At 42.0% G+C, this 52,973-nt stretch overlaps 1 protein-coding gene across 5 annotated transcripts; it reads right to left on the bottom strand.

The window, feature by feature from the left end:
• Positions 1 to 14,289: 14,289 nt before the first annotated feature.
• Positions 14,290 to 27,237, bottom strand: LOC133903345 (uncharacterized). Of its 5 annotated transcripts, none has more exons than XM_062344672.1 (14): positions 26,878 to 27,237; positions 26,593 to 26,782; positions 24,962 to 25,060; positions 24,777 to 24,867; positions 23,368 to 23,434; positions 22,336 to 22,378; positions 21,266 to 21,437; positions 21,040 to 21,138; positions 18,176 to 18,241; positions 16,734 to 16,869; positions 16,285 to 16,480; positions 15,843 to 15,970; positions 15,737 to 15,773; positions 14,290 to 14,760 (listed from the first exon to the last, which is right to left on the bottom strand). In XM_062344672.1, the coding sequence occupies exons 1-14, from the start codon at positions 27,073 to 27,075 to the stop codon at positions 14,585 to 14,587; spliced, it is 1,698 nt and encodes a 565-aa protein (XP_062200656.1). In that variant the 5' UTR covers positions 27,076 to 27,237; the 3' UTR covers positions 14,290 to 14,584. The 5 variants fall into 5 exon arrangements, with proteins under 5 accessions (XP_062200656.1, XP_062200659.1, XP_062200655.1 ...); XM_062344675.1 differs by having other exon boundaries at positions 24,968 to 25,060; XM_062344671.1 differs by having other exon boundaries at positions 14,291 to 14,760; positions 15,843 to 15,973; positions 26,878 to 27,236.
• Between the last annotated feature and the right edge of the window lie 25,736 nt (positions 27,238 to 52,973).

Below are 52,973 nucleotides of genomic sequence, written 5' to 3'. Positions count from 1 at the left end.
GGCCTCCTTGGAGCCCCTCTTCACCAAAGGAGATAGGGGGCTGCCTAGCGAACAGGCTCTCAGAAGACATCAGCTTGACCAAGGTGCCCTGGATGTTATCACAGGAGGCATCTCAGAGCTGGGTCCAGGCATAACTGCCCCTGGGTTCGAGCGCCCAAAACCATTGGAGGGCGGCATGTACAACCGCGGCCTCAGCTGTAACCCCTTGGGACGCAGTGAGGTCCTCGCTGTACTGCTGTTGGAAAGCCTCTGAGCCGGCCCAAGCCCATATGCCCGCCAACGCCAGGGTCGCTGCCGGATCGATGGTGGTTGTCGGGTCCCCATTCCGCCCGGCTGTGGAACTGGTGATGGCACATCATGTGCTTGGTCGGCTGTGGAACTGGTGATGGCACATCATGTGCTTGGTCGCAGCTGTTGTGCAAACTTTTGCATAGGTGTGGCAGTGGAGCTGGCCACTTGGGACAGCACCTTGGTGGTCTTCTTCTTTGGTGGCGTCCTACCTCTCCTGGTACTTCTACATCCTCATCCCCACGGATAGGGCCATCTGTTGGTGAAAGAGAAAGTCTTCCACAAACAAGGTGCGGTGAGAGATCACTCACAGGAATGGCTCAAGCTTGGAGAAGAAGCGAGGAGGAAAGGAATGCTCAGTGTATTGATGGTAAGAAGATCTCTCCCTAGCCTGATGGCCATGGTCAATATTTATACTGTCATTCAGGGTGTAAGGGTATTAGCATGCCCGCACGAGGGTAGTGATACGAGCTGCTCCTATACAATCTAGACCTAAGGTCTATCTCAAAAAACATTGGCCATGCCCAAGTCAAAATATTAGCCGCCCTGACGACATCACCTAATAATGGTGGTCACTGTGGCAGTATGTGACCACAGGGCTAGGTCGGCTGCCGAATGCGTCGCTAGTCTTGTCTGGCGTGTCTGGGCGGCCACCACTTGCACCGGAATATCAGGGCGGCTACCACTTGACCGACATTAACTACCGATCACTTCGTGTTAGGCTGACTCCAGTCGGCGGGTCCCCCTCTTGCTAATCTTCATGGCGGAGGCCCGCTGCCTCCCCCATGCTCCAAGAGTTAGTGGCTTGAGGAGGCTTACAGGCTCCGGAGGCCGTGATCTTCATAGAGAGTCCGGAGCCCAAGGGCTCCAGAGGGGTCCTTGATGGCGACCCCCTTAACAGTGTCTGTAGGTTGGGGCATTTCCCCTAACAATTGCACTTTCCATATCTTGCTATAAATATTACCTACCAGCTGCTTTACAACAGTTTGAATTGTTTCAATTTGGAAGATTACAAGCTCTCTTCTGTCAATGGCTGGCTAAAGCTTTACACGGTTACAATGTAGTCACGGCATGTTATTTGGTGGTTAGAGAGTGCTCTCTCTCCACTTGCATTAGGATATGTTATTTCCTTGCACTTGCAGCACGACGCATGCCGTTTTTATCTACTTTCTATTTGCTTCGTGCCGTGCAACATCGCGATGTATGCCGAAGTGTTAATCTTCACGTGCACCTGAAGCTTAGCACATGTTTATTGATTACATGTTAATCACATTATGCCATCTAAAAAAAATCTAGCCCACCAGGGGTAATCGTTCCGGCTCACGCATGCATTCGCTTACTATTGTTGTATATACTAAGTCTGGAGTCAACCATTCATGTCTCAGATCCTTCCACCCGCTGTGTTTCAGCTATAGCAGTTGTTTAGTCAGGTCCGGTGTGCCGCATGCACTCGACTTGTTCCCTGATTGAAGGTTCCCGCATGTTTCTAATTGGAATCCTTGCTAAGGACTAGGGAATTTTGTTTCCTTGTCTTTCGATTAACATGCAACTCCTGGCGATGATTAACCTTGCTCAAAAATCTGCATGCCGCTAGCTCTTGTTTTCTACGCACACATTTGTGCTATGCTAGGTGGGTTTTTGCACTAACATATGTAGGCTTTTGCATGTGCCGCTCCAAAGGTCAGACTATCTCGAACAGCTACCTTAAATTTTCATCCTCAAAACACTATTACAGTATCCCCTATCACTATTACAGCATCCCTTATTTTCTACTGTAGCAGCACTGTAGCACTGGATAAAGGATATGTTGAAGATGAATTTTCAGTGCTACAGTAGACCGCAAAACACTGTAGCACGAGAAAAGTGAGATTTGAGGACTCTCTTGGAGATGACCTCATTCTATATTGTGGCCGATGGGCCACAAGGTGCATTCGCACAGACGCGAACCCTTACGGAACCATGGCCCCTGCCTCTGCGGACTTTGCCTTAGAGCGTGTTTGGATGGCCTGCCGAGCGCATGCATGCACCGGCGGATGCAGCATCGTGCGTATAAATTGACAGAGCGCGGTGTTTGGTTGCCGTGACGCCCGTGCTCCGGTTGCATCCGCTCGTGCGAGTATACGGCCGGATGCTGCATGCACCCATGCGACCAAATCAGCCGTAGCTCGCATCCTGGCTCGCCAGATGCAACGGTTTGACGCTGGGCCCACTCGTCAGCGACAGCGAACTTCCTCACGCAGCCTCAGATTCAGCCTACCAAACATAAACTCAAATTCTACCTGCATCCACTCATCCAACCAACCAAACACACTTCTTTTCCAGAATACGGATCCCCTCAGCCTGCTTCCACTCATCCAGGATATACGATGCAGCTCTACAAAACCTCATGCGGACAACCAAACACACCCTTAGTGATCCGCACTCGTGGCCTGCAACCCTCGCATGACGCCAAGCTGGAGCTTGGCTGGTCGTGGAGCTAAGGCCGGGCCCCGTTCGAGTTGGTCGGTAGTGGACGCCGTCGCACCACGGGGATCTTCACGGTATGGGGCCTTCGGGTCTACTATTTGTTGAGATCGGGTCCGGTGAGTACCCAACATGCATTTCTGTAAAAATATTTTCCTCTGTTTTCCATGGCTGCGAACAAATCGGAGTAGCGCCTAGGCCAAGGTATTTACTCTTCGCACACGTGCAATATGTATGCGCACTGTGCTATTTATTCTTAGCTTGTTACCAAAGTGGCTATTTTTTGCATGCTTGCATTGCATACGCGCCAAAGCACTTGCTCTTCTAAATATGCATATGGAACTTTCTGCATGAGTATTCATTACTTATATACAGATTTTATCCTTCTTCGTGAGAGTATTTCTTACTCAGACGTAATTTCTAACCCATCATTTAAGGGAATCTATTTCATCACATGCATTTACTAACCCTTCGCTTGAGGAACTTCACTCCTCATTTGCATATTTTTGCTTTATACATCAAAATAATTACTCTTTGCATGCTTGTGTTACATCCATGCATCAAAACACCTATTTTTTAACCTTCGTGTATACATATGCATGTTCTACCATCCTCATGGGGGAGTATTTCTAACTCATATGCAACTTCCTACCTTTCGCTTTAAGGGCTATACTAATCATGTGCAGGTCCCCAGCCTTCGCTTGAGGAAATTCATTCCTTGTAAGCACTCTTCGATGTGATGAAGCATTCTCTAATGTTCTGTTTTCTTATGCTGAAGAATATCTCCACGCATGCACTGAAGTACTTGCTCCTCACATACATGCTGAAGCGTCTCAATTCTGCATATATAAACTGCATCATTGCACCGAAGCAATTATTCCTCATACATCGCATTTACGTGCTGAAGTGTTTATTTTTTGCTCACTTGCATAAATGCATATTTCTCACATATATACGCTTCACATGTGTGAATATCATTATTGCTCATTTGTGACGAAGCGCATACTCTTCATATATATGCATAGCATCATCACTCGGGAATACATACGCTCCACACATTTTGCATTGCATAAGTGCATCGAGATATTTATTCTCCGCGTATGTTTATTTTTTCATACTCTCGCATAACATATGCATCGAAGCCTTTATTCTTCGCATAATTGCCGAAGTACTCATCTTCTTTGCGCTTGCATTACTTATGTGCATCGAAGCACTTGTTCTTTACACATGCAGGTATCTTACCCCCCGCATGAGGGAGTTTTTATTCCTCATACACAGGTTTTAGCCTTCGCATTAGAAAACTCTTATTGCCTATATGCAGGAATTTATAATCTTCGCAGGATTGGACTTATCCCTCATATACCGAAGGTTTTATCCTTCGCTACCACATTTATTCTGATGCTAAAATATTTACTCTTCGATTGCATCCTACATGCATCTATTTCACACATGCACAGAAGACAGGGGCTAAGAGCGGCTGCCCCTGCATCGAAGGCAATTCACACCTTCAGATTACAGAAGACGAGGACTAAGAGTGTCTGCCCTCGCTCCAAAGATCAATCTATTCTTCGGATCATAAACAAGATGGGAGCTAAGAGTGCCAGCCCTGCACCGAAGTCAAAACAGATCATCGGAAAAAAAAAGTCGAGGTGTTGCTCGTCCCCGCGAGAGGCAATGCACCCCGCAGAAAGAAAAAGTCGAAGTGTCAAATACTTGCACTTCCATGTATTGCATTACATAAATACATCAAAATGACTATTCTTCATATGCATCTATCGAAGTCTTTTACTTTCTGCACACATGAATTATATCAATGAGTTGAAGTGTTCATTCTTCGTGTGCATACGCGGAAGCATGCGTCGAATATTATGCTGAAATATTAAGCTAAGCTAGCACACAATACATGAGCACACCAAAGCCATTGTTCTTTATACATATATGCAGCAGTTTACTAGTACTCCAGAATATATGCTATGGCCTTAGTGTTCCGAAAGGTTACTGTATCTTTCATCTCCAAAAGGATGCGAAACATCAGAAACATGACAGCAGGTTACTGAGGATGACTGGGACAACTTTTTTGCCAGTCGGTGGCTGCGCTTGGCAGCTGGTCGATCGATGGGGGTAGTTGATCTCTTACAAGATCAATGCAATCATCACATCGACTAAAAGCATAATTCTTTCCTCTAGCCGTGGATTCGCCAGGGAGTAAGGCTCGATGTCGATGTCATCATACGAGCCAGTGAACATCTTGCTCAACTGGTTTGTCACTTCTTGGGGTGTTAGGTCTGAACAAACAAAGAATCAGCCTTGAAGACATGGTCGATAGAATCACAAAAGCTCAAGAGTCAACCTCCCAGATTGTCTCTAGTGCCGTCCTCGCTTCCCGAGTATTCCCAGGCTCTTCAGAGGGCTTGACCATCGACTTATGAAATCTTTGGCCACATGATAGCCGGTTAGGCCGCGATCCCTCAATTCGAGGATCTTCTCGGTTTAATAGGTGGTACGAGTGGAAGGCCATGGCATGACGGCCCAGACATCATAGACGAACGGCTGAAGGTTGCGATACGAAATTGAGAAATTGACAGTGTCAGGGCTGGTAAGGTAGAATCACCGGTTTTTCCAGTCTTTTTGCCAGGAGGTGATGAACGGGATCGGAATGTACTTGTTCTTCATCCTGTTGCAGAGCTAGAACCGGCATTACCTACCATGTCATTCTTCGTCACCCTTTTGAGTAGATAGAAGAATCAGAACAGATTCAGGCTGGGCCTAATGCCTAGATAAGCATCGCACAGATGTATGAACACGCTCAAGATCGTGATGGAGTTTGGATTCAAATGATGGAGTTGAATCCGGTAAAACTCGAGCACAGAAAGGAGAAACTTTGATGAGGAAAGTAGAGGCCACAGCAGAGGAAAGCTTCGAATACTACACTCTCATCGTCAGTTCGAGGAGAAGGCCGGACGGGCATTGAATAGCTCCTCGGCGGGGACCAACCCGACGGCCACCAGCTCCTCGATCTTCACCTCCTTCGAGGGGGACAACGAGCCGGCCAGAACTGAGGGACGCTATGGATCGAGACTGGAGATTGGGAATTTTTACTGTGGTGGCGCTAGCAACTGTGACTTGCAGTGGAGATTTCGAGAGTAAGATTGCTGTAGAAAGGGAAGATACTGCTACAGTCCCGGTCAAAGAGATAAATAGCCACGCTCCAAAAATTTTACAGCTGCAACCACTCTTGTCTCGATCGGTGAGAAAAGCGGAATGATAGTATCGTGTGAATCTTTGTATATATGTATTAAATGCGTTTATACTCAATGGTTTAAATTTTGAAAGTTTTTTCTGTTTTAACTCTACTCAGAGATAGGTATCGATACGTCGAGTTCTAAGACTTTTTCGAGTCTCGAGTGTGAGCAACGGCAGTGCGCTCAACCTAAATACGTTCCCACTCAACACTTGAAATTAGACTTTTCCTGCTCGATTCTTTTGACTACAAACTTGATCCACCTTATTCGACCAAGCCTAGACTTGGCGGTACTTGAATGGGCACTTGTGGAAGCCCTCTCTACTGAGCAGAGTTAGAAGGCTACTATTGAATATCTAACTATAGGGTATATACGCATAAGGAATACACCAGATACATATGGGGTACACCGTATACATACTTAATGACTCCATATATTGCGGACCCAAATCTACGGGACTTGATACACTCGGAGATCACAAAGATATATAATAGGAAGGTCTCGATCAGATTATCCGACTCGAGTACGACTAGTGTCAAGATCGGATTTAGCTGCCTTGCCTTGACCGACAAGATGAAGGACTCCCTATCGACTACGATTAGGACTAGACGGTGCTTCGGCCCCCATATAAGGCGGGGTCCCTGACCCTCGAAGGACAAGATCGGAACCATCAACACATACGCAACTCGATGTAAGCAACATTAAGCCTCTAGCAACCGGAGATACTCAGCAACTTTAACCCTAGATTAGTCTAGATCCAATCCACTCCATTGTAATATGGCTAGCCACATTGCTCGTACTCGAGACAATCAATATCCATTAGCATCCGCATATGACGTAGGGTATTACTCTAATCGGGGGCCCGAACCTGTATACATTGTGCCTTGTTTCCTGCTCGATCCCTGATCTCGAAGGTACCCCTGTCTGATTACAAATATGTTTTCACAAATTAACCTTCGACAAGAAGTTAAGGTGGCAAGGATCCAGGAATGTTCAGGACATGCTCGTGGTACCCTCGGTGCCATAGGGACTCATGCAAATGGGCGAGCACGGGTGAGAGAAATGTTGTCATGAGGGCCAAGAGGATGGACTCATGTCATGTGGGAAAAGAAGTACTTCCCTGCAGGGTGTAAATTCGAATTGCCACGCTCTCAGTTATGAGCATGCTTTTGTACATTAGACATCATTCGCAGAGTCACGTGTTAATTATGGTAGGTCATTGGAGTATGCTTCATGAGATGATATGTCATGTAATTGTCGCTTTAAGTTGGGAAAATAGTATAGTATAGGTGCTGTCCATTAGGTGTTTTTATCTTGATTATTAGGTCTAGTTGCTCGCAATTAATCAAGTTTACTCGCATTTATGCAATTGTTAACCTTGTGGCCTCATTCCTGCAACTAACCAAATGCATTATCCTTGGAGTCGGGACTAATATATATACCCACTATAAGTCTTACGAGTACCTTCATACTTATGGTGCTACACTTGAGTTTTTGCAGGTGATGAGATGAGGTGAGTGATGCTTGTTGTGCTCATCCCGGTGGAACCTTATGGGCAATGGTGTTGACGGCCTTGTTCTTTTCTTTTTGCAAGACTTCCGCTGTGTATTAGTTGTTCGAATACTAGAGATGAAACCTTTGTAGTAATTAGTGATTTACAATTTGGTTGAGGGTAAGCATCGCCATATGTTTACTCTCATGTAAGGTTCACAATGTGCACTTAAGAATCATAATCATGTAAATTGGATACTTGGAACTTGTTTAATTCCAATGAGAGCTTTTGAAAACTTGTTATGTCAAGCTCTCATGTTTTAGTCTCTTATTGTTATACTTAACTTGTACACTACCTATCACTTGTTTAAATTGAATGAGAGCAACTTGTTATGTCAAGTTCTCGTGTTTTTAATCTTCATGATGAATGAGAATTGTAATAATTAATCTTATTGCTCTCTTTATGTCTCGTGATGAGGTTGTGTTGTGAACGATATGCATGTTGATCTTAGGCATGTCTTGAGCTGCATATCGGGGAATGCCAGGATTGTTTTCATTTCAATTGGGTTTGTGCATGCGTGCTGCCATTTTAGTTGAGCGTTCACACGTCTCGCCCTTGGGTGAGCATATGTTGATGTTCAAGTGAGATGAGCAGCCGGCATTTCAATTAAACCGAGGGTAATTTGGATGGCTCCTCACAGCATGGTATCAAAGCAATGTTTAAAAGAGCGAACTTTCATTTTGTTTGTAATTTATAAATGTCAGCCACCTTAAGGTAACTAAACTAGTTAATCGACGTTATCTCATAGGCTATTATTTTATGAAACTATGCCCTATGTGTGTTGGTTCTATAAATTGACTGTGGCATGTTTAATCTAGCATGTATGGTTGTTATGTAGCTTGTTGTAGACATTTTATTCTTGCTTTGTGTCGCTCTAAATATATCAATGCTTTATGTATGTTGTTGACCATAATATTGCATTCTAGTTGGTTGTTGTTTATATGTTGATAAGTGATTATCATGGGGCTGTTTTGAGCCCAATATTGATGCTTATGATAGCTAGTATATGCTTGATTAATCATGTTCATGTGGCTGTCCCTAAGCATTTTCCATTGCACAATATTGCATTGACGCAATCGACAAAAAAGGTAACAAAGTAAGGGACGCATCTCGAATGCGGTCAAATTCGGGGGCTCACCCATTGCAAGGTTTAATTGAAATGGGGTGCCCTGTACGGCGATTGTACGGGGAGTGAATACATTAGAGATAACATATGAATATCTACCATGCGATGGTGGTCATGGTCATCTACCATACGATGGTGGTTATGGCGCGAAACCCTAATCCAAGGGGTTATATGTCAGGACCCCGAACCCGGGTTCTCCTGTGCCTTCTGTATCAGTCCCTGAATCAAGTAGCTGGTATGCACAGAATTCAATAGAATAATATCAAATACATACTTCGAATACAAATAAGTAAAATAAATACCTAAAAAGTGAAAAGATGATCTGGTGGACAAGAATCCATAGCAAACCAGCCAGGCAGAAGAGCCTACGGCACAGCGGAACGAAACGATGATGCAACCCAATGCCACAGGCAACATGGGTGCGGACGCGACCTTAGACTTCATCTCTTTGACTTCATCTGGGTTGAGGCTGATCTCCAACTCAACAATATTAAAGCAACAAGACTGAGTACGGAAGGTACTCAACAAGTCATATACTACTTTAAGGGGGGTTGATAGATGCATAATGGATATTTCGAGGATAAGGTTTTGCGGCATAGTTTTGAGCGTAAAGCAGATTTTATGCAAGTATCAAGTTATATTCTCCATAATTAACCTTTTGAAATAAATGTAACAAAGCTTTTAAAAACAACTGCAAACATCTTCTGTTGGTACTGAGTATCACCTCAAGTCCCCAACGTATTAGAAGGTAACCTGGTAACAAATCTGTCAAAACGGTTTTAAAAGTAACAATTGCAGGATCTTATGTTGGTACTGAGTATCACCTCAAGTCCCCAACGTATTAGAAGGTGACCTGGTAGCAAAGCTGTTGAAACAGTTTTAAAATCATTATCAAGGTAACAAGTTATATCTAGGGATTTTTGGTCCTGGGAGGGACTATACCTCACTCCGTAGTCCCTTTTATCACATCTGGTGTACCTCTAGTACCATACAGCTTCTGGCGGATTGAGCCAGGAACCTCATCACATGGACATCTAGTCCACACACTCACTCATCAAGACGCATGCACCTGGAGTCTATTCAAGTGTGACCATACCTTCGCACGTCCATGAACGTGGACACGGCTATTCGAATAGATTTACACTCCACGGAGATTGTACAACTTTAACCGTGTGATATGCTCAGCCTCCATCCGTAGCTAGCGGAGGAGTGAATCATACCAAGACTCTCCCAACACCTTTCCTGTCGGGCTTTTCCACGAAACACGCCAAGTCCCAGAGCTGCATGTTCCGAAGGCCAACATACCTTTTTAAGCCTAAGTCGGTCTCTGAAACCTCCAAACAGCAAGACAGATATACCCTTGGCTGCTCGTTGCTCTCAGCCTCCTGGTATGATTTCCAACTCAGTCCGGTGAAAGAAAAGTCAAGTCATACCCATACAGGACGTATGGTTGCACGGGGGTGGTTAAGCATGACAGCGCAAGACTCGATCCTTAAGCGGTCGGACTAGGCTTCTTAAAATAAAGCTCGCAGCATTTAAATTAAGTTCCAGAAAGTAAACATGTTAAAACACATATATTCAAACATATTCGAAGTCTAAAACAATAAACATATTTAAAACAAGGGTCCTATATGTGAAATGACATCCTTAGGGACCTAACTTTAATTTCTGAAAGACCTATACTAAAATTAACAAAAGACTGAGGGCCTTTCTATAAAATCCACTGAATCCAGCCTTCTCCAATTTTTTGATTTATTACATGGGCCTTGGCCCATATAGGACATGGGCTGGCTTGTAATCCGGCTCGGTCGTGCAGCTCAGGGCCTGGCTCGGGAAGCAGGCCGGCTCAGCTGCATGGGTGGACTGGCTCATGGACCAGCTCAGTAGCCCACCCAAGCCGCTCCCTCTCCTTCCCCTTTGGCCCATCCCGACTACTAGTCTGGCTCGGGTAACCTGCCGACTCGGCAGTATGAGGCGACGGCGGCGGCGCACCATGACGCGGGGAGGCACGATGGTGGGGCTTGACGAGGACGAGCATCAGAGGCCCATGTGGGGTCTGGCAACCTCGCCGGCTGGTACACCGGCCCAGAGGAGCGGTGCGATGGTGGCTCAGTCACCCATGGCGGCACGTGCGTCGCTAAGGCGACAGCGGCTTGCGACGACCATCGGCGGCTGTGCCGTTCACCCTCACGGAGAGCACATCTACTGCGGCCGACTGTTAGGTGGGGCGGTGCATCCGCGCGTGGAGGGGAGGCACGACGAGCTCAGACGACTGACGCACCATGGCAGCGATGACTTTGGAGCTCGGCCACCCTCCATGGTGGGCGGTGGCTGGAGGTGGTGGGACCACCACGGCGGGACATAACCAAAGGGAGGCATGGTGGCGGCCTCTACCACGGTGGAGGTCGGTCAGCCCTAAAGGTAGCAATCCGGCGCGATGGCGCCAGGACGCAGAATTAATTAAAACTTTTAATTTAAAACATGGTAACCATACCTGATTAGCGGAGCACTCTCATGCTGATAACATACTGTGAAATCATGTTACCACGCCAAATAATGAATTAAGGAAAAGCGTAAAGACAATATGTAGTTCAATGCCTCTCAACTTTATTGATTTCTGTGTGTACAACTTGATAACCTCTCCTCTTATTATATGGGGAATCAGAGAGACCCCTGATAAATTGATAAGCAATGTAGGAATGAACTTCCTACCCTATATGGACTTTATCTTGGGTGCACCTGCTTATAGGTCTAATGGTCCGTTTAGGTATAAGTGTCGACATAAGGCCTCAAGACCTATATCACAACACTTGTGATATTATACCTCTGTATTTTATTCTAAAAACCCTGCACTACTTGGCAAGCACATTCTTGCTTCACTCTTGTCTTTTTCTCGGTTACTCTCCAGATCGTTTACTTCCCCTGGGTATGATCGAAGCCTTGTTAAGACTGCTGCTATATTGTAATCCACACAAAAAAAAAAAACCTGTTACACTGTCATTTGCCAAGAAACCTTGTGCATGTATGACTTAGTAGGGAAAGACAGGGCCAGGAGGAGACAGCTGCTGGACATCCATGGGCCGGCTCCGCAAGCTGCTTACTACCAATCTACCACCCGGAACATTCCCGGTAAAGGTAGCACCAATTTTGTTCTGCTGCTCACGCAAGAACATAAATTGTTGCGTTTCTGCTTTCTAAGTTTCAGGGGTTGGTCGACTGCCAAGAAACCTCCGAAAAGTTGGTTCATTTTTAGTTAACTTATTACAATGGTCACTCATTTTCGTTGTCTTAGCAAATGTGCCGGTCTGCAAGTGCTTCCAAAAAATAAGGAAGATATTCAATGCACTCTCTTTTTTTTACGAAACACAGTACAGATGCAGACGCTCACATGCAGTCACACTCACCCCTATGAATATAGGCATGCACACCCTACCCATATGAACGCCTACGATAAACTGGACCGGTAGATCTTGAGATTGATGAAGTCACCACAAACACCTCACTGTCGCTCACATGCAGTCACACTCACCCCTATGAATATAGGCACGCACACCCTACCCCTATGAACGCCTACGAGAAACTGGGCCGGTAGATCTTAAGATTGATGAAGTCACCACAGACGTCTCACTGTCAACAGGCACATCGTCTACCACTGAAAGAATAATTAGCCGAAAATACGAGCACCTGTGTTGAGTCGGAGACTCGAACCCAGGTGGACAGGTTCCACCACAAGAAACCTAACCAACTGAGCTACGCTCGATTTAAGTAGAGTTTTGAATGGAAAACGGTATTTTTATTCCATTAGTTGAAGAATGCTAAGAAATGTTCCGCCTCTGTATTTTACAGTGTTTTGTTCAAAAGAAAAGGGATGCTTCTATTATGTAATATGCTGTCCTTCCTTTGATGTCCCACCTATGCCGAAGGTAGGACATTCAGGAATTCTCATGCCCTCTCAATGATTTGTTACACTTTGTATAAAAGTTGTACCTTCGGATTGTTCCTTTTTCTATTCAAAATTTGTAAAAGAAAAAGCTAAAGCATTTACATGTTGTGCATAAGTACCAAGGTGCAGGTTTATTAGGAAAAACCTTTTGTATATAATGCGATAATATGACCATTGATATTATTCCACATGTATAAAAACAAGAGCTTAATAGCATGAAACCATTACACATGAACAGTAAACAGAATAATAGAAATTCTGTAACAACTTTAACCGAAATCATGTGTAACATATGAACTCAACAGCAGAAAAATCTTTTGTGAAATTGCTCTCATAAAAGGTGTGACAATTGGCCTTAGGACCATTATGTTCTTGCTCCCTAATTGTCCTAACAAGTATTTCATCGATTGGGTAATATTTCTAAGATCTCAACTAGCAAAAATATAACCTGAACTGAATTCTCAAGATCTAAAGGCCTATCCTAGACAGTGCTACAGTTCAATATTAGAGAACACAAAATCGGCACAGTAGAAGTAAGATAGCTAGACAGAGACGAAATTGAACTATAAATTGCAAAATACGGTAACTGCAACTTGAATTAGCAATCCATCTAGAATCAGATATATGCAAAGTATACTCAGATCATACTTCCGCACTAATCCAAGACAAGGTTAACAGACAGCAAGCTATCAACCCAATTCAACAAGTGTATCACGGTGTGCAAGAACCAGAACAGGACCACACACCACTTAGCCTCCAGGTAGCACCAGATTCAACCAAACAATAAGAGAAACTACAGGTATATAGTAGTGTACTCAGTGAACATGCCCAATCTTATAATAATTACACATTATCATCGAGCACCTTGTGCTATCTAGAACATAGAAAGAGAGGAAACCGAAATACTCACAGTGAGATTCACTTAAACGCAAAATTAATCCAAGCAAGGCATGGCACAGATGCTGCTGTCCCAAAAATCCTATTCACCACTGTTGCCGCTAACGAGGAAGATAGAGATACAAAACCTCACCGCACCACATCGACACGTGTGGGCGAACCTCAACAAACACAGCTCCGATAAGCACCAACAAAATACTCCACCACCAAATCTCTTATAGCTCCCAATCACCAGTCAAAGCTGAAGCTCAAATCGGGTAAAGCACAAGAGGTGATCCCAAACCGAAAGAAAACACAATAAGAATTAAGAAGATAAAGAGGAGTTTTCAATCGGCTACCAAGGAAGAGAAAAAGGGTATACATATAGAAACAACGGCGCCGTCCAACCCCACCTAACCCTGAAGGGATAGGAAAGCGATTACACCACCGCCACCGCCACCCAAAAGCCTCCACCTCCTCTCTCTCTCTCTCACTTCCATCGTGTGCCCTAACTGATCCAAGTCCCAGCTCAAGTTCTCTCTCTCTCTCTCACTTCCATCGTGTGCCCTAACTGATCCAAGTCCCAGCTCAAGTTCCCTCACCGCATGAGCCAGGACAGCACAAAGTACAATGGACCAGCCGGTCCAAAAAGAAAAAGACCCACGAAAACATTGAAAATTCATATTTTCCTTAGGGTGCAGGTTTGTTCCTGCTACAAATATTTTCCTTATATAGGCACACGGACGGAAAAACCATATATCAATGAAATAAACTAGCCAAACAAAACATACGAACCTTCATGTAATATATTGTGACAGTTCATTGCGACAGTCGTGCTCTAATTAGTCCCTATCATCTATACAATCAGTATACAAATTTCTACATTATTAGTGCCAAGATATATTAAACATGGTACCGTATTTTTGTCTCTCATTACCAGCCCACACCATGAGCACGTGTTACGAGGTACCCAACGAAAAGATAATTTAACAAATAAGCTATGTAATGCCATTCTTACAAGCATGGGATCTTTAAATGAGTTTGCAAAAAAAAAAAAGAAGCTGCGGAAGATTACAACTCCCAAAAAAACCCTACTAACCATCAGAGAACTCTTCATCGTCACTGGGCTGTTCGTAAATTTCGAACTCCCCATCACTTGCTTCAGCGTCGCCAGGGGCATCACCTAATTTATTTTGGCCATCTTCCTGCACTGGAAAGGTGCGCAGCACTTCTTCAAGGTATCCACTGGAGAAGCCTTCTCCAAGTGTGTCTGATACAGATCATAGAAAACAACCGGAATCCTCATCCAAGGGAAGATTGGATTGAGGTAGATCAAATTGCATTGCTAATAAACATAACACAACATCCAACATTCATTTATTGCAAAGAAAAATGAAACATCATTTTGGTTTCTAAGTAGAACCTTCTTCATCTTTGTTTGAAGTTGAATCTATGTTGCCCTGGAACATAATAAAAGACATTTGCCCTTGCAAGAAAATGAAGTAGGAATGTGCTATTTCGATGGAATACAATTTTTATCAGAGATTAAACATTGGGTTCAACGCATATGACCTAACTGCTGCAGATGTGAGTGAAACGCATATGACCTAACTGCTGCAGATGTGAGTGAAACCATAGCATGAATACTTGTTATCTTTGATTGTTTTGTAAACCAACATAGTAATGTCAGTGTGACATTTCAAAAGAATGGGAACGCTGCAGAGGAAAAACTACAACGTACAGCTTGTCACTTTGGGCTGCTGGCACATTTAGACTCAACAGCTGTATGCTTGACAAGGCCACACCAAATAGGCATAGATGGAGGGTGCCAAGATGCAAATGTTGAAACTATCAGACAAGGAATGGCTGCAACTGCATGGAAACCATTTTGCAATCTATTATGAACATGATCAATATGAATCACAAAATCCCATCATTATTCTTATTGTTCAATTTGAATGGGCCTTTTAATCCACTAACTGCAACCCCCCACCCAAATTCATCTACCAAAAACAGGTGTTTGCAGGCTCACATGCAAGTGGCAGGGTCACTAGCTTCAATATTCTATAGCAGAACAGATTGGGACCAATACTCCAGTTCAGTGACCAGAATTGCTCCACTCAAAAGTTCAGATACTAAAAATGGACCAGATACCAAAACTTTGAGGACAAAACACAAATAATAATTAATATAGCACTCCCTCGATAGAAATCAAAATTGATCAGTTTATTGTATATCAAGGATACAGGAATCATCTAAGGTGAAATCACGAACATCCTCTGCCTGCAACAGATATAGCAAAGATTAAGTTTCTGTAGAATATAATGGAAATTGGTGCAAGCAGTGACATACCATATGTGGAGACTCGTAACCATCTGACTCCTCTTTATCTTCATCTTCCTCTTCCTCATCATCCACATCTTCACTATCAGAGTCGTTAGGGCCAACTTGATCTTCAGATCCAGCATGCGTGGCAGGCCCTTCTGGAGAAAAGAAAAATTATAGGATTTAACAACCAGGATGGATGTGCTAAGGTATCTCTCTCTGAGAAAGAACAACTATAATAATATTCACACGTAAGGTATGCCAACTGGCCTTTACTTTTATAGCAAAGTACAAATTAGCTTAACAATAAACGTTCCAAGCCATACAAGCAGCGATATATTCATACTACTTGAACCTCATCAGTAGGTCCACAAAATGTGGAACATTTATCAAACATCATTTGGCAGATTGCAAAGTTACCGAAAAATATGCATTTGGCTAGTATTAAGTAATACGAAATTAAATAAACCTTCATCAACATCCTTATCTTCTTTTGATTGCTCAGATCTGCAAAGGGCTTCCTGCTTCTTGGACCTTTCAATAAGTTTATGGGCATTCCTCAGCAAGTGTTTTGCATCTTCATTAGGACATAAAGAGAGGAATCTTATGCTCACTTGCAACCTCAGGGTTTTAATCATTGGCTTAGAAAACCAACCTGTAGAATGCTACGCAGAAATTAGTTATTTTAGAGCATACATTATAGTGCAAAGAGACTCTTGGTACTAGCTATGCATCAAGATTGTTGCACAAACATCATCGAGAACAATATTAGATCCCAGAACACACCCGAAAAATTTCACAAATAATTAATTCACCCTGACAGATATGCAATGGGTGAGTCAATTAAGAGCTCAGACACAATTTCCAAGTATAACAGAGACTGAAACAAAGCCTGAAAGCAATTGTATTGTTACTTACTGAACAAGTTGATTGATAAGAAGGCTTTCGAATTTCTGCTTGAATAAAGTCATCTTGCAGTTCAAATAATTGCAGAAAGATGAAACTCTTTGACGGCATTGCTTCAAGCTTGCACATTTCTGTCCATTTTTTAGATCTGCAAGTACCAAACCAATTAAAGATTAGAGATGTATAAGAAGGGGCGAGAAATACAAACATAAATCGCAAACACTCTCATATTGAGTTGCAGATCAGGGAAAAATGGTAATATTCAGTAGCACTAAAGGAATTTTCTCTACAAAAGAAAACAAATAGAAAGCTATCCACAACAAATAAAAGGTGTCGCTAGACAATGCAATCATTTGAGCAAACGAAATTGAGTAGCTAAACAAATTTAGGCAGAGTTGCCCTAATATAATTACAGGTTCCTTCAGTAAAGAATTAGACAAGTAAATTTAGTGTAAGCACTTTGAGTTTTGTGGTGAAAAGGAGCATATGTTCACCATGTTATTTCATCTGACTAAAATTAAAAACATCTTCATCATAAATACAAATCTGAGCAGAGTACTCAAAGGTATTTCTTAGTATAAGTAACATATAATTGGATGTTGCCCAAATATTGAAATGCATTCATGTGTTAACTATCAAACATCTCCATAGTGATAAATGCGAAAAAATTATACTGAATCACTTGTGTCAATGCTACTGAGATAATAAATTACAACTAAACAAAATATCTACAAAAGTGTAAAAGGTCCGCCAAGAAATGATATGTTAATTTTTTGAAAAATAACAGGCTGGCAAGTATCATGTATTCATGCAGCTACGGCATATTGGACATAACTATTTACATGGAGCGATGGATGCGACAATTTGAAAATTTGTATTGGTTTTGAGAATCACAAGTATGATGAGTTATATTTTTATGAGTAAATCTCGCACAGCTACACTACAATTGAGAAACTACTGCAAAACTACACTTTTTAGGACTAGTTTCACAAAACTAACTTTTTAGAATCAATTACACAAAACTACACTTCTATTGTCACTTTATGATGCAAAATTACACATTTATTGTCGTTCCATATTGCAAAATTACACTTTCATCAGGCATAGTAGTTTTGTGATACAAAACAACCATAGATGTGTAGCTTTGCAATACATTATAGCAATAGAAGTGTAGTTTTGCGATACATTATAGCATAAAAGAGTAGTTAAAGAGTAGTTTTGAGTTATAGAATGTCAACAGAAGTGTACTTTTGAAATTAATTCCTGAAAGTCTTGTCTTGCGATAGTTTTCCAATCGTAGCGTAGCTTTCTGAAATTTACTCTATTTTATTGCTGCATGGAACAAATCGACAATTGTTCATTCCATTTGGAAATCTACATACTCTTACTTAGATTAATGGTCAAAGTTCTTCAAAATACATTGCCTCGAAAGCTAAAAGAAATAATATGCTCACCCAGAATCCTTTGTCCTTTGAAGATTCCTTAGCTCAGGGGGCATGCGGAAATCAATTCTCTGAAATCTAGCAACGAAAAAAATTCAGATGATAATATATAGCTAAAAAGTAATTTCCCTGTTCAAAAAGAAAAACAAAATGTATGGAACAGAAAACCAAATTAGTTTTTTCAACTTGGGCTAGGCTCATTTTAGGGCCTCCAATTTTCAGATGTACAAATAAATCCTCTAATACTTCCACGCAAAGATATAAGCGTCTACCTAATAAAATTTTGGGAGAAAAAAGAACATGGTAGTAGAGAGCTACTTGGTTCCAAACGGGAAAAAAAATGGCACCCGTGGGGGCGTACGAATCTGCTACTTTTCCGAGAAGAAAAGTTATGTTTAAGATGGGACTCACATTTATTTATAAAAAGGTGAACATCAAAAATCAATTTCAAGAACTATAGATGCCTTCCTAGACACTAAACACTTATATTTCCGCAGAAAAAAAGTAGACTAAGAGCAAAAGGACAAGGGTTCCAGAAAAAGTCATCTTACGTTAGTCATTTTTGTGTTCACAGTTTCTATGCTATACTGTACACTTTACCGACAAGGATGTTTTACAGTGGAAACACCATTATGTTGCCAATTACATGCTCTAGTCCTTCTGTGATAACCAAAAGTCTTAGGAATCATCAGTATGTGTCATTTTTAAACAAAAAATTTAATATAATCACCAAGAAGTCAGTCCCTGTTGCAAACACCACCACCCGTTACAAGTTGAATAGTTGCATTTAGCACTCCACATCTCTGCAACTATTCAACTTGTAGAGGGGGAGGGGTATCTGGGAGGGTGTATGCAATTTTCCCCTTTTACAACTAGCAATGCTAACAACTTGACATTTGAAATTACAGTGTTTCCAACATTATTTGTGTTTTCGACTGAGCCAATCCAAAGTAAACTCTGATAATTGATGTAAGAAAACTAGAGAAAAAACTCCTAGCATTTATCTCAATTTTTGCCAGTTTCAAAGGTGTAATTGAAAATTTAAGCACTTGAGGAGGAACATAGCGACCATGTCCCACTAGTTATCATGTCTACCCAATCAAAGCCTTTCTGTTATACTAACAGAGCAAATGGTACACAGACATAATACATTAACAGTTGCGAACTAAGACTCCATGATAAGTCACTGTTACTACCGTCAGCACTTAAACTACATTCAGAAACAAAATAAGCATTACAATATAATTGCACAGAGGTGTTACTAAACTTCAACGTGAGAAATTGTTGGACCAAAAGAACAGGACTTAGTTTATGCTGGTCCTAGACATCTAAAAGTTCCATAGTTTATGCTAGTCCTAGACATCTAAAAGTTTCACGTTAGCTATGACCCAGATTCAATAGACCGACCCCAAAAATATTAAGTTTGGTTCAATCAAGCACTTGTTCTAACATATCCTTTATCTTGACATGTGGACTGCTGGAGTTTATGTCAGGTCAGCCCATTTGTTTTGCAGGCAAACTGCACATTTGGACCAGCTTCGGAAGGGGTTTGTTTGCTCCCTCTACAGTGTTTTCCACCACCTGATACTTGCTCATTCCCTTTTCATTGCACTCCATCCCTCATTACTCCTAGAAATGTGGTATTCTCCAATCTACATAGATCACTCTTTCTCCTCTAGTCCTCCTACAGTTTTTTTTTCCCCATCTTTTTCTCATCACTGCTCGATGCCTCCATCCAAAGACAACAGAAGCATCTATAGTGAGCCATCCAACACGGTGATGCTCAGCCACCAGGAACTAATACTCGATGCTTCTGCTGTTGTTGTGAGGTTCAAGTGCATTTTGGTCTGAGCTTTTCTTGGGACTCGTTCACCTATCTCACAACATTGGAGCAAATATTGGCCTTGTCCATCTGATCAGATGCATTTCGTCAAATAGATTATGAACACGACTTTTCTTGGAACCTTCAGGTTGTGGATGCCATTGGAGAGCTCCATGAAGCGCTGCTGCGCTGTTGATCTTCTCCCTGCACTTACGCTCCATGCATGATGCTGTACTCTGCTCGGCTCTTGTAAGGCCAAAATGAAGCTCTACCTCACTCGCTAGCAGCTCGATGCCACCGCCGCTTGCCATTGTGCTACATGGCCATGGCTGAGATGTTGCCTCGACTGGTGCTGCCGTTGTCAGTCCCACTCTCGCCCAAACCCCAACTGTTGGTAGCTCTAACCATTAAAAAAATGAGATAGCCACATTTACGAATCTTAATCAACAGTGTCTTGGGCCGACCATATAGTAAGTTTTGACAGACATGTCATCATGCCATTAGTCGCCTGAAGGGCTTTAAGTAGATAGATTTTTAAAGTTCAAATAAATATTACAGCGTCTTGATTGAGTAAAGAAAAAGTACAGGAGGCCTGTGTGCGATGTTGATATATTTCCATTTCAATTGTGCCTTCGAGTTAAGTAGTCCATGATACATAGAATTGACTATTCTTGCTCTTTTTTCTCTCACTTTATTGTTTGGAAATCACTGCATTATTCCAATGATGGAAGTTTAAAACACAGACCACTTATCTAATACGGCAGACAAAAATAGCATGGACCACAAAGACCTGACAATGTTGGACATCAGAGTTCTCATTTCATGTTTTTTGGGTAGTACACATGTAAACCCAGCCGAACAAACAACAAGCAACTTTCTGATCACTAGTATATTCAACAGAAAAAAAAAAACCAATATCAGAATCATTCGAAATAAAGCCTGCAATAGGAACAGTTAGTGTCTGCAATAATGCACTGGAATCAAAAGCATAAACAAGTAACAGTTGCAAAATAAGAAACAACACAAATACACTAACAAAGCAACTGTTGCTTACATTCGTGACTCAGAATCTTTACGGGGATCATATCCTCTTCTGATCCAGAATTTACCGAAGGGCCCCCTAGAGAAGTAGTATCCAGCTCTAAACAGAAGCCTAAGCAAATAAACAAAAGCATACGGACCAAAGAACACAGAATGAGCGACGAAAATAACAGTTGAAAGCCATACCAAAGGAACTAAATGATGAGGCAGCTGTACAAGAGTGAAAGGAATAATGAAACCTTTTGAATTGGCTTTGTGAGACATGCACGCGATCATCCTGCAATCGTTCATAAAGTGATTGCCTTGGCCACACAGGACGCTCATCAAACAATTTGCACACAGCCATTTGCCAATCCCAGTCTACTGAATTCTTCGGTACGTGGTCTTCCCAATTAATCTTCCCCGGGGCAGGTATATGCCAATTAAGGTAACAAAGAAGGTGCACAATAATATTGTAAATTGCGTCATAATCAAGGGACACTAGAGAGCAAGAATGCAATAAAACCTTGAGGGAACAAGATTTTACTTTCCAAGAAGAATATCTAAGCTTTCCCATTGAGAGTGTGCATTTTGGAATGAAAACCATGTCAGAACACGAAGGCATTGGTCATAATGGAACGGCGAATTGTTCTCACTAAAAAAAGCCACAAAATTATAAAGATAAATAGGTGTGCTTGTTTTCATTATTGTTGAGTTGTGGCTATTGTGCTTGTCGTTCCACTTCCTCAAGAATTGATATCACTCTGATAACTCTTTAAGAAAGGATGCTTTCAGCAAGTGGCATACCTTCATCAGTGTGGCAATTGATAACTATGCTTTATAGATACTTCAGAAAATCATCGTACCAGTATCTTGATATACATCTGATATTGATATGCTTGGAGGCGTATCAGGAAAAATCATGTTTTAAAAAGAAACTAAATACTATCCATATGCTTCCCAAACCCTAACACCACAACCTGATACTTCTCGAGCCCCTCTCTCATTCCATAGCTGCAGCCTATTCACACCCCCTTCTCTGGCAGTCATTCAAGTCCTCCAGCTACTTTCGACACACCTTCTCCCCCGGACTCAGCCCCATGGTGGGTTCCTCTGCCCAGAACTCTATTCCCCCTCGGATTTGAGTCCCTGTTCCTCTTTTGTATTCTTTTTCTTTCTTACTTTGAATTACCCTTCCCACCCAGTAGGTTTTCTCGTTGTCTCATTTCTGGTTTATTTTCTCTTTCAGTTACCTTTAATTTCTCTCAAAACTGTATGTGCCCACTTAATGAAGATCACAATATCATAGACGTATGTGCCCAAAGGATATCTTGAATGTTGAAAGGAAGCGCAAGGGTTGGTCCAACATCCATCTGTAACCAAAGAAGAAAGTCATAATTGATTCAGTCAGTGAGCCATTTCACATTATGTAAAGGGCCGCATCGCTGAGGAAAAGTATCCACAGCACTGTGCAAGTATAAGATGGAAACTATAGATGTCAAGCAACAGAAATCAAGATTTCTAATAAATTAAGAAGATATGCAGAATAAAGGTGCATGAGAACAACCATGCCATTTGTCGTTTCAATGACAAGCAAAGACCTATTCCTTCGTATCTCAAGTCACAGAACAATTTAATCAGCAGAAAGTTTTTAAATACTCACCCACCCTCCACCTATCATGTAAGTCATGTAAGCTCTAAGAACTGGACCCAGTTGCACAGAACATGGAATGGTTCTCTACCAATTCTTTCAGGTAACCGGCAGGCACCCATTCTTTTCCCCAAAACCAATGAAGTGGCCTGGAATTGATCTGACCTAAGCAGTGCCGTCTGTCTCAGCCTAAACTGATCGTAACTCCACAAAACATTGGACAAAAACAGGATACAATAAAGAGCCATGGCCAGGATACGACGCAGAGCCATGACCAGTATGGCAGTTACATGCAGTAAATACACACTTACAGCCAGCTAAATGGGATGGCACCAGATGTCCATATGTAATTAAAGTTTTTCCGAAGACCAGCCATCTACATTTTCATCAATAATTAAGATGAAGCTCAAGCAACAACCTAACGAAAATTTCAATTTTATCTAGTACATTTAAATGGACAAAACTTTCTAATTCTAGATCAAACCCTAATGCTAACGTGGATTGGTACACTGGAGGCTATTACAGTGCAGCAAAATAACAACCAAAAGATGGGAGAAATAAAGATAGGTCATATGGTGGAGAAACAAATGTAATATACTCATTAAGCAAAGTGATAATAATGTTACAGTTCATCCTTCGTAGACATTAATGGGCCCCTCGAATCACTGTAACAGAACAAAAACATAATGTCTACATGCAAGGATTATGTACCTCCCATTTTTGCTGTACGACTCCCCTAAGCATGCTTTTAGATACTGCATTGGACGATGGTAGAAGCCTAAAACAGTTCATTAATCAATATTAGGCAATATTTTAATTCAGTTTATAAATGTAAATGGCATAGAAACAGTGAAATGGAATTTTACACATGCTAACAGCTATGGTACTAAAAGCTTCTAGAATCTGAATCTGATTTCTGGTATGCAAAATGGACGCACATAGACCAAAGTAGGAAAGATAAGGAGAAGAGACACAGCATTAATTCAAGAAGATCTGCAGGCTACTTAACTTCGGTTTTTTACAATGAGTGCTTTTCACTTATGAGCAGGACTACAAACTTCTTGAGGACTAGTGATGCTACGGCACTCTGACTGTATGAGTCCTATGAAGGGTAAGTTGACCATGGTTATCAGTGCCATGGATTATGGAGGGACATTTGGCAAAAAGGAAAAGGTACCAAAGTATTCAATTTTGGGGAAATTTTTTATTTACAAAAGCATGTATCCATAAACAAGTCCATTTATAGGAACATGCATCTAGCCACTCCTACTTCTCTGTCATTTTAGACACCATTATCAAATGAAAGCTAGTTTATTATCCCGAAAAGGGAAAGCTGAAGTTAAAAGAAACATTCTTATCATGATCACATAAAGCTGAACAAACTCACTGCTCGAAACCAAACAAAAAAAAATCAGATACTCATAATTTGAACGTTTCAATACCACACTTCATATGTTTCAGTAATGAGCAATTCAATGAGAAGCCATGCATGGTAAGTCCACAAGGTTATTTAGCTTAGTATTCCTTTCAAATTAAGCATTTAGCTCGAATTATTTTAATAATAGATGCCATGATCAATGTATGTGTCCTTGGCAGATAGACATACTATAAAGTTGCATGCACCAGCTTAAGCTGTTTGGGGAAAGGTGAGCAATATACTTCAACACTCCCCCTCACATATTGACTTACAGGCCGAGGACGTACACTCGTAGGAATCAAGAGGAAGGCTGCAAACTGATTTGTTAAAATATGAAAATGGTACGCCGATCACAGCCCAAGAACTTTGGCTCTGCTACCATCCTAAGCTTCATGCAGCAACCAACCCACTCAAGGCTTACGAGGTTTGGGGAAAGGCAGGCAATATACTTCGACACATATATACCCAACACATATTTGAGGTGTGTCAGAAGCATAAGATGTTCCCTATACAACGATCATATGTGCATACAAAGTGCCATATCTGCAATTCGTATCTTTAATGTGGAAATTACACTAACAAATTTTCAGGCCAGGCTAATTTGTATTCATTGGAAGGCAACGAAGCGAATTGCAAATATCAACAAAGTCAAAGAAGTCAAAATTCAACGTCATTTGCTGTCTGTGTAACTAATATCACTTACACTATCTTTGTTGGTCTATCCTTCACTGAGAAGAGTGGGGGTACCAACATCATGACATCTCCATCATCTGTTTCCAGATGTCCAGTTTTATCTGCCATTTAGGAAAGGAAGATATTGACTAGGAAATGGCAACATTAAAATAAGCTTGTAATCCCCAAAGTAAACAAAGTCTGAAAGTAAGGTACCACTACGTAAAGTTTCATCATCATTTTCAGAATCTGACTGTTTTCTTTTTCTCGCTTGTGCAGCATGCACCGGAACGACATGCTGAAAATCTGCCATACCTGCATACACTTGTAGATCAGCAAATTTGCAAGTAGAACAAACCAATGTTAAATATATCATACGCCTCTAAATTCAAACATCATCATACTTATTGGGAAGGTATGGGAGAATCAACTTTCAAACAATATTGGAAAAATGTAATCAATTTCATGATAACAAGGTAAAAATAATGTGGTTTTATTTTCTGCTTCACAATGGTTTGGCCAGTATGGCATGCACATCCCTTTAAGGGCCTACTTGGGATGGAAGAATGAAAAAACATATGAGAGATGTCGGAATGCAGTCAAAAACACATCGGAACAGGTAACTAACTAACTTCAAAGGACAGGGGTGTTTGGATCAAAAGAAGAAAAGCCTAGGAAATTATGTTGAAGGCTTTAACTAATAAAACAAAACACTGAGAGTCTGTAACGCGCTTTGGTTACTGACGAAGCGTAGAAGTAAAAAAAAAATATATATATATATATATATGATGAGGAGCCATAGCACAAATTTATCCAGAATTGTTAGATTCAAAATCATCTGTCCACCTTATCATCAAGGACTGGTTTCTCTGTCCTCTCGGTAATACTAATCAATGACTTCGACTAAGCATGGAAGTAGGACGGACGGCGAGTGATCAATGGCAAGTGGTATCAGTATGCACAGTTTCCATCGATGACACGAGTGCCAGGAACTTTTTCCTTGGATCTGACCTCTTTCTTTATGAATCGTCTGTTCCAAATGGCTCAGGAGGACAAGGAAAGTGATGAATGCCAATCTTTTGAAATTTCTCCGAAAAACGTCCAATCCAATTGGGTTACATCCTAAACTAACATAGTCTGGCATGCATATTCCATTTTTATCCAATATACACAGTTTGACATTGTGACATGTATACTCCTTTCAATTTCTGCCTTGCGCAGTCTGGGATAGGATTCATCTTGGTGCAAATAATAAGATTCATCGTAGTGCAAATAATAAGATGAGTGTTTACTACACCTTCTGCAAAATATATGCACATGCCTTTACATCAAACTGGCACCTCACATGCGGAACTTACCTGCTATTTTTTGGCCACTCTTTAAAGCGGATAAGTTTGGTTAATAAGCTAAAACATGTTTCTATCCTATCTCCTCAAATCTAAACTATTTTACATCAGTTATTCTTTTGAAAAGGAACAGCAATGCATGAAACAATAAGCACTCAACCAAGGTGACAGTAAGTAGACGTGATACAATTTAATTCATCCATTTGATGAACTTGATCGAATACCCAGATCTGAGTAAGGATATTAGAACACATCTGCAATGGTTCTAAAAAAACATCACATCATACGGATTGTTTCTTTAAAATACCGCCTCATCGTTTCATCTAAAAAAACAAGGAAGCTTGAACCTTACATTACATTAACAAAATGTCTAAATCTATCCCACGGCCTGTGAGCGGACAAAGTTAGAAAACATGGAGACTTCAAAAACAACAGCCGTTCTACGAGAAGAACAAACAAGAGGCATTTCATCGAACATGTCAGCGCGCAGGGGGTCCTTACCTTCGAAGTGGTAGGCGGTCCGGACACGCGCAACCACCTCAGCACGCGGCGCCGCTGGGGCTCCCTTGCGCCTGGAGAGGCGGAGGACGAGGCCCGTGGTGGCGCGGGACTCGCCGAATGCCGGGTGGCAGTAGGGGTCCTCGGGGCGGAAGCGGAGCTCGAGGCGGGAGCCGGGGTCGGAGCTCCGGACCTAAGAGAGAGAGTAGGAGCGCGAGTCATCATTTCACTTTGCTAGTACGCGCCGCCCTGTGGGAGCGAGAGAGGGGTTAGGGTTTTGCGGAGCACCTTGGCGATGGCAGGGAGGCCGCCGAGGGTGTGGGCGGCGCGGGCGGGGGAGGAGGGGTAGCCCGGATAGTGCACGGCGAAGGCCTCGGCCGCCGAGAGCGTGCCGGAAACGGCGCCGTCGGAGATGGTGGATGGCGACGGCGGCGCTGCCAACGGCGGCGGCGGCTCAGGGGTGGGGGACGAGGGCAGGGAAGCCATCGGGAAGGGGAGCCGAGCGGCGACGGCGCACTCGCAACAGGAAAGGGCTCGTCGTAATTTTTCGCGTGTTCAGGTTCCCAAGCAGCAAAGCCTACAAAAACAGGAGGGGAAATTTGATTATATGTCTAAAATTGGTATAATACTAGAAAGATGGCGCAGCGTTACTGCGCTTAATAACCCTTATCTTTGATCCTGCACAGTTATTATCTGGTAGAGCTAATGTTTGATCACTGCATAGCACATGATGAATTAAAGATTATATAAACATGCTCCCAACTGATATACGATGTTATTCTACCCCTCATGGCAAGTTATTACTGAATAGATTCACAACTGATATATGATGCTAGACAGCTTGAGCTTTGCACATGATCTTACAAACTACCTTCTGAAGCTATCCTAGTTTGTCCTCCAAATCTAAAAGTCAACCAAGTGAAAGGCGAAGGAATATCCTACACGACACTAATGCTCATACGCTTATGTTTTATAACTTATCATACAACTAAATAAATGGTTTGGACGTTGAGGCATTATATCAATAACTGTGCTGGTCTTTATATTCTGAATAGGCATGATCAACCTTTGTTTTGAACCAGAACAAGTTTTCTGCAGCAATCAAACCCAAAAGAGATTAGAAACTTATATGTCAAGATGGCCAATGGAATAAATTTAAATATGGACTCCAACTTCATTTAGTTTGAGAGCAAATGTTTATCTATCTTGTGGAATATATCAACGGAATAAAAAACAGGGCAACAAAACATGAAACTCTGAGCTCAAGAATCTAAAGCAACAACATAGTCAGTCAAACTAAAAATAGTAGCCACCACTTACACTAAATAGGCATTGGGCAATGGTAGAACTTTTGTTGTAATACTTCTTAACAGTTAACCTAAACAGTTAACCTGTACTTGAGCATTCAAGAAAAGAAGTAAATAGTTGTCCTAAGCATTTGGTTGTACCACCAAAGCGAACTTGACACAATATGTTGTAAATAAATATTGAGCAAGGAAAAATCAAATTGGTTTTGTCCAAATGAAATTATAACTGCCATGAACTGTTGTAACGAACAGCATCAAGCAAGTTGGATACATGGATAATTTGATCTCATAAAAACTAAAAGATATGGCTGTAACTTTATTCACTTAATATCCAGGTTGAATTAATGTAGGGATATCAGCAGAATGATCAATCGGAGAGGTAAAACATGGATTAGGGGGAAAACGTGAAGGCTAGCAGTCTCTATACATTAAAGGCTCTTATGAACAAGAAGCAAACAAACAGAGTTCGTTGTGAAGGAGAAGAAAATATTTAGTAAAACTTCCCTAATAGGACAGTAATTAGCAATGTATTATCGTCTCCAAAAAGCATGTTCCATCTAAACATTTCAAATAAACCAGTAGCTGCAAGCAGAGAACACAAATGGTCCAATAATATGGGAATAATCCCTTGTTTATATAGGGAAGGTCTCTATTGCTCTAGCTGTACCATTTGCTTTAGGATTTGCAAGAGATCACCGGGATTCCACAATGTACCCTACAGATCTCTTGCAACCTGGAGGTAGATTGTATGCCGTTAATATGGAACCTGGTCATATATGTGCATTACTATTTGTTTCACCGTGTTCGTCTCTATGTTTCATGGCAGTCACTATACAACATAACCAAATCATATTACCAGAACTACCTTTTGTTTAGGCCTGATAAAGTGAATTGTACATATTTTTCTTTTGATCAAATTAATCCATAAAGGTAGATAGAAGAATAATTCCAATCCCTGAAATGAAACACCACATGGTCTCTCCCGGCGTATTGTATCTAAGGTAGAAGATGAGACTTTGAGGAAGGGCTAATTATTCTTATGAAGCTACAGCTCATGAAATGCAATTTTATTTGCTGCCTCTATTTATAACTGGCAAGTATTTTTTTTTCTTCAGCTAGCTGCTAGTAATTTGTTGAAGATATTTTCTATTACACTCAAACCGAAGTAAGATGGATGAGTAGGTGAATTTCTTGCTAACTCAATAGTCTGAAATCTCATTATTCTTATGCTATATGACAAACAAAGGAGGAAATAATAATGGCTAATGCTGAATAATTTCTATGTACTAAACAGTAATAATACAAAAATTAAATGGTACTAATCCACGGAGGGAGAGGGCTGCCCAGCTTGGTTCTTCCCGCCGCACTATGGATGGGATAGGAGGAGAAGAGGAATGGCAAAATGAATTGATTCGACGGTGGGCGGACGATGGAAGGGCTAACCAGCGGCGAATCAAGCTTCCCCACCGCCCCATCGAGCTCCTCATCTTGAGCATTTTTGTCGTGGTGAAACCTTTAACGTACTCGACTTTTTTCTTTTTTGATGGGATAACATACTGGACTAACTATTAAATTATCGCCAAACATTTTTGCGTCTAGGGTGCGGAAGCTATCATGTCTAATTCCTCTTGGGAATCAATTGGATGGCCTTTCGGTGACTACCCCTTTTCTGGCTGTTCATAACTTGGATTCTCTAGGCATGACAAAAAGTGGATGTCTTTTATCCTAATATGAACGTGCAGTGTGACACTTATCTTTTATTTCAATTCTTTTTGCAGATATTTTTTATTTTAATTGCAAGGCTGAAGTGTAATATGTCAACATAGAACATGGCTGGTCAACCATATAATATGTGAAAATAAGTGCACAGCACAATGTTTAAATAATTATTAGTGCAATCAAGGGTGAAGCTACAGCTATTGGCCGGGATCAGCTGACCCTATACTCCCCCTCGCCCAGGCTTGTAGGGAACCGCAAGCAAATAAAAACACCTTTCAAAAGTATAAATATGATCACATGAATTGTAACTGTGTGAATGCGATGAAGACTTCCCCATAAGAATTCAAAGCGTACCTAAGACTCGAAGGATACTGAAGATTGTAAGGGTACCAAAGATTCAAAGGATTAGGATTTTTAGAACACGTGCATAACGCTTTGGTAAGTCTTTGTGCTCTAGGCTCTTCAGAGGGCTCTTTTTTCAAATAGCCCTTGGTGGTATGCAGATTCATTGAACGAAGAAGGCAGTCTTTCTTCGTCGTTCAATGAATTATAATCCTAGAACTAAATCTATGGTCCTTGTGATGTATGGGACTTCCCCATGTTTTTTTATTCTTACTTATATTCCAACTATTATTACTCTTAATGTTATAGATAGATTGAAATTTATTAGAAACTTCTTCAAGTTATCACAATAATCTATAGATGGTCTAACTACTTCACCACTATCTTTTGTCTCCATACAATAAGCCCTGATACTAATAGATATAACTTTTGTGCCGCAGTATCTTTCTGCGTATAGTACCATAATTTTGTATATCTCCTGGAAAATGATCTCCATTGGTATGGGTGATCCATCATCAAATGTCAATTTAATAGCACTCGAGAGAGTTATCGTGGTCGTCTCACCATCAGTATTGATCTTGTATATCACAGTAAACTTAGTTAGACCTTTAATTCTTAGATAAATAAACTGGATCTATAAAGCTAAGACAAAGCAAGTCTATACTCCCAACTGTTGGATACGTTTCTTTGAATTCGTGTACCGCAATGATAAGTCCTTGGTATGGTTCCAAGACTTTGGAGTTCGATACTGAATTTCGTAATAACTGTTTAATATTGAATATGTCAATGCTAGGAATATGCAGTCACAGATAAGTCAAGAATCAGTGAGTATGTACGGGTCAACTCATAGGTTTAGTTGGGCTACTAGAAAGAGGAACTTGGAATAGAGCTAGCAAGATATGAACCACAAGCAGATGTTGTCTCTTGAAAGAAGCACCGACCGGAATAACAGGTATCAAGATATGCATCTAGATAGGTTGTTTTAGCTAGCTAAGCATTTGCTTGTGATTAGTACTTCTTAAGGTAGTTAGTTGGGCAAGTATGCATTAACGGAGAAGCAATGGTATAGGTTGAGTAGTGCCGGTTTAGAAAGCTAAGTAAAGTATTTCAAGTATGCATGTGTGATAAGTCAAGCAAAACCCGAACGGAGTGGGAGAAGAGATGGATTTTTTTTATTTGTTAGAGGAAGGAGATGCGGTGTAATATGTGTATGTAATATGACTAGAAAGAGGCATGTATGGTATATGTAAGGAATATGATTTCACATAAAGGCATGGAATATCTTAGATGGATAGTATTTAACAAAGAAGCATGTACCGGTATAGGCATCTCGTTAGGTCAACAAGTTGTTGGTTGGCATTCAAGGTATGCGTAACATTGAGAAACAGGTGCTAGGTATGAATAAGTAAGCTACTAAAAATAGGCGAGATATGGTTTCAATAGCCGGCGAGTGGCAATACATATGCTATTTTATTGTGTTACATCATTAATAATATAATGATGCAAATGGAATCGAAAAGGGACACTAGATGAGAGAGTACTCATCGTTTAAAGTGAATAAATGTACTAGTACAACCAATTTTTGTTGCTAGTGAGACTATCTAGAACTTATGTAAAGATTGTGTTAGCAGCTTATGTTTATGTTGGATAGCAATTTAGCAACTTATATTGGACAAATTAAAAAATGTATGCAATATGGATCTCATTTTATTAGGCTCTGTTGGAGCAAATACCCTAGCCTACAGACACTACTAAAGGGTCACCATCAAGAGCTCCTCCGGAGGTCTTGGGACTCCGGATTCTCAGAAAAAAGTCTGGCTTTCAGAGGCCATGAACCCCTCCGGCCACTCCCTCTCCTGACAGGTGAAGTAGCTAGCATCCAGAGAGAATATCAGTAAAGGGAGAACACCAACAGCAATTGGTGTGACACGAAGTGACCGATAGTTAATGCCGGTGCAAGTGGTGTCCACCCTGATATTCCGGTGCAAGTAGAGACCATCCTGACATCCGGGACAGTGCCGCAATTGACGACCGGCTCAATACCATACCCTTGGGGTTGCTTACACCACTCTATTTGCTATAGTAGATAACATTTTTTGATTGTGGGTAAAAGTACTCTACCTAGATCCATGCTGTGTGGTTTGACTGGTCCTAGGTCCCTGTGGAATTGTAATAACTTGTATCGCTATCCCTGCAAGGGCATACTTGTATATTTACACCATGAATAACACTATAAATACAGACCCTTGGCCATCAGACCAAAGGGGGCAATCTTTTTACGATCAACACATTTGGTTGTCCTTCATCTCCACTTTTTCTCCAAGCTTGAGTCTCCTCTCTAAAAAAGGCTCTCGTCGTACTTGTTCGTGTAAGATATTTTCTTCCGTCAACAGGCTCTTCATAAGGAATACAACGGTGTAAACAAAATAAAAAAAACACCAAATTAGAGAGTAAATATCATTTGAAGTGATCAAGTGAACTAGAACAAACTAAACAACTATTACCTGAGGACAATGCAGAAGTTACAGTCGCTATTCTTTGTTCCAAAGGCATTTTCAAATGCTTGCAAGCAAGTATTACCTGAAGGACAATGCAGAAGTTACAGCCGCTATTCTTTGTTCGAAATGGGAAGCTGAGATCAAAAATCCAGGATGGCATCCTTTTGAGGTTGTCATGGTTGGTGGAAAAGAGATGGTATGAATCTTCATCTATGACTAATTACGACCATTTCTTTATACAGTACTAGCTCTGGCATTGCAGGATCTTTTTTAGTGGTCCAGCATGTCCCACCGATATACACTTTTGCTATATCCTCTTTGAGAAATTTGCACTGGTGGTACCTATACTAGTTTTGACATATACTGCATTTGATCCGAACTAAATGTCATCCTAGTTTGTGTGCAATCGAACCTTTCAAACTTTGGCAATTAATACACATTGGACTATTTAGATTTGTCGTATGAAAATAATATTAAGATTCATCATTTGATAATATTTACTTGTATATTGAAGACCGCATTGATGTCCTATAAGTGACAAGTATATCAAACCATAGGTAGTAACTATCTAAACTTTGAAATTCTGCAATTTAACTGCTAAAATCATTCATTTTTTGGATACTAATTACACTTTGTCACATGTAATTCGGAAACCAGTTGAGAAATACCAACACATGTGCACTTGAAAGAACCTGTCGCTCTTTATATGTAGGTATGTCTAGTGTAATCTGCTCATCCTTTTTTAGTGCAAAATGCAATCCCCTGTGCTAGTATTCTGTTCTGTGTTCAGAGAGTCCTGTAAGAATCAACATGACAATTCATGGACACCCAACAACTAATGGAAACATCTTAATATAATCAGGGAGGATGATCCCAAACTTAATAAAGAATTAAAAGAAGAGCTCGGTGTAGAAATTTATGCTTTGGTGACAAGGGCACTGCTCGAGATCAATGAGTACAACCCTAGCGGCAGGTATCCAGTAGCTGAGCTGTGGAACTACAAGGAGGGGTGGAAAGCGACACTGAATCAAGTCGTGCAGTTCATCCTGAGACAATGGAGGACGCGCAAGAGGAAACATTAAGGCTAGTTCCTCCATCGTTGGATGCCATTAACTGCTTGGTTTCCTCGTGTGGACGACTTTAGTTGACACACCATGTTATGGTAGCATCTGTATATATGCATCAGAGAATGCTAATATTTCCAGCAAGGATGTGGACTCAGCCTTTGTGAGCAAATATGGTTGTCTGTCCTTAACTGTTTTCCTGGAGTGTCTGTATATGTTTTTGAACAGGTAGCAGCAGTAGGATCTAAAAGCTTGTGGTTCAAGCCGTATGAAAATAGGGAGGCGAAACTGCATTCCAGTTCAAGCTGCATTTCAGTATTTGCATCCCTCATTAGCAAAATTTTTCGCCCAACATGCCCTAGGGAGGAGACCCCAGGTACCTTTTTTTCTTCGGATGTTCAACAGGATTGGATTGAATTATTTATTTATATATATCTGCTAGTTATTAACAAAAGATTTCTGCTAATTTGATATATTAAATAATTGATTTCCAACACAGCAGCACTTCTCTCCTGACCGGGCGGCCTTGGCATGAAGTAGTCGTGTAAGAAGAAAGGGCTGATGGTGAAATGCACAATAATCTCATGACTCACCTTCATGCGAGAACCTCTCGCGGGTGAAATGGTCACTGAGCAGGTGACTCGGTGAGTCAGCCCGTGTTCGAGCGTCTCATCTTCTTCATGACAACTTGGAGGGGAGGTCTCCCTCTCAGTGCATCAGTTTTTATGTCTAACCTTCATGCAGTAGGGTGGAGCAGCCATCATAAGTATAATTTAATCAATCACAATCATCGGATCTTCTTTAAAAGAACGAAGCAACTAACATTCAAAATGAGACCAAGAAAAGAGATAAGAACACTCGAAATTCTCATATAGTAAGTCCTGATGAAAAGATCGTCAAAGCAAAGTTGCAGATGGTATATAAAAAAAATGTTTTGAAGACCAAGATATATGGCAATCACGTTAACCCTATATTGATATAAATGGATTTTTGAGCCTGATATAAATGGATTTTTTTGGATATACCAGCCGATCTCTAGCATATGGGCTAATCGGAACACTTGAGGGCACTAGCGACCGAGAGGGTGACAGCGCGTGCCGTCGGCTCCTCATCTGCAGCCACCCAGCTAGCTAGCCATCCTAGCGCCCAGGTCCAACACCAGTTGACCCAAACCCCTACCACTTCTACATCCCAACAATACATCCATAACCCAAGTTCGAACTCAGCCCCGACTCCACCCCCAAATCCAGATCTAGGACACTGCCTTGACCTGCCCTGTATTTTTGAATCTTGGAGCTCTGATGATGACGATGAGGAGGAGGATGCCCGTAGGGGCTCCGTACGTCAAGAGATATGCCGCGACGCAGATCTGCAGGGTGAGAATCCGGTGGAGAATCTCAATTTGAAATCCGTAGTGGGGGGCTCTGTCTTGCCTAATGGTTCCTGTGGCGGTGTCCTTTGGACTTTGTGGCACGTGAATTTGGTGGGCACCACACGACGACGAGCCCACTCCAACACGGCCACCTGGAGGGACAACCGCCATACCGGGCGGACTGTTGTCACTCTTTCGAAGGGTACCGGCTCCAGCCATGACATTTGGACTCGACTTGCTGTGTCGACAGTGCTTCGACCGGACAGGGAGGGCTCAAATGGCTAGGCAGGGTGGCAGACTATGAAGCGGCCGCATTGGTGGTGCAAGAATTGGGCCCTGCGGTATCAGCCGACGTGCCGCGTATAGGATGGGCGCGGTGAGCCATCTCTACGTGACACTTATTTGAAGAAGCTTGGCGGCCGCTGCTACAATTGCTTGGCTCATGACCACCTCTCCGCCCAATGCTGAGATCCATCGAGGTGCTGGGAGTGTGGCAGGCAAGGTCATCGAGTTATAAGGTGCCCGCACCATGCCCGGCCACAAGTTTCAAAAGACCAGGCGGCTCTGTCACCCAGGCTGTCCTCTACAGCTCCAGCTGCCATGGCCCTTCCCAGTGACCTGGGCCTCTGCTCGGACCAGAGGTTTTCATGCTCCTGATGTTGGAGGCGATCCAACAGCGAGCCGCTTTCTTCGAGCACTCGACCCTGCTGGTGTGGATCGGTCGCAACTGCCCTGTGACAGAACCTTACCACGTTGCTGATGCGTTCATGGCGGAGTTCGATGTGCACCACTTGGACATCCAGGTCACCAAATACCAGCCCGAAGACTTTTTGGTGGTGCTCTCCGACCCCTTGATTTACGACAGGGCCAGCACACGCACCAATTTCTTCTCTGGCGGGTGGGAGTTTTGACTCTAGCGTTGGTCCATGCGTAGCCAATCTAACGAGGCAGCCCTGGAGTTCCACATCACGCTTGCCCTGGAGGGGTTGCATGAGATCACGGCCATGATCATTGGCCGTTCGTGCGCTATGCGATATGCAGAGGAAGCATCATGCCGCCGGAACAGGACATACGCTTTCACGCTCTATGCCTGGACGCTGGACCTGAACTGATGATCCCATGGCTCTTTCAGATATGATCAAGACCACTAATAATCCTCGAATCATACAAGGTCCAATTACAAGAGCATGTTACAACAATTAGACCATCATGTGAATTCATTTCTCGCTGTTCATATTTTTGTAGATGGATTACTACTAAATTCTTGTGATATTTTATTGCCTAGGAACGTGGGAGAACCACCACAAACTTACCCAAATGTCACCTCTCGAATGTCAAGTCTACTCAGACTCGAGGCCGAGCTCTGGTCGTGGTCGTGGTCCAAGTCGTAGTCGTGGTCGTGGTCGAGTCCCAGGATAATACGTTAGTAAAACGGGCATAACTCTCTCATACGAAGTCCATTTTAGGCGTTCTTAGATTCGTTGGAAAGCTATTGACGAGACATTTTTAATGAATCTGGTCTCACCCTTATATTCCTTATAGATTAATCAGATTCATTAAAATAATATGTTACGTCACTATTTTGGACCCTGTCGGGTCTTGTAATCGTGTCGAGGTTGGAGTCCAGGTTGTGCACATCTCTTTCCATGGTTGCACAACCCTAGGTCGACCGCCTCACATCCCTCTTTATATACACAATAGCCATCATAGTTTAGGCTAAGGTTTTTCTTATATTATTCTATTTTATATAGTTTTACCGCTTGTTCGGTTTGTGGAATCACAACTCGAGCACTTCATTGGTAATTAGCAATATTCAGATTGTATCTACTTGTTCTTGCTTGTGTTTTCGATTTGCTTGCTGAAAAATCCTTCTTGGCGAGGTCAACCGTGTCTTGGCATGGTTGATAACCACGGAGTAGTAGTGTAGTGGTTGCGAGGGTTCTTGATCTGTTCTAATCGGAGCTTTTGGACCATCAACGTCGAAACTACACCAATCAACTTATCGTATTACCTTCGGAAGATTAGGCAAACGCACATCAAGTGGTATCAGAGCCTTGGTTTCCCGTTAGGTAATCTCGGTTATCCCTTTTGTTTCTTCGAGTTCCATTACCTAGAGTCCAGAAAATTGCCCCACAAAAAGTTATGTTTTAATTCTTCCGCTGTCCAAACCACTTTGAGCTTTTCGCAATTTTGTTTTCAGTTTTCACGTTGTTGAGTTTGATTCCATCGTCGGTGTCTTTATTGCTGGTTGAGTTATTGTGTTCTAGTTTCTAGCGTCGAGTCTTTGCTAATTTAGTCGTTGAATTACTCGTCTTGCCCTAATCTGCTATAGCTGAGTTTGTGTCCCTGCTCGAGGTCCGACCAGTCACTTCGACCAGTCTCTTCGACCATTCACTTCGACCATCCACTCGGGGTCCCAACTAATCACTCTAACCAGTCTCTTTGGCCACCCATTCGGGGTCCCGACCAGTCACTCCGACCACTCATTCGGGGTCCCGACCATCCACTCGGGGTCCCAACTAGGCACTCTGACCACACACTCGGGGTCCCGACTAGTCACTCCGACCACTCATTCGGGATCCTAACCAATCACTCTGACCACCCACTCGGGGTCCCGGCCAGTCATTCCAACCACCCACTCGTATCCGACCACCTAGTCGGAGTCATCCACCTCCTTGGATCTGATCACCATAGCCGAAACAGAGGTAGCCAAAGTTCAGAGAGAGAGAGAGTATCTTTTTATTACCTTTATACCCCTGCTCTCGAAAAAAGTTTGTGACCCACATACCTTACTAGTCTTAGAAAAGGCAGTAGAAGAGTTTTGAGTTTGTATCACATTCGTAAAAAAAAAGAAAAAAAGAAAGAAAAGAAAAGAAAGCAAGAAGCAAAGAAGAAGAGAGAGAATTAAAAAAAAGAATCAGTTTGCATTGTGAATTTTGTTCCATTGTACTGGTATCTATTATAGTTTTCGACTTGCTTGAGCTAGTTCTAGGAACGTGTTTGGGTTGGCAACTGCGACAAGTATTGTGGACTTTTATTCAGCTTTGCTAGTTTGATTTCAATTATTGCTATTCCTTGCTACTAAATATTGCCTGTCAAAGCTACAACTTCTCTCGATTAGAATGGTTTCTCCCATTACAACTATTTCACTCGCACCCGATAAGGTATCACGAACCAGCCACCGGTTGTGTCAACTACCGTGATTGGTAAGAACACTTGCAAGAGCATGGTAAGATGCTTGAGAGTGTATGACTCCACCTCCACCACATAGTAGTCGATAGGGATAATATTTTTTGTTATCTTCTATCTACTACTAACCATGGCCGGTGAAACATTAGATGCGAAAGAGTGTGTTTTAAGAGAAGAACTTACAATAATGTTAGATGGTCATCGGCAAACTATTAGTGACGACATTGACAAAAAGCTTGCGGGAACCAATACTGCATTGCAGTGACTCAATGAAAGCATTGCAATGCTCAATACACGCTTTGATCGATTGGTTAATCTGCCACCAAACAATGGTAGAGTGGATGCTCGTGTTGCAGCTCATAAACAAAGAGGAGTCCGTCACAGATGATGAAATTTTGAGGCAAGAACGTGACGCCTTTGATGAACAACAAAGGAACCGATTGAACTTCAACCATCAAGGTATGAGAGGTAATAATTTCAGCAACATAACCCATGCATTAATGATGATCCATTTGTTAAGGTTAAATTTACTATACCATCTTTTGAGGGTGCTTATGGTGCTGAAAGTTATTTAGATTGAGAGATGATGGTAGAACAGAAGTTTAATGTTCATTTAGTTCTTGAAGTGCATAGAGTTAGGCAAGTCACTTGTGAATTTAAATTTTTGTAATCATTTGGTGGAATAGGGTATGTATTGACGGATTATCGCCTACTACATGGAATGCCTTAAAGGTTGCTATGCATAACAGATTTATTCCGCACTCTTTTAAACGTGATTTATGTAAGAAATTACAGCGCTTAAACCAAGGTGACAGATCCGTAGAAGAATATTATCAGGAGCTACAAATTAGTATGTTACATTGTGATATTATTGAGGATGAAGAGGCTATAATGACACGTTTTTATGGCAGGTTAAGGTGTAAAATTCAGGACATAGTTGATTACAAAGAATACGATAGTGCTACTAGATTGTTCCAACTTGCGTGTTTGGCAGAAAAAGAATTGCAGGGACGACAAAAAAGACCAATAAGCAATTTTGGAAACATGACTACATCAAAATCAATACAAGGACAAGTCAAAATAGCCCTGCGTTCAGTTACACGGTCTGCTGCCCCCTTCTTGAGTAGGACGCGTTCAGCAACACCTTCGACACCGTCACACGCTCCCGAGGTAAGCAAATCCGTAAGTGTGTAGGGTCCAGCCAAGAGATCTTCTTCGATTGCTTCTACAGGCCGATCGACCGGGATTATTTACCACCAATGCAAGGAAATGAGCCACATCATGATGGATTGCCCAAGTCAATGGGTGTACATTGCGACAGAAGATGGTGGGTATGTAAGTGCTATTAATGTTGAGGATGAATATGATCTTGCAGCTAACCATGCAGGTGATAAGGACGAATATGGGACGGATATTGACAATGAGGAAGAATTGAGTACAGTTACTATAGAGAATTATAGGACACTCATTGTGCATCGAGTGTTAAGTACTCAAATGGAGCAAGCGGGACAGTTACAACACCACAATTTATTTCAGATATTCCTCATAGTTAAGGATTTTCGTGTTCGAGTCATTATTGATGGAGGAAGCTGCAGAAATTTAGTAAATTCAGATTTGATCAAAAAACTTTTCTTGCCTACAAGAACACATCCTCATCCATACCACATTTAGTGGTTCAACAATAGCGGTAAGGTGAAGGTAATGCAAACAGCTAAGGTGCATTTTTCTATTGGTTCATGCCATGATTGTGCTGATTTCGATGTAGTACCCATGCGTGCATGTTCACTTTTCTTAGGACAACCATGAGAGTTTACACTGATGCAACACATCATGGTAGAAGTAATAAGTATACTCTTATCCATAAAGGAAAAAAATAACTTTTTTACCTTTAACCCCTGTCGAAATTGTGAAATGTGAATAAAAGATAGCTGAAAATAAGGTAAAAGAGCTTAAGAATGAATATGAAATTCAGCAAGTAGCGGAAAAAGTTTTTTCACCTAAAAAGGAGGAAGCAACAACAACTTCTAAGTCCGATGGAATTATTCTTAAAGGGTGTGTTATGATTGCTACTAAATCTGACCTTACTGAAATTTATGCTAATGAGCTGTCATGCTATGCTTTGGTATGCAAAGAGGTCTTAGTGTCACTCGACACTATATCTAGCTCTTTACCTCATGTTGTTGCTAACCTTTTGCAGGAGTTTGTAGATGTATTTTCAGTTGAAGTACCTCAGGAATTACCACCTATTCGAGGGATTGAGCATCAAATTGATTTAATTTCGGGAGTAACTTTGCCAAACTGTGCTGCATATAGGACCAACCCGGAAGAGACTAAGGAAATTCAGCGACAAGTCCAAGACCTTTTGGACCGTGGGTATGTACAAGAAAGTCTTAGCTCTTGTGCTATTCCCGTTCTTTTGATTTCTAAGAAAGATAGTAGTTGGCCTATGTGTGTTGATTGTAGAGCCATCAATAATATTAATATCAAATATCGTCACTATATCCCTAGGTTGGATGACATACTTGAAGAATTGAGCGATTCTATATTTTTCACTAAAATTGTATGAGTGGTTAGTAATGCCTTTTGGGTTAACTAATGTACCTAGTACTTTCATGCGATTTATGAATGAAGTTTTACGTGTTTTCATTGGAAGATTTGTAGTGGTTTACTTTGATGATATCTTGATTTACAACAAGTTATATGAACAACACTTTGATCATTTACGTGCTTTTTTTAATGCTTTGAAAGTCATCGGGCCTACAGTGACGCGGGCCGGCACGGCACGACCCGGTCTAAAATGGGCCATGCTTGGGCTAGAGTCGCGGCACGTGAGCCAGCACGGCATAGCCTGTTTAGCTAACGGGCCTAAATGGGTTGTGCCTAAACGGGCCATGCCTCAATGGGCCAGTGTTGTGCCGGGCCGGGCCGCCCATTTGGCCATCTCTAGCGAGCATCCAATTCACATCCTTGATGAAGGGGAACACAAGACTTGACGTCGCTTAACTAAGTTCCTTAAGGTTCAATTGAGTAATCACTCCAAAGATGAAGCGACGTGGGAGTGTGAAGATCGGTTTCGTGCCGATTATCCGGAGTTTTTCTCCAACTTGTGAGTGATGCATTGTTTCATTTCTCACAGCATAGTTCCTAGCATCACCATACTCTTCCTCGACACCCACCAAATCTCAGGACGGGATTCTTTTAGGGGGGAGGGGGAGGTTTGTCACGTCCCAAGTTCCATAATCATGTGATTAAGCTTAATCATGCGTCATTAGTGTCATAATTAAATTTGAGGTAAAATATTTTTACACACTGGAGTACTTTGTTCTGAGTCAATTGGATAAGACAAAGAAATTTGGGAGAGAAAAGAATAGAATTCGCAGTTAAAGTGGATTCCTTTCTCTAGCATGTGGACCCCACTTGGTGGGCCAACCACCTCTCTCTCTCCCTCCTAGGCAGTAGCCCCACCTACCTAGTCCCTCACCCGTGCCTCTCCCGTGCTCAACCGGCCAAGCAAAGGAGTAACTCCCTCTCCCTTCCCTCTCAAGCTCTCTCTCCCTTTCTCCCAAAATCCGACCTCAGGAGTAGGATTTGAGGTATGCATATGGTACTCACGCAATCCTTAGCTCATAAGCTTCCCATCCCTCCAATTCGTTTGCTCTTTCCCGAAGGATTTGGGCCGGATTTGATGTCTTTTGGTGTTTAGGGTTGAAACATGAAGAACATCAGATTTCTTTGTCTCTCGAGCGATTTCCTTCGTCATTCAACGGTCACCCAACTCCATAAGCACTGTGGGTGAGTCTCCTAGGCTCTCATGACATGGATGCACGAATTGGTTGGTAAAAATCTAAGAATTTGGAGCTAGGGTTGAAGTTCATGAGTTCTTGATGTTTTGGTAGCAATAGCCAAGTTTTATTGATTTCGGTTTATGCGTGTGGTCCTATGCGATAGAGGATGTCAAGATGATGCTCTAGGTCCAAATTCCCACCCCAAAAGCCACCGGAATCGCCGGAATGGTTACAGGCGAGCTCACCAAGTTCCCTCGGCCGCATACAACGGTCTAACCGCTATTCCAGGAGTCTGACTGCCCCTTGGGCCGGTCTGACCGTCAGAACCCAAACCTCTCTGTTCGTTGGTGGTCTGACCGCGATCAACTTAGCAGAACCTTTATCAGCACAGTTTACTGTTTACCGAAACTTGTAAAATTCATAATAAATTCGCTGTAACTCCAAAAATTATGAAACCAAATTTTTTTCATAATAACCTAATATACCTATTAAAATATCCCCAGACATTAAATAATTAATTAAATTTATGATATTAATTAATTAGGTTAAGGCTTCATTAATTTGCCGTTAATTCTTCACAAGATCAAAATGGGTGAAACCAATCTTGCTAGTCTTCTTATGATTTGTTCTATCTGGGAAAAATATTTTCATGCTTTATATGGCATATTTTATGGAAATTCATCATATGTAGCATGCATTATTGCATTTCACTCATGCTTATCATTGCATGCGCTTTTCTTTAGTGAACAAGGAGCCGGAGCATGATACGACCGTGGTTGAAGACACCTCTAATCTTCCTGATTTCTGAGAGTGTTGCTTGGACAATTATAGGTAGCCACCTGAGCAGCAAGGCAAGCAACTAAGCATATTGCACCCTTTTGTTCAATTGAATAAAGTCTAAAATTGATAAGCTATGCCTTAAGTATATTTGCATGGTTAGTAAGTAGTGTCGAGTTCGTGGGGTAGAACCTATGTTAAATTACATATCCATATCCTTGTAGCCTTGGTAGCTTGGTCGATGTCTTAGTGTCTCTCGACATGCTTAGCAATGCATAGGTCAATGGTAGAAGTCGAACGGCGGCGCATCCGTTGTTCACGAGTATAGGGCTCACTTATGGATACAAATGCTTAATGATGTTGAGATGGTTGGATGAGTGGTGAGTATGAGGTGAGATGAGGGCGGTGTTAGGGGTGTTTTCTGCTCCAGAGGAAAGTCCTGGGGGCAGTCCGGGAGAGGAACCTAGACACCGTAGACCGCTTGCATCGTTTAAGATCGTCCGTTGGTGCCATTGGTTTTAGCACTTACCTTACTCACCACATGCCGATCTAATGGTAAGGTGAGCCAAATACATCTGTAGATGTGATCATTTGGTCCTGAACATCGACGGTGTGAGCGGACAGGCTTGTAGAGGTGCTAGTTTGCTCCGGGAGTAGTTCTAGCACCTTCGCGCGCGAGCGATGCTTGTTTCAAATGGTTGGGGCTTATTGAGAAAGATTTTCACGAGTACCCCCTTGTGTGCACTTTAGCGGGTGGCACAAACCGCATGGTCCTTGTGTCGTGTGGGTAAAGGAGTACCCCCCTGCTGGGTGTAAAAATATTTCAAAATGTCACACTCTCGGTCATGAGCATGCGATTGTTTCATCCGCACCGGTCATAGAGTTTTTGCTTGTTGTTGATGGTTGGATATGTGGGAGATGGTTGAGTTGGTCTTTGTTACATGTATGTTCATAATGGTTCCAATTACTTATGTTCAGTTAGTTTTTGCAGGGTAGAATTATGTTTTGTTGGTTAAGTTAGTTGCTCACACCTATATATCTAGGTTGCTTACCGCTTATGTTTAACTTAACCATGTGGCTTTTTTCTTGCTAATAGCTCAATGCATAATACTTAGAGTCGAGCTATGTATATGTTCTCTATATGGTTTAAGTCTTACGAGTACCTCCGTACTTATGCCTGCATTTTCAAGTGCTGCTGGTGAGGAAGAGCCGGTATTTGGCTACTTTGTGCCTACCAATCAGGGTGGCGGGCAAGAGTAGTTCATCCTACTCTCGGAGGTCATGCTTTTGGGGTGGAACCTAAGGGCATGTGGCTCCACTCTCTTTTGTTGTATAGGTTTATGTTTCCGCTGCGTAGTTGTTGTTATCTTTTGTTGTAAATTGTTGCATAACTAAAGACTTATAATATAAATGTTAATTACTTGCTCTTTCTTAAGCTATGTTGTGATGCTAAATGTTGGAAGGTATGTGTTCCAATCTTGGGCACAAAACACGTGCCGGAACTACCGGAATGATATTCTAGTTAATCATCGAGGTTGTGATTATGAATAATGATCCCCCTGATGATTAATTAGAATATTATTTGGACGGTTCCTCACATGGCTCCCAGGTTCCGCACATGCCGATGGTGTCCGACCTGGTGATCCTGTGGCCAGGGCCCTCGCACCAATTGGGCCTATGCAGTCAACTAGTCTAGCGGTCGCAGCTGCCCTGACATGGGTAGCATTTGTTGCAACTCCAACCCCCCTGCGCTCGTCGCTATCACCTCCCTGGGTGACAGTCGCATGCTCCAAGGGTGTGTTTGGTTGATCGAACGAGGTTTTATAGAGCTGCATCGTATATTCTGAGGCCGCATGAGTGGAGTCATATTTGTTGAATAGAATAGTGTTTGGTTGGTTGTATCTGAGGCCGCATGAGCGAATGAAATGAGCTGCTTTTCTGTTTGGTTGACTGAACCTGAGGCCGCATGAGCTGATGCAAGAGTTGAGATTATGATTGGTTACTTGTATGAAAATGTTTTTATGACACTGACAAGTGGATCCGTCTGTATGAGCTGATGCAGAGCCTGCATCTGCTCATCCAGGATGAGGAGCTTCACTCCTCAGCCAGGTTGAGGCCATGCATTTGCATGAGTGGATGCAAGCGGGAACAATAGATATAGGCAAGCAAACACGCTTCTTTCTGAGATTATATGTATCCGCTCATGCAGGTTGAGGCTCATTCAGGGAACCAAATAGACCCTAAGTCACCACCTCCATCTGAACCTGCGAGCCATCTCAAGCATGACATTCTGGAGTCCAAGGAAGGAGAAGACCCCATGCATTTGGAGGTGGCTCTTGGCGATCGCGTGGTTGCCTTGTCCCTCAAGGAGGAGGTCGCGCACTTGCCAGAGGAGGAGGCCCAATAGATGGATGACATCTGCGCAATCTCTGATTTCTTGGCAACCATTGCAAAGCCAGTGCAGCCCCCCGTCCTCACCACCCCCAAGTGCAGCCGCTTAGGGGCCTACTGCACTCGCTGAGGGCACAAAATCAATGGTGCACCATAGTAGGCGTCTGGCAGTAAAGGGAAAGAGTAATGTGCTAGCAGAGAAACTTGTGCAAGAGGTTCTAGCGAAAAGGTTGGGGGCCCCATCCCCAACCAAGAGTTTGGATGAAGAGGCAAAGCAGAGGTTCATCAAGCTTTTCGATAGGCCCCTTTCTGTGGAGGAGATCAAAGCCATCAATGCCTTGGTGAGGGTGATCTTCTAGGGGAAAACTGCTACGGTTGCGGAGGTCAGAGGCAGTGGAGGAGTTGTTCTAGAAGAATGAAGGTCAGTGCCCTTAGGTCCCTAGAGTCTATTGTTTGTTGGTGTCCTATGTGTTTTGTTTTAAGTTTGTTTTCTAGTCAGTCACTCTTGCCCTATGAAATAGTTTAAGTCCTAGGGGTACTGCTTGGCTCCTTATGCCTTGTTTACGAGCTCTCAGCGTGAGGCTCCTTAGTGATCAGGCTCTTGAGTCCAGTGCGTGCTAGGACGTGCGAGATCAGGTACTTCATGCTCGTCAGCTGGGCACTCACCATGTTTGTTGTCGGTCCAAGTATTGTGCTTTGGTCTTGGCGAGTTTGGTGGATCTTTGTGGTATGGAGGTTTGTGGTTTGGTGTTCAAAATGCCCCTATATTTTGCAGTTTCTACATGATTTTTCCATGGCACAACACAATGTAATGTTGCTGAATTGGAATGTAAGGGGCCTAAATGCAACAATAAGAAGGGAGGCAGTGCGTGAGATGGTGCAATCAACTAGAGCCACTATAGTTTGCCTATAGGAAACAAAATTAGAGGTGATCATAGATTCCATGGTGGCTGAGGCTTTAGGGTCTCAGTTTGTTGGCCAATACTCTTATCTCTTGGCAGACGGAACTTGTGGTGGAATTATCGTTGCTTTCTCAGATCATTACTTCAATTTGGTCTCTAGTTGCAGAACTTTGAACATGTTCTCAATGCTATTTCATACAAGAAATGAAGGGAGAGAATGGATGATTACAGGAGTATATGGCCACAGGGTGACCAACAAAATTTGTAGTTCATAGAGGAGCTAATAAGAATTGGCCTGCATGCTCACAACGAATGGTTAATAGTGGGGGTTTTTAACCTAATTTACAAGGAAGCAGATAAAAATAACGACAGGCTCAACATGAGGCTAATGGGGAAGTTCAAGGCTGCCATTGATGATCTGTGTATCAAGGAACTTTCTCTCAATGAGAGGAAATACACATGGACTAATGGCCAAGATATTCCAATCATGACGAGGATCGACAGATGCTTCTGCACAACTAAATGGGAGAAATTATTTCCTACCTCTTCCCTTCAAGCCCTAGACACCGGGATGTCCAATCATTGTCCTTTGCTGCTCTCTGGCAGTACAGAGCTTCCAAAAAAATAAGAGCTTCAGATTTGAGGGCTATTGGCTAAAAATAACTGGTTTTAAAGAAGCAGTGCAAGGAGCATGGAATCGAAATATTCAGAGCAATGATGCTATGTGCATCCTTCATATAAAACTAAGCAGAATAGCAAAGGCACTTAAGAAGTGGGAAAAGATGAGGATTGCCAACATAAAGTTACGGATTGCAATAGCCAAGGAGGTCATGTGGAGACTGGAAGTGGCCCAGAAAACCAGACAGTTAACATCAGAAGAGCTAAACCATAAAACTGAAATGAAGAACAGGCTCCTGGGGCTCCTGGCAATAAACAAAGCAAGGGTGAAGCAGAGAGCAAGGCTGAGCTACATCAGAACAAATGATGCCAGCACTAAGATTTTCCATTTGAGGGCTAATGGCAGGAGAACGAAGAATCAGATCACCATGCTGCAGTCAAACAACAGTTTGGCCATCACACAACAAGATAAAGAACTGGAAGGTTTCAATCATTTCACAAACCAGATGGGCACAATCCACCGGAGGGGGGCAACCATCAATTGGGAGGAGCTTAAGGACCAACCAACCAATTTGGAACATGTGGATGACCCAATCAACAAGGAGGAAATTAGGGCGGCCATCTTTGGCATGCCTAAAGACAAAGCACCGGGGCCTGATGGATTCATAATGGAATTCTTCATGACCTGTTGGGAAATAATAAAAGAGGATGTGATAAGTGCTTTCAAGCAGCTATTAGCCTTGTAGGGAGGCGTCTTCAGCTTGCTAAACTCAGCAAACGTGGTGCTCTTACCAAAGAAGGAGCAGGCATACAAGATCTCAGATTACAAACCCATAAGCCTTATCCACAACGTCGCCAAGATTTTCTCCAAGATCTTCGCCAATAGGCTAGCTCCACATCTCGAAACTTTGGTGTCATGAAATCAGAGTGCCTTCATAAAGAAGCGGTGTATCCATGACAACTTCCTATACGTCCACAACCTAGTAAAGGAGCTCCACCGCAAGAAAATTCCTTCCCTCTTCCTCAAACTAGACATATCCAAGGCGTTCGACTCTGTGAATTGGGCATACCTTCTTGAGGTGTTGCAAAAGCTAGGTTTTGGTTCAAGATGGAGGGAATGGATTTGCCTCATACTGGCTATTTCCTCATCTAGAGTGCTGCTCAATGGAGTGGCAGGCTATCCCTTCAAGCATGCGCGGGGTCTAAGACAAGGAGACCCACTATCGCCGATGCTCTTCATTTTGGTGATAGACTCGCTGGAAAGAATCCTTCAAGCAGTCACCAAGAGAGGATTTTTAAAACCAATCATGAAAAGATCGCACAGGGTGATGGTTTCTTTGTACGTTGAAGATGCGGCAATTTTTGTCAATCCATGCGTGCAGGAGCTACAAGCAATAAGAAATTCTCAACATGTTTGGAGAAGCATCTAACCTTGTTACAAACTTGCAAAAGTTGGAGGTGTATACAATTAAATGTGAACACTTCAATTCAGACAACCTTATGCAGAATTTTTTCGGTGACACCGAGGCAATTCCCATGCAGTTATTTGGGCCTGCCCCTGCACACAAGAAAACTAAGGAAAGTGCACTTCCAGCCACTCTTGGACAATCTAGGAACAAGGTTGCCCGGTTGAAAAAGCAAACTGATGATGAAGACGGGAAGAACAACTTTGACAAAAAATGTTCTAAATGGTATGGTCACATACCACTCAACAATGAGCAAACTCCCAAAATGGTTGATAAAGAAGATTGATAAGATATGGTGAAACTTCATATGGAAAGGTGAGGACGGGGACAAGAGTGTCACCGGTCATTGCCTCGTTAAATCGGGTATAACGTGATGCCCGAAGGAGCTTGGGGGCTTGGGAGTTTTAGACCTTGAAAATTTCGACCGCGCACTTCGAATATGATAGCTTTGGCTACATTGGAAGGATGTGGACAAGCCATGGGCAGGCATGAAGCTACCATGCGATGAGGTGGACAGAATGTTGTTTGCAGCATCGATTGCAATCGTCATAGAAGATGGCAAAACAACATAATTCTGGAATGATCGTTGGCTACATGGCAGGGCACCCAAAAAGATCACGCCAAACCTTTTCAAGCTGGCAAACTTCAAAAGATGCAAGGTATGAATTGCAAAATGGAAATTGGATCGGATCGGTGTTGAACATGAGCTCAACACAGCAAATAGAGGAGTTTGTGGTGTTGTGGGCTGAAATTTAGCAAACCACCCTGTCACAAAATTTTAGAGATGACATTATATGGAGGTGGACAACATCAGGAGAGTATATCACCAGAATAGCCTACAACATACAGTTTCTGGGAACTTACACCAACTTCAAATCATCAAACTTATGGAAAGTGCACATGGAGCCTAAGGCCATCCTCTTCGTATGGACAGCCTTATACCATCGGATCCTAACGGCGGATAATCTTGCTAAGCGCGGCTGGGAACACAACCCACTTTGCCCGCTTTGCAAAGACCAACCAGAAACACTAATACTTATGTTAGACTGATGTGTTTTCACTAACTAAGTAAGGTCCTATATTGAAACATGGTTGCATGTGTCGCTTGGCAATGGGGGAGCAATCGACAGTCCACCACACATTTCATCTTACTTTGAAGCATGCATCAACGTAGTAGGCCAAGAATAGAGGAAAAAAGTTGCCTATCCTCGTATATATGTGGTGGAATACCTGGAAAGAAAGAAATAGAAGAATCTTCGAACCAAAAGAACTCAGCGCTATCCAAGTAGCTTATAGGGTAAAAGAAGATATTGCTCTGAGGCAATTGTCCTTCCAGGAAGTAGGGATGGATGGCATAATGAAAATCAAGAAGCAATTCGAACATGGAGGGCGAACACTTCTAGTGATGAGAAGAAGAGCAGAAAAAGGGACATGCAAAGTAGTTCAACACCGTTGTTATTGTCTTAAGAGGAGATCAACACGGAATCAGGGAGCTGTAATGCAGGACGGAGAAGGAAGAGCCGATTGATTTTGCTTGCTGATGTTTTGCTTCCTGCTCAGGCAGGTTAATTTTTTCCTATTTTCTTTGCCCGATAGCAACAACTGCTGGTTTAATCTCTGAGACTGCCGTATTCTGCTTCCTCTTCTATATGAATGGGGAGTGCTCCTGCCGCTTTTCCATCAAAAAAATAAATGGATTTTTGAATCAATGTACACTGCATGGGCAAGTTGACTAGTTTTCCTAAAAGAGAAAAGGAGGAATGGGATGAAGGAGGAAAGGGGGGCTGTTGGAAATTTCCCAGGTCACGAACCATCAAGCACGCACGAATTAGGGCGTGTTCAATTGGGCACCATAGATTGCCACAACTAAGCTTAGGTGCATGCCAGTGTTGTGGCATGAATAACTTGTGGTAAAAAGGAAGTTGCTTGGTTGGCTGCCGAGCCTAACTTGAGTTGTAAAAAATCAAATATGACTATTGTTTGGATTCTTGCCACCGAACCTGCCACAAGTTTCGGAAAAACATGTGCTAGCTATTTGGATTATATCCAAACTTGATACAAACACGTTTATTCATGAACTAAACTTAGCGTATATTCCCAATAAGTGATAATTTGAGAGGAAAAAATAAGGACGAGGTTAACGCTTGACCAGTCGCGCTAGCAACCGAGCGCGCGATCAACACGGTTGGCAAGAAAGCTAGAGATGTCACTTTCAATGATGATACATGATGACATCAGCGACCAAAAGTTATTGTATTTACTTTAAATCACTATATCTCTTTCTTCAAGTGTCCGTCCCATTTGCACCGTTGTGTTCTATGTGACGAGGCCAACAAAATCAGATCCATGTTACATATATTTTGTAGATATTTTACTGTATTAGCAACTTACATATAAACTTTCCATTGAAAGCTTTCAAATAAGTTGCTACTTTGTGCTCACAGAAGTTGCTACGAAATATTCACTAAAATTATTGAAGGAGTTACTGTTAACTTAATAGCAATATATTGTTTGCAGATTTTGTGATTGCCAATAGCAATTTTTGTCGAATATAAGTAGTAGGTTACATCAAGGATCAGCTTGCTTGTATGTGTAGCGACTTATGTTGTACATCGGATAGCAACTTGTGTAGAGATTATGTATCAACTTGTGTTAAATGACTCGTAGATTCTTATGCAGATACGGGTAGCAAGTTATATTTTATATCTATTAGTAACTTATGTAGAGACCGTACGTAGCATGTTATATTGATACAATGTAGCAACCTATGTAGGGACCTAATACACACTATATACTGTGTACAGCTTATATAGAGACTATGTAGTAACTTATATTTAGTTAATGTTTGACTGCAACTTTTGTATATGCCTTGTACCAACTTATGTTTTATGTTGGGTTGTAACTTATATAGAAATAGTGTATCAACTTATGTTGTATGTGGTTTGTTGATGACATAATCTCCCGGCCTTATTCATGCATGATAAAGGTAGCCTTTCATAGTCCAAAGCCTTTGTATTCTTTTGTATTGAACTCTTTTCTACAACGTTGATGGATTGCCTTAAGTGATTAGCAAAAGATTAATAAAAGGATTCAAAAAGGGTTTCTCTTAGGTCCCATATTAGATGACCACCCGGAACTGGATGTACATGTATACATACTAGAACATTTGGTGATTACCCACCGGGACTTCCTACCAAGCATTTGACACTTCCATCAAGAGTAAAACTATAAAGTAGTCAATCAATGCGAATAGCAGGAATGGTACATTCCAAAAAAAACATATAGGACCAGAGAAATGGGAACAAGGCTGGCCTATCCAGGTAGCGAAGTCTACCTATGCTAAAGAGCAAGTTCAATATTTGGTTTGAGTAGCCATCCCATTTTCAATACCTGGATAGGCTGACCTATTCAGTAGTAAATCTAGAATTTTTGGTTTGAATCTGGAATTTTTTGTTGAATCTTCGGTGTTTAGAGTTTTTGTCTCGTCGGAGCTTTCGGTGTTCAGTTTCAGTCGTTGAACCCATAACTTTTAGCTCGAACCCGGAACTTCCGAATTGATAGGAAAACCAAAACCAAGAGCCCCCATCTGGATTGAACCCGGGACTTCCAGTTTTGGATCGGAACTTCTGGGTACCCTAGATCAAGCCCAGTTGTCCCGTGTTAATGATTCTTTTTGGATGTGCTTTCAATTGATAAATTTGATTTGGACTAATTGGAGATAGAGTTGGAGAAATATGTTTGTTTGTTTCATGATATGTAGGTGATAAATGCAACTTAGCGGTTGACGGTGGGATGATTGAGGCCAAATGGGGTGCTTGATGCTAGACAATCAAGGAGGCTAGTACACGTGGAGGTCAAGCAAAGCACGAGAAGATAGGTGGATGTAACGTGTTGACAAAGTCAAGCGAAACGAATGCCGGTGCAAGTGACAAGATGGGTTGAGGGATTAGGAGCGGGAGAGACTAGTCGACGGTCAAGATAGCAAGATAGAGTACACGCGTCGACATCGGAGCGTTTGCTCAAGGTGTGAGCAAGTGGCGATGAGTCACGCTTTGAGAAACGTGCAAAGCGGTTTCGCGGTTTGATCTCAAAACCGTGAAAGAATGGAGTACATATGACATTATCGCGAAGCTTGCGTTGAGATGTTACTAAGTCATGAAGGCATCACATCCGTCTGATGGATGGAGGAGAAAATGGACCAAAATGCTTTCGGTGGTAGGTATGAGTGTACTATAAGAAAAGAGTATTTTATGAGCAAGTTAGAAAATTTATGGGTAAGGAACTTAGACCTATAAATAGAGGGATACAACTACGAGAGAAGTTGAATCAGTCACTTGAGCCATCCATATGAAAGCCTTGTACTAGGGTTTAAATTAGAGGGAGATGAGTGCTTAGCATATGTATATGCGAGAGCTTTTTTTGTATGCATGAAAACCTTTGTAATCTGCCAAAATATGGCTGATCTTTACGAGCAATAAAATTTATGTTCTCTTTTATGATTGTGTTCACCTCCTTCTAGTTTTTCTCCATTGGTTCCCTTGCGAGTTTGTAAGTTTTTCGATTCTCGATTGCAATTTTCGTTTTCGTTGTTGAGTTGAAATTTTCAACCTTGTTGGAGTCATTTTTCTTGTTGCTAAAGGTATAAAATTCACATACTAATGTACATAATTGGGTCTTGATTTATCTTACCTCTAAATCATTAACTTGAAGAATATCTTCACCCGATGTCTATCTCTTTTATCTTTGGGCTTTTCTTCCCGAGTTCTAATCTTTGTGTGAAGATGACTCTTGGAATGGTTTGCAATAAAATCTAGTGTTCAATCCCATCCATAAGATCCATGTTTGGTTGAATTCCAAGTTTAGATTTTAGATTTTCGAGCTGTTATTTTCCTTTGTTCAGAACTTCCCGGCTAAAGTAGAACTTTTGGATTGACCGAAACTTCCGGAATGAAAC

Source organism: Phragmites australis, chromosome 21 (assembly GCF_958298935.1).
Source record: "Phragmites australis chromosome 21, lpPhrAust1.1, whole genome shotgun sequence".
Classification (NCBI taxonomy): domain Eukaryota; kingdom Viridiplantae; phylum Streptophyta; class Magnoliopsida; order Poales; family Poaceae; genus Phragmites; species Phragmites australis.
Note: the sequence above shows the minus strand (reverse complement) of the source record. Positions and strands in the feature narration are given on the sequence as shown.

What these genes read in the sequence shown, in the direction of transcription:
- LOC133903345 (XM_062344671.1), bottom strand. Translation starts at nt 27,075, where the DNA reads ATGGCTTCCCTGCCCTCGTCCCCCACCCCTGAGCCGCCGCCGCCGTTG. An exon ending in GATAGACCAACAAAGATAGT is followed by an intron (nt 23,435 to 24,776) that starts GTAAGTGATATT and finishes GAACTGTTTTAG; the next exon opens with GCTTCTACCATCGTCCAATG. An exon ending in TCACAAAGCCAATTCAAAAG is followed by an intron (nt 21,139 to 21,265) that starts GTTTCATTATTC and finishes TTATTTGCTTAG; the next exon opens with GCTTCTGTTTAGAGCTGGAT.